This window comes from Sorex fumeus, unplaced genomic scaffold, assembly GCF_029834395.1.
Source record: "Sorex fumeus unplaced genomic scaffold, SorFum_2.1 ptg000014l, whole genome shotgun sequence".
Taxonomy (NCBI): Eukaryota; Metazoa; Chordata; class Mammalia; order Eulipotyphla; family Soricidae; genus Sorex; species Sorex fumeus.
In genome coordinates, this window is record NW_026606071.1 from 36,623,658 (window position 1) to 36,684,605 (window position 60,948).

General features: G+C 47.1%; 1 protein-coding gene across 1 annotated transcript; it reads left to right on the top strand.

Annotated features, from left to right (window-relative positions):
- Positions 1–23,794: 23,794 nt before the first annotated feature.
- On the top strand, positions 23,795–60,545 carry ARPC2 (actin related protein 2/3 complex subunit 2). Its single transcript, XM_056111630.1, has 12 exons — positions 23,795–23,886; positions 23,917–23,961; positions 24,209–24,290; positions 34,864–34,898; positions 36,910–37,022; positions 42,790–42,835; positions 48,097–48,283; positions 49,164–49,257; positions 55,906–56,032; positions 57,930–58,030; positions 58,460–58,560; positions 60,064–60,545. The coding sequence occupies exons 3-12, from the start codon at positions 24,217–24,219 to the stop codon at positions 60,086–60,088; spliced, it is 903 nt and encodes a 300-aa protein (XP_055967605.1). The 5' UTR covers positions 23,795–23,886; positions 23,917–23,961; positions 24,209–24,216; the 3' UTR covers positions 60,089–60,545.
- The last annotated feature ends 403 nt before the right edge of the window (positions 60,546–60,948 follow it).

Sequence of the window (60,948 nt, forward strand, 5' to 3'; positions counted from 1 at the left end):
ACAATTTGCTCATAACACTCTCTTGTTCTTTTCTTTTTTTTTTAGAGGGGGGCACCCCCAGCCAGTGTTCAGGACTTGTTCTTGACTCTACTTAGGGATCACTCCTGTTGATGACTGGGGTCCCTATGTGGTGTGGGCGTGGGCAAGGGTAGGCCCCATGCAAGGCAAGCACCTTACCTGCTACGCTTTCTCTCCAGCCCATAAGATTCTCCTATAATTTGGTTTTGTTTCTGAGTTAGACGCAGCTGTCCTCAGGAGCTATTCCTGCTCTCTGCTCAGGGGTCGCTACTAACAGTGCTCAGGGGACCAGAGTGATGCTGGGATCAAACCAGGGTCACTCACATGCAAGGCGAGTGTCACACCTCCTGTACCATTTCTCTGCTTAGGATCATTTTAATGTCTGTGAACTCGTTTCTGATTTAGTTCTTTTCATCTGCTCAGCCTTTTCTTTCCAGTCAGTTGTATTCAAACTGGGAGTTTGGGGATTAAGGTATTTGTCTTGCATGAAGTTGACCTCAGTTCAAGGCCCTGCACCACATAGGGTCCCCGCAAGGCTGCCAGGAGTGACCCCTGAGTGCAAAGCCAGGAATAACTCCTGAGCACTGTGGGTCCCCCCCACTCCAAATAACAAAATAAATATATAAATAAGAAGAACAGCGCTAGGGAGAAGGCTGAAGCATATGCTTTGAATACAGGAAACCCAGGTTTGATACCCCCGGACTGCCTGGTGCCCTAAGCACCACTGGAAGTGACCCCACACACCAGAGTAAACCCTGACCACCACCACTGAGTGTGTGGCCTCAACACCAAAACCAAATACTTTTTGGGGGGGATTTTGACTTTTTGATTCACACCCAACGATGCTCAGGGGTACTCCTGGCTCTGCACTCAGGAATTACTCCTGGCCCTGGCCGTGCCTGGGAGACCATATGGGATGCCAGGGATCCAACCGGGGTCAACCAAGGCAAATGCCCTACCCACTGTTTTATCGCTTTGCCCTCAAATACATTTTTAAAAATGAAATAAAAATGGTGAAAATTTGCAAGAAAGGCATGCCTGGAGAGGAAGCTCAGCTACTCTTCCCCACACCTCACCTTTTTAACTATTCCTAACTTATATTTTTCATAATAAATCAATGATCTAGTGAGTCAAAAATAAGGATAAAAAGAGTTACATGCAAAAATGTAATAACACAGGGCCAGAGCTACAGTACAGCAGGTAGGGTGTTTGCCTTGCACGCAGCCAACCCATCGGTTCCCCCAAGCACTGCCAGGAGTAATTACTGAGTGTAGAGCCAGGAGTAACCCCTGAGCAATAATCTTATATAATTCTTTATATAGTTAGATCCAGGACCAGCCACCACCATGCCGAGAACCGTGCTGTCGCATTTGCGGCCGCGCGACATCTTATCAGGACATCTTTTTATGACATCTTATTATCTCATTCCTACTTTGGAGAAACTTGCAGGCTATCATATGTAGCCTGTCCACAGGGCAGAGTCTGGCAAACTCCCCGTGGCATACCAAATATGCCAAATACCAGTAACAATGATGGGTCTCATTCTCCTAAAGAGCCTTGAATATAATCTCAGGGCTAGGTTGAAAGAGACATTACTGGGGCCTGCTCGAGGCAATCGACGAATAGCTAGATAATAGACAGCTAATCAGTAACTAGGTAGTAACTGAGTGACTACTCATCACTATTCTTCAGTCATGCTGTTACCATTGAGTGTCCCTAAAGGGTTCTTTTTGGCTAAGATTTCTCTTTTTTTCTTCTCTCTGTTTCTCTTTTTATTTTTTCTAAAACTATGCTAAGCACACAAAGGAATGATGACTTTCTTTTTCTTTCTTTTCTTTCTTTCTCTTTATTTCTTTCTTTTGTTTTGAAGGACACCCATCAGTGCTCAGCACTTACTCAAGGCTCTGCACTCAGGGATCACTCCTGCCAGGACTTGAGACTTTATGGGGTGCCAGGGATCAAACCCATGGTGGTCTCTTGCAAGGCAAGCACCCCACCTGCTGTACTATCAATTGGGCCCCTCTCTTTCATCTTTAAAAAAAAAACACTACTTGTTGTTGTTGTTGTTGTTGTTGTTGTTGTTGTTGAACCACAGCTAGCAGTACTTGGGGTTATTCCTGGCCCAACACTTGGAAGTTGCTCCTGAAAATTCCCAGAGGCCTCTGAAGTACTAGGAACCAAACCCACAATTCCTGCAAGCAAAGCAAAGTACTCAACCCAAGAAACTATCTCTTCAGCCCTAAGCTAACATTTCTTAAAATGCCGTTCTACTAGCAAGGATCTCAATTTTTGTATATCTTGGACTGTCTTGATTTCCCCTTCCTTTTTCTTTTCTTTTATTTCTCTTTTTTCTTTTTTTTGCCCCTCCCAGTGCTTAGGTCTGAACCACCTTCTACCCTATATTGTTGCTCTGATAAGACCCCAGGGCCCAGGGCCTGGACCATAGCTCAAAGGGCTGGTGGGCATGCTTTGTGAGTGGGAGCCCGCAAAAAAGGAAAAAGGAATCAGTTTTGAAACTTATAAAATTCCCTGGAAATGATGAACATCCTTTCTTGCTACTTTCAAGACTTTCTCTCTTCGCCTTTTTTGACAACGCTCTGAGTGGATGTGAGTTTGTCCTGCATTAAGTTTTTTGAACTTACTTACTGGGTTTTTAGTGCATGTCTTTCATCAAATATGGAGAGTTTGTAGCTAATATTTTTATTATTATATCCTCAAACATTTTTTCTGACCTTTTCTCTCTTTATTTCTGGGAGTCCCATGTTTGTATTTTGGTATGTTTGTGGTGTCCTCTTTGTCCCCTGGGGCTTGTGTAGTTTTTTTTCTTTTTTCATTCTTTTTGCTTTTCATACTGGGTTATTTGAATTGTCCTTTCTCTTCAAATTCATTGACTCATTCTTCGGCCAACTCAGATCTATTGGGTATCACTCCACTGTTCTTTTCAAGTCCAAAGAATTTATCTTTTGACTCCTATCGACAATGTGTAACTCCTTACTGATATTCTAAACTTATTTAGAGAGCATCCTCTAGATTTCCATATCCTTGGGGGTTTCTTCAATCCATTTGTTTCTTTTTTCAGAATTGTGAACAGACCACACTTTTCTGTTTCTTCTTCAACTTTGTAATTGCTTTATCCAAATTGAAAATTTTGAATGTCCGAGTGTTAGCTCCAGAAATCAGAGCATCCCCCAAGTCAGAATTTTTGCTTGAAAAGTTTCAGCCACCAATTTATTTATTGCCTCTTCTAATCTGTTTTTGAAGACTATATTATTATCAGTTAAGGATCATACCTACTTGGGACCAGAGTGAGATTACAACTGTACGGCACTTAATTTGCATGCATCTGACCCGGGTTCGTTCCCAGGCAACCCATATGGTTCCCTGAACTCACTTGAAGTGAATCCTGAGCACAGAGCCAGGAGTAAGTTCTGAGCACTGGCCAGTTGTGCCCTCGCCCCTGAAAAATACTATCATACCTACTGGTGCTCAAGACCACCAGGGGTATGCCCAGTGATTCTTTGGAGGCCTTGAAATACTGGGAATTGCATGCAGGGCCTTTCATATGCTAGGCCTACATTATGAGTCATCGCCCTGGCTCAAAGACTAGATTCTTCGTTGTGTGCTCTCAGTGAAGTTTCATTTTGTTGACTCTATCTCCAATCAGTGACCTGACAGAGATTTCCTTTCATGTCTAGGTGTTCAAAGGAAAGGGAAAGAATAGGCATGTTCTCACTTTAAATCTCCTCAACAGATACCACTGGGGAATCCATTTCAACCTAAAGGAGTTGAAACAAAGGTCAGTCCTGTGTTCACTTATTGGTGGACAGATTAAAATGACCAACACATCAAAATACAAAACCCCTGGTGACTCCATGGTGAGATATAATAATTTTCACTAACTTTCTTCTAAAGAAACATTTTTTGATCATTCTTTAAGCAAATTATTGATAACAAGCAATATAAAATAAATTATTAAGGTCCTGCTATGAGAGCAGGCTACTGGGGTGGTTGGGAAAATTAAAAATAATGGTGGTGGGTAGAGACTGGCCCACATCCACAAGAATAAAAGCAACCGGTGCTGGCGCGGATGTGGCGAGAAAGGGACCCTCCTTCACTGCTGGTGGGAATGCCGACTGGTTCAGCCCTTTTGGAAAACAGTATGGACGATTCTCAAAAAATTAGAAATTGAGGGGGTATGGTGCCGCCAGCAGGTCAATCTGTACCTGTGAGGCGAGTGCATCAGCAGCCTCATGGCACCTTCAGACTTCCAGATACCCCAAAATTGCTGCTGTGCCTTTGGCCAGACCCCAAAAACTTGGGGCAAAGTTTACCAAGAAAGTAAACGGCCAAAAGTTAGGTATGTGGGAAACACACCCACAAACCACCTCCGGCTCAGCTATATAATTGGAGGCAAGGCCTCTTTGGTTCCTGATTGAACTGCTTAATGGACATGATCCCAGAGACTCAGAAACGAATTTCAGAACCCAGTGGCTTTAGGTAGAAATGCGTCTGGTCTCTGCAGTAGGCTACCGGTGCTGGGCCAACCCAGGTGGGAATAGGTTTCGTGCCTTGGCCTATTCCCCCTGGCGGCCCAGTGGCTGCCATCCGTCTGAGGCCACTGGATAGTCACATTTGGGCCCCCAGTGACGAGACACACAGGGCCTCACGGGATGAGGGTGGAGCCGGGCTTGTATTCCCCACCCCAACGAGATCCCAAGTCATCGCCCACAAATGGCCTCTCTGGCTCCTGATCAAGCTGCTTAACAGCCATGATCCCAGAGACTCAGAAACAAATCTCAAAACCCAGTGTCATTTGGCAGAAATGCATCCGGACTCCACAGTACGTTACTGTCGCCGGGCCACCCCAGGGAGGAAAGGGTGTTGTCCCTCCGCCTGCTCCCTCTTGGCGACTTGGTGGCTGTCATCCTCCAGAGGCCATTGGACAGTCAGGCTTGGGCCCGCAGTGACGAGACACACAGGGCCTCACGGGATGGGGGGGGAGGTGGAGCCGGGCCTGTCCTCCCCACCCTAACGAGACCCCAAGTCATCGCCCACAAACGGCCTCTCTGGCTCCTCATCAAGCTGCTCAACGGCCTTGATCCCAGAGACTCAGAAACAAATCTCGAAACCCAGCGGCTTTTGTCAGAAATGTGTCCGGACCCCGCAGTAGGTTACTGTCACCGGGCCACCCCAGGGGGGAATGGGTGCTGTCCCTCCGCCTGCTCCCTCTTGGCGACTTGGTGGCTGTCATCCTCCAGAGGTCATTGGACAGTCAGGCTTGGGCCCGCAGTGACAAAACTTGTTGGGTCTCACGGGATGGGGGGGAGGTGGAGCCAGGCCTGTCTTCCCCACCCCAATGAGACCCCAAGTCATCACCCACGAATGGCCTCTTTGGCTCCTCATCAAGCTGCTCAACGACCATGATCCCAGAGACTCAGGAGCAGATCTCTAAACCCAGTGGCTTTTGGCATAAATCCCTCCAGATTTAAGTGTTAAAATTTCAGAATTTCAAAACCACATGGCCCTACTGCAGCCACACGACATCATATGTTATTCATAACCAGAAATAGAATACTAATTGTCTATTGTTGCCTTTTCAGCAGATCTGAGTGTTGGGGTAAAATCTTAAATAATGGTGGGTCTGGTGTCGAAATAGTGAATGTGATCAAAGTAGAGAGAGAGTAATGTAGAAATCATCTGCCCCACAGGCAGGGGGAGGGTGTGGGATGGGGGTATACTGGGATTTTTGGTGGTGGAGAACGGGCACTGGCGAAGGTATGGGTGTTTCATTGTATGACTGAGACTTAGACCCAAAAGCTTTGTAACTGCTCTCACGGTGATTCAATAAATAAAATTATAAAAAATGGAAAAAGAAAAAAAGAGTAAGGTGGAGTTCATGCACAATTCAATCAGCTAATCAGTGGCTGAATAAATAGCAGTACTCCTACAAAAAAAGAAAAAAAAATTAGAAATTGAGCTCCCATTTGACTCAGCAATACCACTCCTAGGAATATATCTCAGAGAAGCAAAAAAGTATAGTCGAAGTGACATCTGTACTTGTTTGTTCATTGCAGCACTCTTTAGCCAGAATCTGGAAAAAACCTGAGTGCGGAGAAGAGATGACTGGTTAAAGAAACTTTGGTACATTTACACAATGGAGTACTATGTAGCTGTTAGAAAAGGAAGTCACGAAATTTACATACAAGCGGTACTACATGAAAAGTATCATGTTAAGCGAAATGAGTCAGAAAGAGAGGGGTAGACATAGAAAGATTGCATTCATCTGGGGAACATAAAGTAACAAAATAGGAGACTAACACCCAAGAATGGCCAAGATCAGTACCAGGAATTTTGCTCCATGTCTTGGAGGCCAGCCACACACTCTAGGGAAAAAGGCAGCTCAGATAGAGAAGGGAGCGCCAAATAAAAGTTGTTGAATGGATCCCCCCAGGATGGGAGAAGCATGCTAAAAGTAGACTATAGACCAAACATGATTGCCACTCAACACCTCTTTTGCAAACCACAACACCAAAAGGAGAGAGAGAACAGAGGGGAATGCCCTGCCACAGAGGCAGGGTGGGATGGGGGGTATGGGGGGGTGGGAGGGATACTGGGATCCGTGGTGGTGGGAAATGGGCCCTGGTGGAGGGATGGGTATTTGATCATTGTATAATTGAAACCCAAGCACAAAATTTGTAAGTCTACAACTGTACTTCATGGTGTCTCACTAATAAAAATTAAAAAAAAAATAACAGTGGTGGGAAGGTGCAATGGTGGTGGATTTGTGTTACAATACTCAATGTCTGTAACAAATCATCCTGAACAACTTTGTAAACCACAGTGTTTGTATAAAATGTAAGGGAAAAATAAAATTTTCATTTTTATTTTAAAATAAAATTTAAACTAAAAAAAACAGCCCTGATTTGCCCCCACAAGACCCCACTCCCAGCTCTTGCATCAACGTTAGATTAGATATGAAGCTCAACATCATATGACTGCTGGCTCTGGGGATGGCAGTGAGCAGCTGTTTCATGAACCACTGCAGTTCACTGAAATCCTCTTTCTTCATCAACTTCTCCCCTGGACGCTGCAGATGTTCAACTAGAGTCTAGAGTTCCAGTCGTTGGTTTTGCCATCTTTTTCAGTTGTTCTAGTGAAGAGGCCAATTCCTGGAGTTTCTCAGGCATGCTTGGTTCTGGGGTTCACAGTCTGGGGCCAGGTACTGGCTGGCAAGCGCACATCAGGTCTTGATGCTCACACATCTTCATTGCTAGTTGTGAGCTTTGCGCCTGTGCTCACCAGGGATGTCCCCCAGCCTTAGTGCTTGAATACCTTTTCAGCGTTCACTGGGGGATCAAGCCCTTCAATTGCTGGACTTGCACACACCTGTCTGCAGGGTGGTTGGAAATCTCTTGTGGTACCAGAAAGTAGAATTGCCAGGCACAGATGGCAGTGCTGCCCTGATAGCAGTTGGTATATGTTGTGGCATTGGGGAATGAATCAAAGACAACCTCACATTTCCAAGGTAAGTGCATTAGTCACTAAGCCACGCTTTAATTACTTTCCAATGGACTGCCAGATTTAGTCTGTGATGAGATGATGACGATGGTAATGGGGCTGGGGGCCACACCTGGATATGCTTAGTGCTTTCTCCTCACTCTGTGTTCAGGAATCATTCCCATTGGATTCAGAGGACCCAATGCAGTGCTTGAAGATCAAATGGGGGTCAGCCACATGCAAGACAAGTACATTACTTCCTGTACTATCTTTCTGGCTTCAAATTCAGTCTTTCATACTTTGATTCTATCACACTTGAAACTCAAATATAGAACAATCTGGGTCAGGACTGGATTACGAATATTGCTTAATAGTCAAGAGCATGAATTCCGGAGTTCAAAGCCAGAATCAATCCCCACACAGATGGTGTTTGTTTGGGGGCCACACCCAGCAGTATGCAGGGCTTACTCCTGGCTCTGTGCTTAGGGATCCCTACTATCAGTGCTCAGGAGACCAGGTAAGGTAACGGAGCTCAAACCTGGGTCAGTGGTGTACAAGGCAAGTACCCTCACATAGAAAACGCTGAAATTGTTCTTCAGCCTTTCAGTATTTCAATTTCAACTACAAAGTTAGCTACTTCTTCAAGTCGTATAGGGATTTGGCAAGCTAACTTATGCAAAACTCTAAAGAACCACAACTAGTACTGAGTAAGTTCTCAGTCTCAATAATTTCTGTCTCCTGGAGCTGGATAGATAGCCCAGTGGGTAGGGCACTTGCCTTATACACAATCAACCTCAGTTTGATCTCTGGCACCCCACAGTCTCCTGAGCACCACCAGGAGTGATTCCTGAGTTCCAAGGCAGGAGTAATGCCTGTATATCACCGGGTGTGATCCCAAAACAAAACCAAACAAAACAAATTATGTCTGCAACTGTGCCTCCCTCAGCAGACCCCCTTGGGCTCCACTCTCTGACTCACAGTTCTGCTTTCATCTTCTGTAACCCACCATGCTTTCTTGCCTCTAGGCCATCCTACCTTCCTCTCTAGCTGCCAGGATAATTCCTTACTTGAAAAACAGTATTTTTTTTTTATATCCATTTCAAAGTCTGAATGTTAGAACAAGAAACGAGAATGCGGGGCTGGAATGATAGCACAGCAGGGAGGGCGTTTGCCTTGTACTCGGTCGACCCAGGTTCGATTCCCAGCATCCCATATGGTCCCCTGAGCACTACCAGGAGTAATTCCAGAGTGCAGGAGCAGGAGTAGCCCCTGGGCATCACCGGGTATGACCCAAAAACCAAAAAAAAAAAAAAAAAAAAAAAAAGGAATAAGAATGCTCACGACTTGCTAGTGGAGATTTAAGTTGGAACAAGTAAGTCCTTGGGAGAGCAATGGGGCAAGAGTTAGCTAAGTGGAAGAAGTCCGAGGTTCATATCTCAGCAGTTTCATTCTCAGGAACACACTGTCACATCTGTACGCAGGAAAGATGGACAAAAATGCTTCAAGCAGCAATGCCTGGAACACTGAAAAACACCAGTGGCCTTCAACCGAAGAGATACCCTGAAAATTGTGACATATTGCTCTCCACTGGAATGCCACATCAGTATCTAATATCTAAATACAAAAGCCTGTTTAAATCTCCAAACACATAGTTGACTAAAATAATTCTAAGTTTCAGGGATTGGAAAGACAGTATAAGGGTTGAACTATTTGCTCTGCACACCTCGGACCCTGTTCAACCTCCAGGTGGTTCACATACAGTTCTCAGAGCACTGTGGGGGGACTCTCCTGAGCATATGACCAGGAATAGCCCCAAGCACCATGTGGTGTAGCCCAAAAAATAAAAAGGGAAAAAAGTAAATAAAATAAAGACTTTTCCAAAGGTTGTGTACAGTATCATGTTCACGATCACAATCATGACCATCCTGTTATTCGTCGATTGCCTCCAGTAGGCCCCAGTAACGTCTCCTTCGTCCTAGCCCTGAGATTTTTTTAAAAGTGCCATATTCAAGGCCTTTCAGAGTTAGGAGAATGAGACACATCATTGTTACTGGTATTTGGCATATTGGGTACGCCACGGGGAGTTTGCCAGACTCTGCCATGTGGGCAGGTTACATTCGGTAGCCTGCCAGTTTGTCCGAAGTAGGAATGAGATAATAAGATGTCACGCAGCCGCAAATGCGGCCGCATGCTTCCGGGAGCTGGGTTTTATAGTCTCTGAGTCTTGGCCGTTGATGGGATTACATGGCGCCAGGGGGCCAGTTGGTGGGTGTGACCCCCGCCTACTGGAATTTGGAGGATCTGGGTGGAGGATGCTCGGCCCTGATCCGAGTAGGCTTGGAGATCTCAATCCCGGGACCCACATGTCTTTGTTCCTCTGCCGGTACGTTCATGTGTGCGGAGAGTGGTCTCAGCATAGTGGTGGCTGGTTCTGGAGGTCTTCGGCTGCCAGAGCCCTGGTCGGGGCGGGGAGGGAAACTCAACCTGCTCCCTTCCAAGGGGCCCCGGCGAGGACAGCCAGGCGCGGGGGAAGGAGACTCTGATAACAGTATCATGCTATTAGCAATAAAAACTTAAATCACACAATAATATATATGTCGTTTAGAGATATAAATAGGTGGAGTAAGGGGGCCAGAGCAATAAGACAGTGAGTCAGGCCATAGGGTATCTGAGCACCACCAGGAGTGGTCCTGAGTGCAGAGCCAGGAGGAGTAAGCCCTGAGCATCACCAGGTATAAGAGCCCCCCCAACCCCCCACACCACCACCAAATAAAAACAACAAATATGTGTAGTAAGAGAGTCAAAATGTGCGTGGAAGAAAATAAATACCAAAGTCAGAGTTGCTTTGGGTAAGGGGAAGGAAGGAAATACAAGAATGGAATTAGGTGGGGCACAGGAAATGTCAGCTCTTCTTTCTTTCTCCTCCTCCCCCTCCTCCTCCTCCTCCTCCTCCTCCTCCTCCTCCTCTTCCTCCACCACCTCTTCTGCTTTTTCTTCCTCTTCCTCCTCCTCCTCCTTCTCTTTCTGTTCTTCTTCAGATATGTTGGGGTTCACCAGGACTGCGCCCAGCAGTACTAGGGAGGCCATGCTGTCCTGTGGATCCAACCCAGGCCCCTGTGTATGTGAGGCATATGCTCTGGTCCTTTGAGCCACCTCCCTGGGGCCCGTGGTTTCTTTTTTGTTTTGGTTTTGTTTTGGTTTTGGGACCACACCCTGTGTCGCTCAGGGATTACTTCTGGCTCTGCAGTCAGTAATCATTCCTGGCAGGCTTGGGGACCATATGAGATGTTGGGAATCGAACCCAGGTCAGCCACACAAGGCACGTGTCCTGCCCACTGTACTGTCGCCCCGACCCCTGCAGTTTCTTTTTTCAAAATCCTTGAAGTGAGTCTGGGAAATAACTAGAAGCCCAGCTTCCATCACCAGGGTTCTCTGAGCACCACCAAGAATGATCTCCCAAGTCCAGAGCCAGGAGTAGCCCCCAGGCTCAGCCAGGCATGCCCCAAACCCCTCCCCAGACCAACAGCAACAACAAAAACTCTGACACAAGTTTAATTTTCAAACACTAAGTTTCAAACTTGCAGGCTATCGAATATAGCCTGCCCACAGGGCAGAGTCTGGCAAACTCCCCGTGGCGCACCAAATATGCCAAATACCAGTAACAATGATGGGTCTCATTCTCCTAAAAAGCCTTGAATATAATCTCAAGGCTAGGATGAAAGAGACGTTACTGGGGCCTGCTCGAGGCAATCGATGATTAACAGGATGATGAATGAATGAATGAAAAAAAAGTTTCAAGAACTGGGGCTGGAGCAACAGTACAGAGCCTTGCATGCCGACGACCCAGGTTCAGTCCCCAACATCCCATATGGTCCCCCAAGCATGGCCAGGAGTAATTCCTGAGAACAGAGCCAAGGAGTAACTCCTGAGCATTGCCAGGTGTGACCCCCCCCCTCCCTGCCCCCACCTTCCATAAAAAAAAAAAACCTCACTGATGATTAGGAAGGTAATTGTTCTATTAGTCATAGTTTAAATAAAACATAAAAGCAAGATAAGGAACGGGGAAGATTGGTTGAAGTTCTGTATAAAGAGATTAGCTCCTCTCCCTGTTCTAGCTCTTCCCATTTCCACCACCAGAAACACATTTTCTATAAACTCTAGTTCAGTAAAAGGCAAAGGGGAGGTACAAGGCTGGAAGCTGAATCAAGAAAAAGCATCTGGGACTTCATTCTTCCGAGCTCCCACACACTCTGGGAACATTCGCAGCCAAGCTTCTAAACCCCAAACACAACTAGTGGATCCTTGTCAGGAGGAAAAAATAATCTCTGTGCTCAGTATTGACATGTGTCCCCCATGCAATCTGGCATGAGTGGGCACCTGACACCCTAATCCAAAGCTGCTCACAACAGCAAGTGCATCTGAGTCCCCAGATGATCTAATAAAGACATAGATTCCCAATTTGTAGCTGACAGTGGGGCCTGAGATTCTGAGATTCTTTTTTCCAAAAAAACTCCAACAAAGTCCATTTCTGGCCGGTTCCTTCTGGGGAAGCAAGAGGCCACTCGCCTCTTGCCCACATACTCAGCCTTCACACAAGCCTTTTAGAGCTTTTCCACCCTTCTGTAGGAAAAATTACTAAAGCAGCTGAGCTTGAGGATGGCCAGGAACATAAAAGCGAGAGACCAAAGCAAATTAGCATGAACAAGAACACAGAGAGACAAATCAAAGCAGAGCGGAAGAATGATGAAAAAAACAAACCCGCTGTAACATCCTTAGAAGCTATTCCTGTTCCTAAAACAAAATAGAATAACGTGGCAGGGTGGTGGGTGCCGGCTTGGAACTGGGTGCTAGGACGCCTATAGAGCAGGTCTGAAGCTGCAGATTTGGTCCTTGGCATTGGCCCACACGCTGAGTGCAATCTCCAAGGCACTGCTGGTGGTGATCCCTGGGGCCACCACAAATAGTTTGCCGTCTCTGCTGCTTGGCAACCCAGTGTGTGAGCACCACAACCAACTGTGTACAGCAACCCTTCACAGCAACAACAGGGGGCGGAAATGATGAAAAAATATATAAGTGAGAAAGATGAGGGGAAAGAAAGATCCTGGCAACTGAAGGTACGAAAACTGAGCTGGAGAGATCGTACAGGGGTTAAAGCACTTCTCCTGCATAAAGTTGACCCCGATTTTATCCCCAGGGCCTATCTGCTCCCCTGAGCACCCTCAGGACTGACCACTGAGCGTAGCGTTAGGAATATTCCCTGAATACTGCCAAGTGTAACCTCCAAAATCCAAAACAAAACAAAAGAAAACTGGAACCTGAGATGGTTGGAAAAAGAAAAAGAAAAAAAAAAAGGAAATATCTCAGAAAAAAAAAATCTAGCATCAACAACATAAAAACAGGGTTCAGGGGGCTGGAGCAACAGCACAGCGGGTAGGATGTCTGCCTTGCACGCAGCCGACCCGGGTTCGATTCCCAGCATCCCATATGGTCCCCTGAGCACCACCAGGGGTAATTCCTGAGTGCAGAGTCAGGAGTAACCCTTGAGCATTGCCGGGTGTGTGACCCAAAAAGCAAAAAAAATAAAATAAAATAAATAAAAACAGGGTTCAGGGGCTGGAGCAGTCTAACAGCAGGTAGGGCGTTTGCCTTGCATGAAGCAAACATTTCCAACATCCCATATGGTCCCCTGAGCACCACCAGGAGGAATTCCTGAGTGCAGAGCCAAGAGTAACCCCTGTGCATCGCCAGGTGTGACCCAAAAAGAAAAAAAAAATTAAAAAAAAAAAAGGATTCAGAGGAATCATGCAGTGACTTAGGGAACTTCTGGCCATATCCTTGCAAGCATATGATCAGAAGCTCACATCTCCAGCCTCCCACATGCATTCACTGCAACCCTGCAGCTCCACTGTCTGTTAGCCCCGGCACGATGGGCCATTTCCACTTGCATTGCAGAAAATCATGTATAAGTACCACTCAAAACGTATATGCCTCCTCCTGCTTGCATACGACTAAGAAGATGTGCAGGCACCCTGGCCAGGAAGCATGACCCCTCTCAGGCATATGTGTGAGCATCGCAATGACCCCTGGTGAGCACAACCAGAACTTGCCTGCTTCACCTGAGCATGTCAGTGAGCACCCAAAAGGTGTGTGAACCCCAGCGATCACTGTGGCCGAGTGTATGGGCGCCGGCTCATGATGTGTTACCCCTAAAGAGTGCCACCACTAAAATATTGCACAAGCACCCCAAGGCAGTGTGCAATGCTTGGTGATACCAACAACATGCATAATTCAAGGATGGGGGAGGGAGGAACCGGAAGGAGTTTCCGTGTTGCAGGATAACAAGAGTTCCTATGGATGGCCGCCCAATGGCATGTCTATGGTCTATGTTGGTGCTACTGAACTGTCCCCTTAAAATGATAAAGGTACATATTTCATGTCATTTATATTTGAAGTTAAAATAAAAATCAAACAGAGAAAGCCAAAGAAATTGAAAAGAGAAAATTGAAGAATCAATAGAGAAATCTAACTTCTTTGTTTTGTTTTGTTTTGTTTGAGGGCTGGAGCGATAGCACAGCGGTAGGGCATTTGCCTTGCACGCAGCCAACATGGCTGACCCGAGTTCGATTCCTCCGCCCCTCTCGGAGAGCCCGGTAAGCTACCGAGAGTATCTCGCGCGCACGGCAGAGCCTGGCAAGCTACCCATGATGTATTCGATATGCCAAACACAGTAACAACAAAGTCTCCAATGGAGACGTTACTGGGTCCGCTCGAACAAATCGACGAACAACGGGAGGGCCTTTACCTTTTTTACCTTTACCTTTGTTTTGGGGGGAGGGGCATGCTCAGTGGGTGCTTAGGGGTTACTCCTGGCTCTGAACTCAGGGATCACTCCTGGCAGTGCTCGGGGAACCATATGGGATACCGGGAATTGAACCTCGGTCAGCTGCATGCAAGGTGAGCGTCTGACCCACTGTATTCTCTCTTCAGCCACAAGAAATCTAACTTCTAAATGGAGTGAATGGAGATAATAATGAGAATAAAACAGAGGGAGGAAAATTAGGGACACTGGTGATGGGAAATGTACACTGGTGAAGAGGCGGTCATTGGAACATTTACTGTATCACTGTATCACTGTCATCCCATTGATCCTCGAATTACTCGAGTGGGCGACAATAACGTCTCTATTCCTCCCAGCCCTGAGATTTTATTTTATTTTATTTACTTTTTTTTATTTCGAATACCCATCCCTCTACCAGTGCCCATTTCCCACCACCACGGATCCCAGTATCCCTCCCACCCTTCATAACCCCCCATGCCACCCTGCCTCTGTGGCAGGGCATTCCCCTCTGTTCTCTCTCTCCTTTAGAATGTTGTGGTTTGCAAAAGAGTTAAGCCTGATTTTCAGGGAGAAACGTTGGATGATTTACTTTCCATTGATCACTTTGTATATAAGGAGATGTTGTGCGGCTGCATAAGCAGCTGTGCGGTTCAGAAGAAAATGTCCTGGTACCTGCATGCCCGAGCTATGCTTGTAGAGACTCATGGTCACCGGGGTTCCACCTGGGGAGGGCGAGATGCGGCACCTACCCCATCTGGGACCTCCCGGTGAGATCGGCTCTGTTTGGGACCTGGAGCATTCTCCGGGAGCAGCCCTGAGATTTTAGCAGCCTTTTCTTACTCATCTTTTCCCAACAATTGGAGGCTCTTTCAGGGTCAGGGGAATGAGACCTATTGTCGTTACTGTATTTGGCATATCGAATACGCCACGAGGAGCTTGCCAGGCTCTGCCCGTGAAGGTGGGATACTCTTGGTAGCTTACCTGGCCCTCTAAGAGGCATAATGGGTAGGCAGTGTCTTATAATGTGTCGAGCAGCCGCTTCCAGGATGTGTGGTCTGGAAAGCAACCTGGAGTGTGGCGGTGGTTGGCCAGTTGAGGTCGACTGCCAGGGCTGAATCCCTTGGGGTGGGGAGCGCTCTCACCCGCCCACAGCCTGGCGCAGAGTCCAGTGGCATGGTTCTGGGAGCCTCCGTTTATACTCCCGTCTTGGAGCAGCATTCCTGAGTTCTGGAGGGTGGCAGGTGAGATTATCTGGTGCTGGCAGGGTGTGGCTTATGGGTGTGATCCCTGAGTCACCGGAGACTGGATGACATTGGAACATTATATGACTGAAACCCAATCATGGACTACTTTGTAACTGTGTATTTCACAGTGATTCAATTTTTTTTTCTTTTTGGGTCACACCTGGCGATGCACAGGGGTTACTCCTGGCTCTGCACTCAAGGAGTTACTCCTGGCAGTGCTCAGGGGGCCATATGGGATGCTGGGAATCAAACCTGGGTCAGTCGCATGCAAGGCAAGCACTCTAACTGCTATGCTATCGCTTTTAAACATTTAAAAAAATGTTTTTTAAAAAATAGAATAAGGGGCTGGAGCGATAGCACAGCGGATAGGGCATTTGCCTTGCATGCAGCCAAACCAGGTTCAATTCCCAGCATCCCATATGGTCCCCCCAGCACCGCAAGGAGTAATTCCTGAGTGCAAAGCCAGGAGTAACCCCTGTGCATCGCTGGGTATGACCCAAAAAGCAAGAGAGAGAGAGAGAGAGAGAGAATAAAAGGCCAGAGAGATAGTACAGGCAATAAGGCACTTGTCTTGAATCCTACTCACAGCAGTTTTGAATCCCCGTTACTGAATGTGGTCCCCTGAGCACCACCAGGAGTCACTCTTGAGCATAAAACCAGTTTGTGTTAGGGCCAGAGAGATAGAGAGCAGATAAGGAGTTTGCCTTACATGCAGCTGGCCCAGGTTGGATCCCCGGCACCTGCCAAGAGTAGTCCCTGAGCATAGAGCCAGGAGTAAGCCCTGAGCACAGCCAGGGAGTGTCCCACCTGCCATAAAAAAAACCACAAAACATCCAGAAATAGACCCTGAGCGGTAGGGCGTTTGCCTTGCATGCAGCCAACATGGCCGACCCGAGTTCGATTCCTCCGCCCCTCTCGGAGAGCCCGGCAAGCTACCGAGAGTATTCGATATGCCAGACACAGTAACAACAAAGTCTCCAATGGAGATGTTACTGGGCCCGCTCGAGCAAATCGATGATCAACGGGAGGGCCTTTACTTTACTTACTTTACTTACCATAGGGTATGGCCTCATCCCCGTTCCCCAAAAAGAATATTAAACAAATGTAGGAAAATATATTGCACAAAAATAATTATAAAAGGAAACTTTCTCCAAAACAAGTATTTTCATATTGAATGAAGATTCAGAAGAACAACAACAAAATTGAGTCAAAGCAAAGCACATTGTTAAAATTTTCCAAACAGTAACCTAAGGAGAAAACCCTAACATTTTCAGACATAGTGAAGATATGTATACAAAGAATTAAGAATATAACTATGAATCAGGCTTCTTAAATAGCATCCTTGGAAGGTAGAAGTGAAGTATCTTCAAAATGACTGGGAAAATTATTTCTAAGCTTGACTTCAACGTTCAGCCCAATGACAAGAGTCAAAATATAATTAAGATGTTTTTTAATATGCAAAGATTCCAAGATCACACCTCTATATGTTTTTCCTAGGAAGTTACTAGGGGAGGTATTTCAGCGAAACAGGAAAGTAAAGGGGCTGGAGCCATAGCACAGCGGGTAGGGCGTTTGCCTTGCACGCAACCGTCCCGGGTTTGATTCCCAGCATCCCATATGGTCCCCCGAGCACTGCCAGGAGTAATTCCTGAATGAAGAGCCAGGAGTAACCCCTGTGCATCGCTGGGTGTGACCCAAAAAGCCAAAAAAAAAAAAAAACCAGGGAAGTAAATTTAAAAAAAGAGGAAGGCATGGGAATCCAAGAAACAGCAAAACTAGCCTATAAGAGGAGCTAAAGTGATAGTATGGCCAGTAGGGCACTGGCCTTGCAGGCATCCAACCCAGATTCAATCTTCAGCATCCCATATGGTCCCCTGAGAGCAGAACCCAGATTGCCTGAGCATTGCCAGGTGTGCATTGCCAGGTGTGCTCCCCCCCCCAAAAAAAAAAAACTAGTCTATAAGAGCAATGAATGGGGGTATGGTGCTGCCAGCAGGCCAATTTGTACCTGTGAGGCGAGTGCATCAGCAGCCTCATGGTGCCTTCAGACTTCCAGATACCCCAAAATTGCTGCTGTGCCTTTGGCCAGACCCCAATAACTTGGGGCAAAGTTTACCAAGAAAGTAAATGGCCAAGTGAGGTATGTGGGAGACACACCCACAAACCACCTCCAGCTCAGCTATATAATTGGAGGCAAGGCCTCTCTGGTTCCTGATCGAATGGCTTAACGGCCATGATCCCAGAGACTAGACTCAGAGACAAATCTTGGAACCCAGTGGCTTTTGGCAGAGATGCATGTGGTCCTCGCAATGCGTTACCAGCGCCGGACTACCCCGGGGGGGAAAGGGTGTTGTCCCTCCACCTGCTCCCCCTTGGCTGGCGGCTCAGTGGCTGCCATCTTTCAGATTGGACAGTCAGGTTTGGGCCCACAGTGATGAGACACATAGGGCCTCACGGAATGGGGTGGAACCAGCCCTTTCCTCCCCACCCCAACGAGACCCCGAGTCGCTGCCCACGAACTGCCTCTCTGGCTCCTGATTGAGATGCTTAATGGCCATGATCCAAGAGACATAGGAACAAATCTCAGAACCCAGCAGGTTTGGACAGAAATCACTCCAGACTTAATTGTTAAAATTTCGGAATTCCGAAATTGCGTGGCCACAATAGTGGCCGCACAACATCATATCACTTAATCACTTGACATCCCATTACTCATCGATTTGCTCTAGCGGGTGCCAATGACATCTCCATTCATCCCTGTTCCATGCTAGTGTAGCCCAATGACATCTGCTTGTTCTAGGAACACGAAGAGCCTCAAACCGATCATTCAGGGTTATGACATCATATGTTATTCATAATCAGCAATAAAAAACAAATTGTCTAATGTTGCCTTTTTGGCAGATCTGAGTGTTGGGGTAAAATCCCAAATACTAATGGTGGGTCTGGTGTTGAAATATTGAATAAAAAATATTGAAATATTGAATGTAATCAAAGTAGAGAGTAATGTGGAAATCGTCTTCCCTACAGGTAGGGGGAGGGTTTGGGATGGAAGGTATACTGGGGTTTTTGGTGGTGGAAAATGGGCACTGGTGAAGGTACGGGTGTTTCATTGTATGACTGAGACTTAAACCCGAAAGCTTTGTAACTGCTCTCACGATGATTCAATAAATAAAATTATAAAAAAGGACAAAAAAAAAAACGTAAGGCGGAGTTCATGCCCAATTCAATCAGCCTAATCAATGGCTTAATAAATAGCAATACTTCTACATAAAAAAAGAACAATGAAGAAAAATCCCAAGGATTTTCAAGCAATCAATCCAGATTGAAACAAGAGGAAGACTCTTTTTTTTAAATTTTTTTTTTTTTTATTTTTGAGTTACATCCAGAGAAACTCAGAGGTTACTCCTGGCTCTTCACTCAGGAATTACTCCTGGCAGTTTTGCGAGGACCCTATGGGATGCCAAGGATTGAACCTGGGTCAGCCACATGCAAGGCAAACACCCTACCCGCTGTGCTATCGCTCCAGCTGAGGAAGGAAGACTCTTATTGGAGCAAACATCTAGAGAAAAACTGAAACTTAGTATATCTGAGTAAATGGAAAATATTATTGCTGGAGCCATCGCACAACAGGTAGGTCATTTGCCTTGCATGCAGCTGACATGGCCGACCCGAGTTCGATTCCTCCGCCCCTCTCAGAGAGCCGGGCAAGCTACTGAGAGTTTCTCGACTGCACGGCAAAGCCTGGCAAGCTACCCATGACGTATTCGATATGCCAAACACAATAACAAGTCTCACAATGCCACAGGGCCGGCTCAAGCAAAATCGATGAACAACGGGAAGACAGCAACAGTGACAGTCTTTCTGATGAGTACATTGGATACCAGGAAGCTAAGCTCAGATAGCTGGAAAATGAGACACATGAAACGTAAAAGGCAATGATGGCAACTAGCACCAACTTCCCCAATAAGTCTCCAATAACTTCAGTAACACTATTGTGAGATATCATGACAATTACCACAAATTGGGAGCAAGCAAAGAATCTCTGTCCCTGGGTCCATTGAGCCTGGAGTCCAAGGTCTCAGAGTTCCACTTATCTTGTTCTGTGGGGCTTCAGTCGTGCGTGAATCTAGGCCGGAGAGGCCATGCGGGTCCGGAAAGCGTCCTGGAGTGTGGTGGCGGCTGGGTAGTGGGGGTAGTGGGTTATACTAGCATGAGACATGGACAAATGGAGACGTTACTGGCGCCTGCTCAAGCAAATCACTGATTAACAGGAAGTCAAGTGATCAGGTGACCACAAATTGACTTTTATTGACCTATTTTTTGATAATTCCCTTTGCCTTTGTATTGTAACAAGCAACATGAAGTAAAGTTGTGCCTGCTAAGGGGGCAGCCTTGGGACTTGGGTGGGAAACTGGGAACTTTGGTCACACTAATTTCAGAAATATTGAATGCCTGAAACAACTGTATTATGGACAACTTGGTAAATCATGGTGTTATTAAAAACATTTTTTAAAAGAGAAAGGCCATCATTAACACTATAAAAATAAAAGGTGGGAAAAGCTAAAGGCATGGTTGTAGCACATTCCTTGGCTTGCCTGTAAAAAACATTTGTAGACATAACTTAATTGCTTGTTGTTGGTTTAACCAGATGTTAAATAACCATGTGAATGGAAGGATGACAGAAAAAAAAAAACTACCGAGAGAGGAACTCAAAAGGTAACACTTAAATCAGTAAGAAGTAGTATTAGCATGTGATTAGAAACACAGTCTTAATAAGCATGATTACTTTGTGGAATATAAAATAACATAATATGAGACCAACACCCAAGGACAGTAGAGACAAGGTCCAAAAAGATTGCTCCATGCTTGGAAGCCTGCCTTATGAGCTGGGAGAGAAGGCTGCTGGGATAGCGAATGTGTAAACACACAAAAAAGGGATGGGCAAAGGCCTATGATCAAACTCTTAACCTATAGTTAAGAATCGTGGCACCTTGGCCTGGCCCATCGCGATGCCAGGGTAGCACATAACTTACCGACTTGCCCTGGTTCCATCCAGTCCCACGTCGGGACCCTACCCTTGCGGTGCTAGGAAGCGAGGGCAACTGAGGCTTAAGTTGAGAAAGCAGATGCCCGGGAGTGAATAATATTCAAAGCCAATTAAATCCTAAGATACAAAGCATAATATTAATTGTCTTCCTGTATTCATACAAAAAGGACTTTGCATTAAACTATTCAAAAGACACAAGGAGAGGAAAAAGGCAATATTAACTTACAGTACAAGTTCAGTGTTCTAGAAGGATGAGACCTTACAAATAAACAGATTCTGATTAGGGGAAAAGCTGATTAACTGGTTGAGGAAGAGAGCATAGAAGTGGTTACAGACAAAGGAATGGGAGTGACTCGGGAGCACTGTGATGGGTGCAACCTGATAGACCTAAGCTCCTTGTACTCCAACAGTGAAAGGATCACTGAGTCAATGATGGTTGAAGGGATTGCTCGGGATAGGAGATGTGTGCTGAAAGTAGATAAAGGACCAAACATGATGTTCTCTCAGTATCTGTATTGCTAACCATAAGGGCCAAAAGTAGAAAGAGTTAAGAAGAAAATTGTTTGCCATAGAGGCAGGGCATGGGGTGGGGTGGGGATGGCAGGAGGGATACTGGGGATTTTGGTGGTGGAAAATGTGCACTAGTGGAGGGATGTATGTTCAATCATTGTGTGACTGAAACTCAATCATGAAAGCTTTGTAATTGTATCTCATGGTGATTCAATAATGATAATGATAATAATAATAATAATAAGAACAACAACGACAACAATAATAATAAGCGTGATTGTTTAAGTGTTGAGAATAACGCATCTGAGGAGAGGTTGGAAATTGTGAGTTAGTCTTGTTCTGTTTTGGGTTTTGGTTGGGGGCCACACCCTGCAGTGCTCAGGGCTTACTCCAGGTTCTCTGCTCAGGGGTTACTCCAGACAATGCTCAAGGGATCATAGGTGATACTAGGGATCAAACTGGGCCAGAATTAGCAAGTTAAGACACTTAATCCCTGTGTTATCTCTCACTTATTGTAAGATTTTATTATTATATGTGTACTTTTAAAAAACTATGCATAAGCAATATTTTGGTTCAATAAACAATCTTGGGGGCCCGATAGTACAGGGGCTAAGGCCCTTGGCTGGCACTTTGGGACCCCCTTTGGGTCCCTGAGCCCCACCACAAGTGATACCTGAGCATAAAGCCAAGAGCAAGCCCTGAGCACTGAGGGTGAGACCCAAAACACACAGAACAAAAGCCATAAAACCACTGTTGCAACTTCAGCTTATAAATTGGATGTACATCTCTGAAGCATATCTATAGTCTAGTCATAAAGAAGTCTCTTATTTAATGTTTTTATTGAAATAAAGAACAGTGATTTACAAAGTTGTTCATTGTTGAGTTTTAGGTATATAATATTTCAACACCAAATCCCACCACCAGTGTCAACTTCCCTCCATCAGTGTTCCTATAACCCTTCTCTCCCACTCCCCAGCTCCACCTGCCCCTGACAGGTACGTTACCAATTTCAGAGGTTGGAGCTTAGATCTCATGTTTTCAGTGTTGTTGAATCTGTGTTTTGGATATATAGCTATGCCATGCTCCCACATCATCAGTATAACCAAGTCCCAACTCCTCTTCCCCCATAACTTCCCTCTCTCATCTTCTTCCAAGAAGTCTGTTCATTGAGCCTTGATGCTATGTGTGATTTTTGTTGCTATCATCCTTCTGTTCTGTTCTGGTTTAGTTTTGGGGTCCGTACCAGGTGATGCTCAGCGCTTACTTCCTGGCTTAGCTGAACCACATGGGGTGTCCGGGATAGATTCTGGGTCGCCTTACCCTCTGTACTATCTTTATAATCCCAGTTGTCGTTCATTTATCTTCTGTTTTGTTTTGTGTTTGGGGTCCACACTGGATGGTGCTCAGGGATCACTCCTGGTGGGCTCAGGGGATCAACGGGATGCCAAAAATAGAACCCAAGTGGGCTGCCAGCATTTCTTGATTCCCGCTGCCCTTCCCTCCAAAAACACTTTCCCAGCTGAGAAAACTGGGCTTAGCCACCTGGAGGCAGAAAGGGACGCATGAAAGGCCTGCAAGGGAGGCTCAGCCACCTAAGTGACTTTTTAATACCTTTCCTTGCACGCCCCATTTTTTTTTTAATATAGGAGTACTGCTATTTATTGAGCCCCTGATTAAGCTGATTGAAGTGGGCATAAAATCCACATTGTTTTTTTTTTTTACTTTATTGAATCACTGTGAGATAGACCCCTACAAAGCTATCCATGATTAGATTTCAGTCACACAGTATTCCAACACCCATCCCTCCACCAGTGTACATTTCCCAGCACCGGTGTTCCCAGGTTTCTTTAATTTTTTAATTTAATTGAAGATCCGTGAGATAGACCATTACAAAGCTGTTCATACTTGGGTATCAGTCATACAATGATCCAGCATCCATCCCTTCACCAGTGCACATTTCCCACCACCCATGTCCCGTTTCCCTTCCACTATCCCCTCCCCACACCCACCCAGTCTCCCTCTATGAAAGGCACTTTCCTTAGTGCTCTCTCTCTCTCTTCCAGTTTCCTTTTGTGCATTATGGTTTGCGATACAGGTATACTAAGAGGTTATTGTGTTTATTCAGGCACGCCCCAATTTTAACCGTGGGATGAGGGTTTGCCACATCTCTCCTGGTTGGAGCGGACAAGCTGCAGGAGGGTAGGGCGGTGTCTATTCCATTCATCCCTGCAAGCCCAGAGCGCGCCCCGGTCCTCATGAACTCTGGAGACCTTGCAGGTCACTAAAAGGGTGGGACGAGCAACTGAGCCAAGAGAGGGCCAGCCAAGCGCGAGCTTCAAACCCCAGCCTGCAAAAGGATGAGGCCGGAAGGGTGGAGCCCGGGCCGGGGTGGTCAGCAGTTTCCCACTGGCCTCGGGGAAAGGAACCACAGTCCCGCGAGGCATTTGCAGCGCTGGCAGGCAGGAGGGCTCCGAGCGGAGGCGGGGCCAAGACGAGCTCCGCGCACGCGCACGCGCACGCGCGAGCGCGCGGCCGGTCTCGCTCCGCAACCTCCCCCCACCCCCCCACCCGCCTCTCAGCGCGCCTGCGTGCGCGTGCCCGCGCGGCCGGGGCGGAAATGGCGCCGCGGGGCCGCGCGTCCGGGCGGCGAGCGGAAGTGGGTGTGAGAGCGGAAGTGGCCGGCCGGAGCCGGGGGCTGGGCGGGGACCGGGCTTGTCGGTGAGGCGGCAGCAGCAGCGGCGGTAGCGGCAGAGGCGGCGGTGGCGGCGGCGGCGGCTCGGCAGGCGGGTGCAAGCTTCGGGGGCCAGGTCGGTCGGGTGGCCGGGCGTCTCCGCCGAGCGAGCGTGCGCGGGCCCGCCGTGCGCCTCTCCCCTTCCCTTCCTCCCCCCTCCCCTCCCCACCCACCCCGGCTCCCCTTCACCTCCCGCCCCGCCGCCCCGCCGCCTTCCTCGGGGGGCCCCGCAGGGCCGCTCCGAGCGCCCGGGCCTCCCCTCTCCTCCGTGACCCACCCTCACCCGCCCTTGTTTCTCCTTTTTCCCCCCTGCCCCGGGCCAGCCGCCGCCATGATCCTGCTGGAGGTGAACAACCGCATCATCGAGGAGACGCTCGCGCTCAAGTTCGAGAACGCGGCTGCCGGGTGAGCGCGCGCCCGGGGCCGGGGCCGGGGCCGGGGCCGGGGTTGGACGCTGGGCGCTGGGCGCTGGGGCTGCGGCGCGGGCGGCCGTCCCCGACGTGAGGGGACGTGAGGCGAGGTCGGGACGCGCTGGTGTGAGGGGGCGCGGGGCGGGCGGCCGCCCCCCGACGTGTGAGCGGACGCGCTGGTGTGAGGGGACGAGCTGTGAGGGCGCGGGGGGTCCGGGCGGCCTCCCCCGACGTGTGAGGGGATGTGTGAGGGGACGCGCTGAGGGGGCGCGGGGTCGACCGGGCGGCCGCCCCCGACGTGCGAGGGGACGCGCCGGTTGTGAGGGGATGTCTGAGGGGACCCGCTGGGTGTGAGGGGATGTCTGAGGTCCGGGACGCGCGGAGGGGGCGCGGGGTCGACCGTGCGGCCTCCCCCGACCCGACGTGTGCGGGGACCCTGTGGGGGCGCGGAGGGCCGTGGGAGGTCGGTCGCGACGGCTGGGCGCGGCGCGGGGCGCGGGCTCGCGACATGCGGAAGCGGGCGAAGGGGCCCCGGCGCGTGCCGGGGGGGGGGGGGGTGTCGGGGGAAGGCCTGCTCAGGGAGGGGCGGCCCTCGCGACCCCCGCCTGGGCAACCCGGGGGCGGCTGCTGCGTTGGGACGGGCCTGGAAGGAGTTTCCCCGGAATTCCCAGGGAGCGAGAGGCCGGCCCCGAGGGAGCCCCCCCCCCCCCCCCCGACCCCGCAGCCTGGTCCACCCCACCCCACCGCTACCGCCTCTTGCTGCGAGGAGCTCTCGGGGTGGGGGGGGGGTGCGTGGGTGGGGGTGTGGGGGTGTGCAGAGGGAGACTGACTGCGAGCCGACCCCCGTCCTGCACGGGGCGCGGGAGTGGGGGGGGGGGGAACGCCATCCCACCCTCCAGCACGGGCGGCACTGGCCATCTTGTTCCGTGTTTTTTCTCAAGCAAAGCGAGAAGTCCTGTCCGCCCTTATAGCTATGCCTTATCGCTCTGCTGAGGTTCCAGCGCCCCTGTTCCCACCCACCGGCCTGTCGCGGCTTATCTCGGCATTCTTAGGCTGGACCCCAGCCCTGTGATTGCTTGCCTGCCCCTTCCCCGGGGCCCAGTTGCACGCTTAATGACCTCCAGCGTCTTTTAAAGTTCTTGGATGACTTTCTTTCTTTTTTCTTTTCTTTTCTTTTCTTTTCTTTTCTTTTCTTTTCTTTTCTTCCTTTTCTTTCAAGATAGGTTAAGACTTTTTTTTTTTCCAAGGCAGCCTTCCCCGGCAAGCACCAGAATCAGAACACGGCCAACCCCTCCCGAAGCTGCTTTGCTTCTCCTCCTCAGTGTAATGGTTAAAACAGGAGCCAAGAAACTGGGCTGTAGTTTCTGAATTTGTTGGGTTTTTCTCTCTCTCTCTCTTTTTTTTTTCCGTGGTCTGTGGCCAGTTCCCTCCACCCCATCCCCCATTTCCCCATTTGTGAAGATGAGGCCTCCCCACTCCTTTGCACACTGGAGGAAATAAACTTGTTTCTCAGTGAACTGGGAACCAGTAATAGGAAGAGAAATGCTCTGATGGAGAAGGATCCTGGAGGGGGGATTCTCCGTGGTGGTCTTGACCCTGTGTCTTGGAGGCATTGGAAACTGATACTTCTAACCCACCAGGCTTCTGTTGAAGATCTTGCGTCTGCTATCTTTTATAGGGCCACAGATTGTATCTTTGAAACAAAGCAGGACTTCCCTTGAAGTAACCCAATCAGCAAGTGCCTCTCCTTCCTGCCAAGGGCTGCCACAGCCGCTTATATTTTAAGCTAACTTTTTTCGTTTTCAGCCTTCCTTACCAGTTCCTTTGCGTTTTTAAATATTCAAGCAGCGGGGCGCAGAGTCTAATTTTGGGTGATTGCCGTGTACTTTTTAAATTTTTTTTTGAAAAAGCAGTATAGCACAGAGGAGGAAGTGGAATTCACTTCTGCATTTTCCCCAGCTGATCTTACGTGCCTCAAGTCCAGACTAGCCAAGAATGAGACCGGGGTGGTTCTGAGAGGCTCTGCCTGCTTGTTCTCAAGTCGCAGCCTGCCTTCAAGGGTAGGAGTGCTACTGGCTATCTGTGTGTTAATCAGTTTTGGGACACCAGATGATGGTGGCCCATTATTCGGAACTTTGCGCTTTCACTTTTGCAAGAGGACTCTTAAAAAACTTGTTTCCGGGTAAGGGAAGTAGGCACTTCTAGGCCCATGCTAAAAGATCTAGCACCTTCTGATTGCCTGTGTTACTGCAACCTTGGGCAGGGCTTCGGGCTTGGGCTTTTATTCGGGGCCCCTCTTCCCTCAAGGGTGGGACTTGAAATGAGTGTGCTCACACCACATTCTGCTGCTGAGCACTGGGGAATCAGCCCTGACCACCTGGCCTGGGAGCTCAGGCTTGCTGCTGAGCCAAAAGCGTTTCCAGGCAGCAGAGACTGAAGCAGCAGTGAAGTTGTTAAGTATGGCTAAGGTTCTCTCCTGTGCCAACCCGTGCAGGGGAGCAGGGCATTGTACCCACCAGGAGCTTCGGTGTTCTCACAGGCAGGCAGAAACCTTCCAGGGGGTTGAGGAGGTCTCTTCTGAGAGAGCCTAGAGGTGAGCATAAAGAAGAGAGAGGCCAGAGGGAGAAACCTGGGGGTGCGAAAGGCATTTCCCAGGGAGAGGGCAGCCTCACCCGTCGTGACACTCCTCAGAGCAAACAAGTTGGGAAAACTCGGGGTTCCAGCTGCCTTTTCCAGAGAGGCTCTTTCAGCTCTGTGAGCTGTTGTGCAGAACCTCAGAGCCAGTGGCTGTATGTGGCTAGTTAAATTCAAATAAAAATAAAAGATGGGCTAAAACTTAAGTCAAGTTGCTCTGTGCTGCTAGCCACAGCTGCAGTGCTCGGCCGCCTCATGTGGCAGAAGTCGCTGGTGTTTCTGTGGTACAGAGGCACAGCGTTTTCATTATTGCAGGAAGTTCTATTGGCTCACATTACTTCTCCAATGTAGGCCTGAGATAGTCTTAAAAATAGTCCTGTCACATACACTTCAGAATCGTCTGGTAGTAATTCGCCTTCTTGAGATTGTTTTGGTTTTTGTTAATACTTGCTCTCAGATCATCCTACTGGAACTTCTGCCTGTGACTTCCTACTGAAAGTCTGAACTTCCTTGGGGATAGAGCAATTTTGACACCAAGACTGAGAACATATTTGGGACCAGGGAGATGGCTGTAAAGGGTAGGAAGTCATGCTTGGCATGCTGGAGGCCTGGATATAGTCTGTAGTCACTGCCAGGCGGCCTCCCCGCCACCAGTCTGGGAGCAGCTGCTGCTGTGACTGAAAGTACATGTGGTCACAGTAACCTTTAAATTTGGTGGCATTTTTGGACAAAGCCTAAGATTCACTACAAATTGTTCTTTATTCGGCTATACTCCTAGGAGAATGGCTGATTTAAAAGGGGCTCAAGTGATAGTACAGCCAGTAGGGCATTTGCCTTGTACACAGCTGCTTCAGGTTCAATCCCCATTACCCTATGTGGTCCCTTGAGCACCACCATGAGTGATTCTGAGAGCAGAGCTATTAGTAAGCCCTGAGCACCATTGGGTGTTGCCCAGAAACCAAAAAAAAAAAAAAAAAGATTTCTTTAGCCTTATAAAATGATAATTAATTGGTAAATTGTCTTCTGTTCCCCCAGTCACCAAACTCAAAGAATGTGACTGATTAAAAGGCTAAACTCTGGGGCTGGAGAGATAGCACAGCGGGTAGGGCGTTTGCCTTGCATGCGGCCGACCCGGGTTCGATTCCCCACATCCCATATGGACCCTGAGCACCACCAGGAATAACTACTGAGTGCAGAGCCAGGAGTAACCCCTGTGCATTGCTGGGTGTGACTCAAAAAGCAAAAAAAAAAAAAAAAAAAAAGAAAGGCTAAACTCTGGTCAGGAATGTGTGACTATCATTCAGCACATACTTCACATGTATGAGGCCCTAAGTCTGATCCCAGCACCATCACCACCCCCCAACCCCCCAAAAATCTATATTCCACATTGCAAGTTATCGCCTATGTAGCTCTTGTCAACAGCATTACCTTTCATTTAGGAATTACCACCTCGACCCCCAACCCCCCCCCCCATTTAAAGACACAATCTGGCAAGTTATTTTAATTATTTGGCTACACCCAGAAGCTTTTCAACCCCCAGAAGCTGTACTTGTCGACTTGAGTCTGGAGTCCAAAATTGAGGAAATGCTGTCAGATGCCGATGGCTGTTGATTTTATAAATGCATGCTGGCTCCATGCCACAGCTGTGCATATTGTGGGGAGCTGTGGTTCTATGAGGGGGAGTGAAGCTCAGTAAGCAAGCGGTGCCAATGGGGTGGGCGAGGACTGTGGGCGGAGAAATTTGAGAAAGGAATAAATTAAATCTTGCTGATACCTTGTTCTCGTTCCCAAATACGCTGCATATGTCCTCAGAGAGACAGGCTGTCGAAGTGATCAGTAACTAGGACATTGTTGGAGCATTCAGAAGGAATAAAATGTAGTGGCTGACTGACTGACATGGTCTGATTGCATTTTGGGGGGGGTGGGGGGTGCACACCTGGTGGTGCTCAGGGCTTACACTTGACTCTGCACTCAGAAATCAGTTCTGGCAGGCTCGGAGGACCCGATGGGTTGCTGGAAATCTAACCCAGGTTGGTCTTTCTTACAGATCCTTATACTTGCCCACATCTCCTTGTCCTCGGTTTTTCTTGGGACTACTTTGGGATGTTACTGGGCCCGCTCAAGCAACTCGATGAACAACGGGAGAACAGTGCTACTTTGGGCATGAAGGCCCAGAGAAAGTCCACCGAACTGATGGCTCCTTAGAGTCTATAATTTGCTCATCTTGGTACAATCAGCTGAGCAAATGTTTTCTTGCAGGACTAGATGAAGTCAGATCAAATGGCCCTCAGATACTTTGGGAGCTTGTCACTTTTCTCTCATTTGTGCAAGTCAGCTTTCAGATTCTCTTTGTTCTCCATATTTTGAGAAATGACTTAGCAAAGAATAGGACTACCTGAATCTAATGTGTTACATTTTCTAAACTTTATTCAAAAGGATAAATGGGAGTTCTTGATGTACCTTAGAGGGTGAGCAAAAACCTTCATAGTGAGATAGTAATAGAGTTCAGTGGTTTCTCTAATTCAGCCTAATAGAGGGATGCACACCCAAATGGAAACTTGAATGAATGAGTAAAAGTTCTAAATCAGTGACAAAAGAGAATTAGATAATGTAATGGCCAGTTTTGTGACTGATTAGTGATGTTCTAGAAACTTCCTTGGAAAAACGATAAATTTTTTCCCTTAAAAATCAGAGCTGGGGCTGGAGCAATAGCACAGCAGGTAGGGCGTTTGCCTTGCACGCGGCCGACCCGGGTTCGATTTCCAGCATCCCATATGGTCCCCTGAGCACCACCAGGGGTAATTCCTGAGTGCAGAGCCAGGAGTAACCCCTGTGTATCGCCAGGTGTGACCCAAAAAGCCAAAAAAAAAAAAAATCAGAGCTATGCAGAGCTGGAGTAAGGTAAGGTGCTTGCCTTCCACACTATCAACTCGGTTTTGATCCCCAGCAGTCCCATTTGGTTTCCCAAGCACCATCAGGAGTGATTTGTGAGTGTCGAGCCAGGAGTAACCCCTAAGCATTGCTGGGTTTGACCCCAAAACAAAAGGAATCAGCGCTGGAGGGACTGGAGAGATAGTACAGTAGGTAAGGTGCTTGCCTTGCACACATCTGACTGGGTTCATCCCTGGCACCTATGGTGGTCCCCTGAGCCCACCAAGAATAATCCATGAGGGCTGGAGCAATAGCACAGCGGGTATGGCGTTTGCCTTGCATGCGGCCGACCTAGGTTTGATTCCCAGCATCCCATATGGTCCCCCGAGCACTGCCAGGAGTGATTCCTGAGTGCAAAACCAGGAGTAAGCCCTGAGCATCGCCGGTGTGACCCAAAAAGCAAAAAAAGAGAGAGAGAGAAAAGAAGAATCCATGAACATAGAACTATAAGTAAGCCCTGAATGCTGTAGTCCCCCTGAAAAACAAAATTAAAATTTTAGGTTTTAAGTAGATTTTAAGGTATATGCCTTGCCTGCAGCTGACCCTGATTCTGTCTTCAGCATCACAGAATACCAATCCCCTGAATACTGTTGGGCTGGCCTGGGTTTTCCTGGCACCCTCGGAACCAGCAGCCTGGATGACTGATATGCTGGCAGCGGACCCACCCGAGCACTTCTTGGGATCCTCTTACTCCCCCCAAAAAAAATTTTAGGGATGTTGCTGGGGAGATAACATGGCTTGAAGGGCCTCAGTTCCATCTCAAACACCACCAGCTAATACCAACTATAATCCTGATGACCCCTTAGCTCCTGTGGCCCTGGTGGTCCCTGACATGACAAGGCCCTGAATAGTACTGCACCAGAGCATTGTGGCTGTATTGCAGGGTGGATCCCCAGCTTCCCTAAGCATTGTGTAGGAGCCCACCCCTCCTCCCCCATTAAAAAATGTCTCTTGAAAGCCATTGAATAATTGAATGTTGTGTCCCGTAGTCAATAACACCCCCCACCCCCACCCCAAGAACATACCCAGCCTACTTGTTAGAATGCTAGACATTATAAGTCTGATACTAATTCCTGTTTCTCCTTGTTCTGGATGTCAAGACTGTCCCCAACCCTTTCCTAACTGTGGCTTCAAAGTCTGATATTTAGCTCCACCTGGGACAGTCCTGAAGCATGTGCCCTATCCACCACCTGCCCTATGAGTAGGCACGAGGATAGTGGGAAAGAGCTGTAGGAGCCCTGGCGCAGTTGGGGGATGCTTTCTGTTTGTTCCCTTAAAGAAGGTAGTTTTGTTTTAAGTAAAAACATTTTATTTGGAGGTTTTTAGGAAAGGAAAGCAGGGAGAGAAAGAGTAACATGCTCAATGAGAGAACTCCGGCTTCTCCAAAGGCAGAGAGAGCCCCTACATATATCTCAGCATTAGACACGAGATCTCAAGAGGGGAGATGTGGACGATAATTTGCTTGGACATGTGGGCACAAGCAGCACATTGACTCAGGCAGCATATGCGCCGAAGAAGGTAGATTTCTCTTTCTCGAAAAGAGAATGAGACCCCTTATTTAGACCAAAAAAACAACAACAACAACTCATCACCTTCTGTGGACCAGAAGCTTTGCTTTAAGGTAGTTTTCATACTCAGTTTCAAAATGTGGCCAGAGAGATACTACGGGGCGGGGGGGGGGGGGGGGCCTGGAGCTCTTGCTTGCGTGTGGCCAAGCGTGGACCCCCGCCCCCCGCCCCCCACCCCCATCCCCAAAATTTACTTATGTGACAGGTAGAAGTTTTCAATTTCCATTGAGAAGACTAGTGCTTTGGGAGCGGTTAAGGGAAAAGTGTTTATTGAGTAACTACTGTGTGTTAAGTGTCATGCAAGCACTCATCCCTGGTTATTCTGACTGAAGTTGTGTGTCATGCATAGGATAAGGTCCACACCCTTCATTTGCATCTCTCTTAGTATCTTGGTATTCTTCTAGTATCTTGGCCTAGACTGTGCCTTTTACTTCTGTCTTCCTGCAGTATCCAAAGTGCTGAGCCTGGTTTGTACCTTCTCTGTGCCGAGAGTACAGCTGGGTAAATGATATAACTTAGCGATCCTATCACAGGGCTGTGGGCTCTGAGGACCATTGATCATTATCTCAGCCTATCAGAGCTTAGTCACCAGACACTGGTTGGGAGACTTTGCCATACTCCTGTCATCTTGATTAGTCTCCACAGCAGTTTTAGGAGGTATGTGTTTGTGTATTTCTTTCCTTTTATTCTCCCCCTTCCCTTTCTTGGTGCGATGCCCAGGGGTTGTACACACTTGCTTGCATGCCCTGGGGATATGGGCGGCACGGGACACAACCAGAGTCACACTGGCAAGGCCACAAAAGTGGCACCTTTTGCCACTGAGACATCCCCCGGGGCCTGGGAGGAGTCTTTGAATCTCCATTTTCTCAAAAGGAAACCTGAAGCTTGCTGGCTTATTGAATCACGTTTTTTGTCATCACGGAGCCAGCAAGTGGCAGAACTTTTGTCAGCCACTTGGATTTGCTTTTTCTGCACTGAAACTCCGGGATCCTGGGAAATTTTAGCAGATGGTCGGACAGAATATCGCTGATGTTCTTCTGGGCCTGTGCAGTGGGCTGCTTTTCTTCAGAACTATGTTTCATCCCTCTGGCTCCATGATTTTCAAGCCACAACTGCAACTAAAAGCACTTGGTCTTTGACTTGAGACACAGCCCTGTTGGAGTATGCCTCCCACTCTGTGTCCTCTCTGCTGTGGCCCTCCAGCTCCTAGGTGACTTTGCTGGGCCTAATACTTTGGCCTAATGCTCTTGTCAGCAGCCTTTTGGTGCAGCTGTCAGCGGTAAGCTAAAATATTAATGGCACTGATTTGACAAATATTCCCAATTCAGATGGCAAACCACTTAGTATAGATCTTACGAACTTGCCCCTGTGGGGAATCGTAGCTTAGGGAACCTTACAGCTAGAAGAACTTAAAATTTTCAGGGCTTGGGGCAGGGGCTGATGTCTCAGTGGTAGAGTGATGCCTCCGTATGTGAGACCCCGGGTTTGATATTGGCCCTGCAGAGCCTGAAAAGGGGAGAAATATTTGCAGCTTAGAGCCCCAGGGCTAGTTTTTGATACTTGATTTTTATCCATTTGTGAATTGGATGAGGTTGATGGCTAAGTTAAAGCCTAATTAAAAACAAATAGAACACCAACCACTGACCAAATGATGCAATATGGACTTGATTACACTCTGACTCTGGCACAACCAGCCTTCGCCAGGGAAATTCACATCAGTGCTGTTCACGGTATTATGCAGTCTCTTAGGGTCACTCAGCTGGGCCTAGATTAATGTTGCATTTCTTCCTTCTATATGCTTGTTCTCTGGAGGTGGGCATTAGTGACTAGCTGGTCAGTTTCAGATATAAGGTCAGATGCAACTTAAATTTTTGTCCTTATTTTTATCATATTCTGAACCCACTGCTTCTGTATAAATCCACTTGATGCTTCCATTCTTAGGACCCCCCCACCCCTCAGTGCTTTTCCTAAGTGACATAAACGATAGCTTTGAGAAAGCAGGATCATACTGGTTTTCAACAAGGCTGACATGCATAATAGAAGCCAATTTCCTGGAAAGGTACTGCTTAGCCCTGGCAACAGGTTTTCAACCGTCATAAACTCATTATATGTTCCGTTATTTCCCAGCAACCCTGGAGGGCAGCTCTGTCTTGGTTGCTTTCACTGGTGAGGGAACAGATCATATAAAAGGCATGTACTTAACTGTGTAATCTTGTGCAAATTGGGCAAGAATAAATGTGAACATGTATATAGCTTGTCTGATAGTTCATAAAAGAAAATAAAATGTGACTCAGAGTAACCAGTTGATAAAACAGTAGTATCTTCATTTATCTCCTACCAGTGAGCCTTGAAGAAAAGAGGGGGCACCATATAAAGCAACTTTTTCACTAGGGGTTAATTGGTCATCACATTTTTAGCTAGGATGTATGTCCTGCTTTCCAGATAATAACTCAGCAGCGTTTATCAACTAGAAGTCGTCCATGTACCAGGCTAAGCTAGGAATTCTGAAGAAAATAGTCAGCTGTCATTATCATTACCTTTCCGAATAAAGCCTTCCTGTTTCAAACACTTCTTTTTTTTTTTTTTCTTTTTGGGTCACTACTGGCAGTGCTCAGGGGGACTATCTGGGATACTGGGAATTGCACCCAGTTCAGCCACATGTAAGGCAAATGCCCTACCCACTGAACTATCACTCCAGCCCACTCAAACACTTCTTATATTTTCTCTTTAGCCCATTATATGAGAAAGCGAGACTCTTGAGTGCTCCCATTTTATAGAGGGATGGGTGTGAAAGTAAATAGACATACTGGTGTTAATTTGCTCCTTGCAAGAAAGTGAAGATGGAAAGCAGTTACTTTCCATGAACGTTTCCAAACAAAACTTGGATAAAACCAGTCAAAGAAAACTTCCTGAAGGAAAGTGCTAAGTACTGTGGTGTCATATAGGAAGAGGGAAAGATGTGTAGGGAGACTTCCAGATTGTCTTTGAAATAAAATCGAACTTGATGCTTGTTTTATGGTCTGAAGTCATCCTTTCCCATTAACTAAATTTAGATTATTGTATGGTCTATTTTAAGCCGTTATTCTGCTGAAAGTCCAACTTATGTCTCTCTGCTCTCCAGTGAGGAAAGATGATCAAAATAATGGTATTTGTGGTCCACATATACAAATGCTTTTATATTGTGATCCTATGAACTCCAGTGAGAAGCGACCATCCGTCACAGTGGAGATTTGATAGCTGTTAGAAAACAAGAGCTCTGTCTGTTCTGGTTTTGTTCTACTTTGGTCCAGAGGTACATGAGAAAATGGATTGTGTACTGGGATGGGCAGTAAGTAGAGGATTTACACAGATATTTTTCCATAAAATTTAGGAACCTTTGCAAGGTCCCTTGAAGATAGCTCATCTCAACTAAGAAACTTTTGTTTTGTTTTGCAGAAACAAACCAGAAGCTGTAGAAGTGACATTTGCAGGTAAGTGTCTTTATTTTAGGTTTGTTAATAGAACAGATAGTATGGGAAAGGGGGTATTGTTGACGAGGTAGAATACCTGCCTTGCATCTGTGAGGGCCTGGATTTGATCTCCAGTATATCAAAGCCCCCTGAGACCCATGATGTATGGCCTCCAAATTTGAAAAAAAAGAAGACACAGCATAAAAATAAAGATGGAGCAATAGGAGCGCAGTCAGAATGCTTACCTTGCATGCTACTGACCCAGGTTTGACCCCTGACATCCCATAGGGAACCAGCCAGGAATGATCCCTGAGCACAGAGCCAGGAATAAGCCCTGAGCAAGGCCGGGTGTGATCCAAAAACAAACCAAAAAGTGTTTTGTTTTGTTTTTTTTTTTTTAATTACATATTGTCATTTTGGTACTACCCTTTGATTGTCAAGTCTTACTGAGGTGCTTATTTTAGATAATTTTATGGTTAAGTGAACAATGTAAAGTTTCAGCTTGTGCCGCAGAACTGGGTTTTTTAATTAGAAAATTTGTCAGTGATTGTCCTCGATTAGTCATCATCAGAGTTTACCTAGCACTAGAGTAGCAGGGAAACACAAAAATCTTAGATGTCGCCATACTCGCTTTCCCTATAAAAATGAAGCAAGATGTGGGACCGAGATAGAGCTGTGCTGTAGCTCACTTGCCTTGCATGTTTGAATCCCTAACATCACAGAATACATACATGGCCAAAAAATATAGCGTAGTTCAGACTAAGGCGCTGGAAGTTGATTGTACTTGGTTACTTTGGAACTTCAAGCCATTATACAACTATCTTCTGTTCAGAATGGGTGCATTTCTTGACTATCTCAGATGACCTTTTGCAGCCCCGCAATGTGCCGTTTTGGGGGGTTCAGCTCCTTCCCAGTCCCCTCTGCTCAATGCCAGCTCCCAAGTGATGGGTTTCTTTTTCTTTTTTTTTTTTACTGCTTACCATTTTCCCTTTGGGGATGTCTGCCCCAGCCATATACCTTCCCATTGTTAACCAGATTTTTAATTTTTTTTATATATAATTTTTGAGTAACAGTATTGAGTGATAAATGCAGTTCGTAGTTTCAGACACAGGGCCAGGCCCCTCTCTGGTGCCACAGGAGAAGAGAAGCCTAAGAGAAGGAGGAAGGTCTTTAGATGAGAAGAAACTTAAGAAATAACCAGGAGCAGTGTGTGAATCTTAACTCGGGTCTTAATCCAAAGAAGATAAGAGTTTTGTGTTACCTTGTTTTCCATGAAATATAATAGAATTTATTGAAAAATTTAGAGGAATGTGAAGGGAAAGATGTGTTCTGGAGAGAATGAGGCTTCTCCAGAGGGAAAAGCCAGAAATCTGTGTTTTTGTTTCTCAGTCCAAGGCAGAAATTGGAATGCTTGGCTGTGTGTTTGATGTTAACTTGCTTATAGTCTCTCTTTTTTTGAACTAGCAGGATACAGTTATTGTATTTAAGAAGTCTTCTAGAGGGTCATATTCTAAAACATATAGAGATGAAATTATAGGGTGGTTGGGGATTGCTCCAGAATAAAGCATCAGAGAGGGGGTGTCTGGATAAAAGACGACTGGTCGCGTGTTTCTAATTGTTAAAGTGCAAGATAGGAGCACAGTTCATTAGACTGTTCTGTCTACTTTGGTGCATCACAGTAAACTTTTCACATTTTTTGAACACCCAGCTGTGAGAAAGGTAAGGATGTACTTTTAGGAAAAAGCCAAGAATAGCCTAGTGTTTTCTCCTGACATACCCCCCCAGATGTGAATTTTTAATTTAACGCCTTTTTTACCTACATGTTTTCATACAATTGTGACAATTGTAACTGTGTTTGGCATATCGAATACAAAATGGAGACATTACTGGGCCCGCTCGAGCAAATCGATGAACAACGGGAGGACAGTGACAGTGACAGTTTTCATACAAAAGGGCCTACAGCAGCCAGGTGGCTGACACTCTGAAATACTGTTCCCCATTGTCAAATTAAGCAGTCTTGCTTTCCTCACAGATTTCGATGGGGTCCTCTATCATATTTCCAATCCTAATGGAGACAAAACTAAAGTGATGGTCAGTATTTCTTTGAAATTCTACAAGGAACTTCAAGCACATGGTGCAGATGAGGTAGGTCGCACACCTTCTTCTTTGGGCCTTTGGTTTCCCACCTCCCCTTTGATTAGCAGCTGCCCCTCAGAAACCTGGAACAAGGAATTAAGAAACTCCCCTCATCACCCGCCCCCAGGTGGGTTATATGGATCCTATTTCCCATAGTGCTGTTAAGAAGACTGATTCCCAGGAAAGGTTTTGGCTGCTTGCTTGCTTGCTTGCTCTTTACTTTGGGAAAACAGAGGTTCCTAATCCATTGGGAAAAACCACTTTCACCTCCAGGGGCTAGAGAAACACTATAGGGCTTAAGGTGTCTGCCTTATATGTGGCTGAGGTTTGATCCCCAGCACCACATTGGCCCCCTAAACACTGCCAGAAGTATCCCCTGAGTACAGAGGCAGGAATAGCCACTGCCAGCTGTGGACCCAACACGCCCAAAATATGTGGGTTTTTAAAGGTCCTCAAAGAATCGTTTTCCTTGAAAACAGCTCAGTCAAGAATGCAGTGGGAAATGGGTCCTGTTCTCTTTCTTTCTTAGTGCTGTGGGGGCTTGAACCAGAGCCTGGCACAAGCAGGGCGTGTGCGGTATCACTGTGCCCCACCTCCCGCCGAGATCTCGGGTTCCTTTCTCTTTCTCTAGCACTGTCGAGGAGCTATATAACTTGTAACCTGTTTAAAGTGGATCACCTTAATTCCTCATTCTGAAAAATGTAGGCACAAGTATTTCTTTTAATTTTTCCTATTTAATGTTCTTTTTAGCTGGGACTCTTAAGTCACTTTTCTTTATGACTGACTGCCTTAGGGGAAATAAGAAAGATTGCCCATGCATTGTGAAACTCTTGATGGTCTTTTCTTATTCACTGACTTCTTTTGAGAGCTAAAGTAGCAGGTTTGGTTCCTGTTGAACTATATTTGCACTAGGGAGAGCCATTTATGGAAGAAAGAAAATGCTATTACACCAGTGTGCGCACGTTGTGGTTGGGTCTTGAAGCAGGAAGTATGACTCAGTTCCTGAATCAGTTTTCAAATATCTTTAGTTTAACAGCATTCTCCTTAATCTAGTGAATGAAGATACAGCCATTTCTATTTTTCTGATTAAGAGTAATAGCTTTTGTACCCCTGAAATGATGTCATTTTGTAAATTAATAATTATTCAATAAAAAGGAACTATAGTACATCTTTTTCTATTTTAAAAAGTCATGGTTTTTAATTATTTGATTCATATTAGTGTTGTGGTGTTGATTTTTTTAAGGTTTTTGCAGAAGAGACCAAGATGTCAGTTTTTTTGTTTGTTTTGTTTTGTTTGGGGTTTTTTTGTTTGTTTGCTTGCTTTTTGGGTCACACCCGGCAATGCACTGGGTTTACTCCTGGCTCTTCACTCAGGAATTACTCCTGGCAGTGCTCGGGAAACCATATGGGATGCTGGGAATCGAACCCAGGTTGGCCACGTGCAAGGCAAACGCCCTAGCCGCTGTTCTAGATGTCAGTTTTTTGTCACCAAACCTAAAATTAAAGGGTTGGGAGAATTCAGATGGAGCCGCACGTGCTGGTATGTGCAAGGCCCAGACCCTGGCCCTGCATGTGTCCCTTCACACTAGGGCTGCACAGGGCACAGCTGGTCCACACGGGCCGAGTGCTACTGGGTGAGGCCTACAAAGAAGGAAAAAGCAGAGGTTGATGCTCACCTTGTTGCTCTGAGACGAACTAAGTTGTAGTTAACTTCCCAGCTCTGAAATACCAACTGATGAACATTATGGAGGCCTCTGTTTGAAAAGGGGACCTCTCCCACCCCTCATACCTACGATGTGGTTAGGAGTCTATATGAAGCAGCACTTGGGGCCGGGGGATTGAAAAATAATAAAACTAATGGCAACCAAACAACACCAAGAACCATAGGTGGTCATATCCCATAATTATTCATAGACATTTGATTTGCCTCATGAGTTCAAGTGAAGTGCCAAATGCTTATAGAGAATTGGGCTGAATGTCATTTTACCTGGAAAAGGCAGAGCTCAGGATGAATACATAGTGGTAGAAAGTATGTGAAAACTTCTCAGGTAGAACAGTAGCAATAGAGCCAGAGAAGAAGTTCAAAGGACTAGAACGCATGCTGGGGCTCAAGCACCACAGGGAGCAAACCCTGTTCTCCCACACTGTCAGGTGTGCGCCAGAAAAAAATAAAGAAAATTTATCCTGAGAAGAATTACTGAGGTGTTTGAACAGACAGTTGAGTTGTTCTGAAGTCTATAATCGTTCTCCTGAGACCTTTCTCTCTTTAAAGATCTGGGTACAACAGTCTGAATCCTTGGAAGGGCAGGAAAGTGAATCGATTCCTAAACTGAGTCTGTGCTTCCTCACCATGGAGCGTCAGGCATGGCGCTATTCTTCCAGCTGCCGCAGGGGTCAAAGAACCAGCTCCACCCACCCAAGTGGGTGGAGTGCACTGCATTCACACAGCAGGAGCAGAGGGCATGGTAAATGGCTACTGGGTTGGTTAAACAGTGACCAGCCCGTCATAGCCACAGGAAGCTTATTTTTGTCCCAGGCCCCTTTTCAAGGCAGAGAGCCTCTACTGCTAGGGGGAAGGTCTGATTGTGGTAAATGATCGGTCGCCTCCGCCTGGGTATCCCCTGGTGTCATTCAGCTGCAACAGGGGGCATTGCACATTTGAAAAGTGAATCATGGCTAAGTGTGCAAGCGAAATAAGCAGGGAAGTGTTGGCTGGTTTTGCTGAATTGGGGGGCACAAAGGAATTGGAGGGGGCGTATATTTGACTCACAGCACCTCTTCAATCTGAAACAGTTAATAAGCTTAAAGTGAAATTGGGGGGCCTATGGTCTCCCCTTTCTCCACACCCCAGTAGTGTACACAGATGGACAGCTTAGAGACAGCATGCTAATGTGCTGATAAAAGTTTTCGCGGGGTGGCCATGGTGCTTTTCCTTCTTTCTTTTTTTTTTTTTTAATCTCCCAAACTCTTTAGAAGAAGTGGTATGAGGGACACCTTCGGGTCAATCTCTGTGCCAGCAGACTTGAACTTCTCTCTGTAGTTCCTCTTCTGTAAAGATCCTCATTGTGGTGCATGGCCACCAGATAGGAACTACACGCAGCTCCGTACAGTCACCAATCAGACTAGTCTAAAAGGCACAAATCTCACCAAGGGATATTTCTTCCAAATTAGGCATAAAGCATATAGCTTGCTCCTGGGTTTTGTTTTGTTTTATTTTTTGTTTGGGTTTTTTTTTGGGGGGGGGTGTTGTTTGTTTATTTGTTTTTTAACATAATGTCTAGAGGGCACCTGGAAATCAAGGTTGGGAAGCAAGCATCTGAAGCATCTGATTGGCACTAACTCTGTTTGTGTGGGTGTTTAGGGGACAAGGGTGAGGGCTGTTACACTGTAATGGAGCGGCCAAAGTGGCACTCTCGGCCCAAAGGAATCCTTTCAAACATGCCTGTGTAACAGAAGTCTCTGCCTCTGTTCCCTTTTAATTTGATAACTTAGCATCAGTTGAGCTCCACATCCCCCTTTTCTGTGGTTACACCAGAAGATAAGGGAGGTCATTAGTATGCTGGTGCCAAGAAAGTGTTAGAACAGACACCTGGAGCTAAACCCCTATACAGCCTGTTGGACTGGGGAGTGTGGGGAGTGTCGGGCATTGACATAATTGGGGGAGGGAGGGAGTGGCCAAGCCACGTCCAGGGGTGGCTCCTGAGTTTTCAGAATCATATAAGGTGCCAAGGATTGAATCAGGGTTGGCCACAGGCAAGGCAAACGCCTCAGCTCCTGTCCTATATCTCAGGCCGTGAGCTCCTCTGAGCTCTCCTCTCCCCCCTTGGGAAACGGTGCTGCCATCTTCACTCCCTGGTTCTGTTTTCAAACTGGAAGTATAACATACCAGTAGAGCACTTCCCTTTCAATCCTCAGCACTATGACAGAAAAAAATTAATTTTGTGGAGTTTTTTAATTTATTTTAAATTTGGGATTTCTTTGGGCCTCTCAAGTGATGTGCCAGGGATCTGGGGACCCCTCTAGGTAATTCTAAGCTAGTCAGGCCGGTGATTCAGTGCTGGGGACCTAGAGTGGTGCTGCAGGGGTTATGCAGGCCACCCTGGTTGTGCTCAGTGGCTTCCAGGGCTGCACCTGGCAATACTTAGGGCACCATGTGGCACCAAGGATATAACTGGGGCTCTCCGCATGCAAGGCAGGCACCTTAGCCCCTGTGCTCGCTCTCTTGCTCTCTCTCTCGCTCTCTCACTTCCCCCCACCTCCCTCCTGATTATAAGTTTTTAATGAAGGATGTCTTTGAGTGACATTTTATAAGACATTTCTGCTGCCTGCCTCCTGGGCATATAATGACTGCTAAAAAATGAAAAAGTTATCAGATTGCCCGTGGCTTAAACCTGTATTTTGTTTCTGCCTCCAAATATCTGCTTTTTTTTTTTTACTGCTTAACATGTACTTCTGCGACATTTAAATCAGAATTGTTTCTTCAAAATAAAAAAGGTTGTTTCTTGGGGCTGGAGCAGTAGCACAGCTGGAAGGGTGTTTGTTTGCCTTGCATGCGGCCAGCCCAGGTTCGATTCCCTGCATCCCATATGGACCCTGAGCACCGCCAGGAGTAACCCCTAAGCATTGGCTGGGTGTGACCCAACAAGCAAAAAAAAAAAAGTTGTTTCTTAAACTAGTTGGCAAGGCATAGTTTCCACCAGGTGAAGTAGTCACTGGCAGAAACCCAAAACAAGGAAGTTATAAAAGAGACTGTTGGGGTCAGGGAGATAGTACAGAGGGTAAAACTTTTGCCTTACATGCGGTTTATCTGGTTTGGTCCCCCGAGCCTCGCTAGAAATGATCCCTGAACAGTATCAGGAGTAAGCACTGAGTAGTGCCTGGTATAGCACAAACCGGCCACCACCCCACCCTTACCTCTCAAAATTATAGAGGCTCTTGTTTTTTCATTTACTTAAAAAAAATTGGAAAGGAACCTGTGACACCTCTCACCTCTTGGCTCACATGGGTGAGTCCTGTGGTTTGACTGGTAACTCCCTCCCGAAAAAGTCAGAAAGTAGCTAGCAGTACTGGTTTGAGAGAACACATTAAAAGTATATAATCTCTTGGGGCCGGAGTAATAACATAGCGGGTAGGGCATTTGCCTTGCACACAGCTGACCCAGGTTCGATCCCCGGCATCCCATATGATTCTCCAGCGCCACCAGTCAAGAACATCACTGGGTGTGACACCAAAAAAAAAAAAAAAAAAAAAGCATATGCTCTCCTGACCCCCAGTATAAATAGCTGGCGTAGATTCAGTAAACTTGTCTTTCCTTTAAAAAGTTGACTTTGGGCTAAATAATATTAAAATCTCTAGATAAGCAAGCTAACTGGAATCAGTTCCCAACAGTCTGGTTTTACTCTTCCTTCACCTGGCAACGTTGGCGGGTTTTTGCCTCCGTTCAGTTGATAACACGCTTAGTACATTCTCGTGCAGTTTGGTCTCCTTATGCCCTTCAGAAAACAAAGATGTTTTCTGATTGTGCCATGTCTGATCTGGAAGAGAGCAAAGAGCTGATCCTAAAGGATGTCTTGATTGAAAAACAAGCTAGGCTACGTTTTTGGATTCTAATCTCAGTTCTCTGACTGACTTTCTTGGTGATTCCACTCTTTAGCCAGGTAGTGAATGAGAGCTAAGAAGAATTCTGCTGGCTTAAGGTCTTAGAAAGGAATGGGCTTTAAAATAATAAAATTATTTTGGCCTTTGTACTAATGTATTTCTTTTTTGTGTTTTCTAGTTATTAAAGAGGGTCTACGGGAGTTTCTTGGTAAATCCAGAATCAGGTACGTAGGAATGTTGAGTCTGACAGTGTGCCATTTAAACTGTATTTTTTTTTTTTAGCTAAAGGTTTTGGTTTAAATACTGTTCATTTTACAAATATTTCTGCAGAAATTGCTTTCCTTACTTCAGCTCTTTATTAAAAATAGTATTTAAGAGGCTCTTCCTTTTTCATCCTATATTTTTCCCTTCTTGGAGGGGGGAAAGAGGAGATGCTGAGATCAAACCCAGGGTTTCACACAGATGAGGCATGTACTCAGCTACTGGGTCTCTTTTGTCCCAATGTTTTTAACGTTTACTTGATGGGGCCACCTTGATCAGCCAGCCAGAAGGCCACCTTTGTTTGTTCATGATGATTAAAATGCCTTTTGAAAAGACTTAGCAAACATTGATTCCCAGACCTGGTAACACCTTTCTTTCATAAGCTGCACATTTAGAGAATGAAAAGGTACCTTCACAGCTATTCTCACATTTTCAAGTCACAGAAATTTCAACCTCCTCTTAAGTGATCTCTCTCTCCTCTGAGATCAGAGGTATTAAAAAGCATTATCGCGGGGGGAGGGATACCCCCTCTTAAGTGATCTCTCTCTCCTTTGAGATCAGAAGTATTAAAAAGCATTATGGCAGGGGGAAGAATACTGGGATCATTGGGAGTGGAGAATAGGCACTGGTGGAGGGATGGGTGCTCCATCATTGTATAACTGAAACCCAAGCAAAAAAACTTGTGATGTCCACAATTATACCTCATGGTGTTTCGCTAAAAAATAAAATAAAAAGCATTATGGGGACTGGAGTGATAGTGCAGCGGGTAAGGCGTTTGCCTTGCACGCAGCTGACCCGGGTTTGATTCCCAGCATCCCATATGATCCCACAAGCACCACCAGGAGTGATTCCTGACTGCAAAGCCAGGGGTAACCCCTGAGCATTGCTGGGTGTGACCCAAAAAACCAAAAAAAAAAAAAAGCATTATGACCATTTTTTGAATGAAACAGCTCTGTTACTGTTCTAGAGTTTTTTAGGGGGGTGGCACGGGGGTGGCACGCCTGGTGGTGCTCTGCACTCAGGGATCACTCCGGTGGGTTCAGGGGACCATAAGTGGTGCCAAGGATCAAATCTGAGTTGCTGTGTTTAAGGCAAACGCCCCACCTGCTGAACTAAAGGGAAGTTCACAATGGAAAAGGCTCAGTATCGTCCCTGTGCTTAAGTGTTAGTCTCCAGTTCTTTAGGTTTAGGTTGGTTTAGGTTTAGGTTTAGGTTAGGTTGGTTTAGGTTGGCCCCATGTGAGCACCAAGTAAGAAGACAATTTGAGCATGTGTGTTCCTGAGATACTGTTTGAGTAATTATTTGTTGCTTGATTAGTAAATTGTTGTAAGAGTATGTCTGTCTTGTCTTTTACCAGCAGTTACTTGCTTATTTCCTCCCCCGCACTTTTTTCTTTTCTTAAAGCAACTTAACATGACCTCACCATCCATATTAAAATGCTTTGCCTAAGAGATAAGGCATTTGCTTTTCGTGCTGCAGTTAATCCGTGTTCAATCCTGAGCACTGCCGGGGCCTTACTCCTGAGTACTGCTGTATGGCAGGGGTTAGGGGTGGGGAAGGAATACCTTCCCATGTGTCTCTACACAGCTTCTGAAAATAAAGTTGCCTTTGTAATTAACTGTTTTTTTGTTGGGTTTTTTTGTTTTGTTTTGGGTTTTTTTTTTTCTTTTTGGGTCACACCCGGCGTTGCACAGGAGTTACTTCTGGCTCTGCACTTAGGAATTACTCCAGGTGGTGCTCGGGGAACCATGTTACGCTGGGAATTAAACCCAGATAGGCAAATGCCGTACCTTGCTGTGCTATTGCTCCAGCCCCTGTAATGTAATTTGTTCTAGGAGTTTTCATGAGTGGATCCTTGACTGGTCCATAAAAAATACCAAAATATGTTAGTCCTAAATAGATGGTATAAATGCATTGTAGAAATAAACCAAAAGATAAATAATCATCTGGGCTAAGAGAAAGTTGGCAGAACAGAACCAGAGAGATAGTACAGGTAGGGCATTTGCCTTGCACACTGCTGACCCGGGTTCACTCCTCAGCACTCCATGCTCGGTTCCCCCGAGCCCGTCAAGAGGAATCCCTAAGCACAGAGCCAGAAGAAGCCCTGAGCACTGCTAGAGTGGCCAAAGAAAATATCAGATCTGGAGACATGACTCAACAGGCTAGAACACATACTTTGCTTGCAGGAGCCCTGGGTATGGTCTCCCAAGCACAGCTGGGAGTAGCCCCTGAGCACCACTAGGTATGATCCAAAGCGTAACTAAGAAAGAAGGAAAAACAACAGAAAAGTCATGTAGGAAAACTTGGAAATGTCTTGCCGCGGTTCAGATGCTAAAATCTGCCATAGGATAACATGAAGAGTTCATGGTTCCACTCTGTCTTCTCTGCTCACCACTGATGCTCAGACACACTACCACCCTCCTCACCTAGGTACTCTTCCCACATGTGGAATATAAAACTCTCCACAGGGCTAGAGTGATAGTATAGTGGGTAGGACATTTACCTTGCATATGGTCCACCAGGTTCCATCCCCTGAGCATCACCAGGTGTGCCCACCCTCAAAATAAATTAAAATGACCTTTCCACGCTTTCTATGAGTTCATCTATAGAGTTTGGAAAACGCAACAAACTAGGCTTATATTTCTCTGCATCCTCGTGTTTTCTTCATCACATCAGGCATTTAAATTCTGACGTCAGGGCCAGGGATCTGTTCCAGCAAGATGCTCTGTGGGATCAGAGCACTTAACTTTCATGCATAAGGCCCAGGGTTGGATTCCCAACACCACAGTCTGGCTCCAGCTGAAGTTTTATTTATTTAGTTTTGTTTTATTCACCTTCTTACAATGAGCAGGCCTCAGCTCTAAATATTTTACATCTAATCTTCTTGTAGTATGTTTGCTTATTTGGCTTTCAGGTACCCAAAATGGAATGAGTATTTAACACTGGAGTGCCAAAAATGTGCTAAGCCCTGTTACAAACAGGAGTTTAGACAGGGCCTGTTCTCAGCAAAAAACACAGATCTCAGTAAGGCTCTTAGGAAAAGTAAATAATTGCAAGTATTGCAGCTTTTGAGGTAGGAGGGAGGGCCGGAACGATAGTCCAGCATGGGAGGGTGTTTGCCTTGCACGTGGCCAAACCAGGTTGATCCCCAGCATCCCATATGGTCTCCTAAGCACCTCCTGAGTGTAGAGCCAGTAGTGACCCCCTGAGCATCACTGGGTGTGACCCAAAAAGCAAAAAAAAAAAAAAAAGAATTATTTTTATCACATGGTTTAGAAAATTAACTAGTCCTCTGTGATGAACAAGTGTCCTTTGGAAGGTTATCCCTGGGCTCTTGGGTATGTATAATAAGAGTTTGATGATACAGACCAGTCTTCTAACCTTATTTGTGATTGGAATTTGTGGTTGTTTGCTTGTGAAGAAGCAAAAAGTACAGTGGTCAGCACACTTGTTTTTCAGTCCTAATACTGCTCTACCCCGATTTTCATGACCTGTCATGTTTTGTGCACTTTCAGGGGGCTATTGGGGGTGAGGGGCTGTGCCATATTGTTGGGGCTCAGGCTACTCACCGCAGTGTTCAGGGGTAATTCCCAACAGTCCTGCGGGTGGGGTTGGAGGAGTAGGCAGCATGCAGTGCAAAGACTCAAATCTGGGTCTCCCCGTATGCAAAGCATGTGCTCTATAACCCTGTGGGCCACTTCCCAGCGCTGCTCAGGCTCTTTGAGCACTCTGTGTTTTTTCAGTCTTTCCATCAGCCTCAACCCCCTTCTTTAGGAGATATAAGACTTTAGGGGTTAGGCAGTTTGTTGAAGGTCACAGCAGTGACACAGCCAGGACTTACTTATATCTGGAGGTCATACTACTTTGACAAGTCACTTTGCTTCTATAGAACTCTTTGTCTACTGCAAATAATTTTTTTTTAACCTTTTTGTTTTGGGCCCACACCGACAGTAATCAGGAATCACTCCTGGTAGACTCAAGGGACCAAATGGCATGTTGGGAATTAAACCTGGGTTGGGTTGGTTGCATGCAAGGTAAGTGCCTGATCTGCTGTGCTATCTCTCTAGCCCCAAAGAATTTTTATGGAGAGCAGATAAAGTAGAATATTTTTTTGTTTTGTTTTGTTTTTTTGTTTTTTGCTTTTTGGGTCACACCCGGCGGTGCTCAGGGATTACTCCTGGCTTTGCACTCAGGAATTACTCCTGGCAGTGCTCAGGGGACCATATGGGATGCTGGGATTTGAACCCGGGTCAGTCACATGCAAGGCAAATGCCCCACCCGCTGTGCCATCACTCCAGCCCCAGAAGTAGAATATTTAAAAACTCTTAGAAAATGTATTTTTAATGGGTATGAATAGATGTTTATGGTTTCCATACCTGCCACCCACTTCTGTTTGTGATCCCTATAAAGTAGTATTTTCTACTCTCAAAAAGCTACTGAAAAAAAAATTTTTTTAAAGCTACTGAGCTCTGACCATATTATATGTGACACATTAAACCATAAGAGAAAAGTGTGTAAGTCTTAATATAAGCTTGATGATGGTGTATATGCTCCCTTTACAGCTGTGTCTAAAACACTTAATTTTCGGACAGGGTTCCCAGGAGTGCTAGGGCTTACTTTCTGGCTCTGTATTCAAGGATCATTTCTGGCAGTGCTTTAGGAATCATATGGGGGGTGCCAGGGATTGAACCTTGGTCGGTGTGTATAAGACAAGCACCCCACCTGCTGTACTTGCTCTCTGGCCTCCACAGCAAGATTTTATTTCATGCACGGGTGATTGTTCAGAGGGCTGGAGTGCTTGCTTTGCATGTTAGAGACCTAGTTTCTTTTCCTCAATACCTCATGGTCCCTTGGAGTACCCACAGGCACAGTCCAAAAAACAGAAGAAGAAAAAATACAGGTTTGATTTCATCTCACTTTTTTATGAAGTAGATGAAATGGTAGCATTTAACCTGAGTTCAAAGCACCAGCAGGGTTGGAGAGGTAGTATGGGGATTAAGCTGCTTACCTAGCATAGGGGCAACTCAAGACGGTTGCACTGTATGTTTACTGCCAGATGTGGCCTAACCCCTCCCCTCATTTCTTCTCAAAAAACAAGTATAGACACTGAGGTAAAATGAATTATTTTGTCTTATTTTGTTTTAATTATTCCCAGTCTTTGTTTACTAGGAAGAAATCAATAAACTTACCTCAAAGTATAACTGGTATTTTTCTCCCCCTGCAGGATACAATGTCTCTTTGCTATACGACCTTGAAAATTTGCCTGCATCCAAGGATTCCATCGTGCATCAGGCTGGCATGTTAAAACGAAATTGTTTTGCCTCTGTCTTTGAGAAATACTTCCAGTTCCAAGAAGAGGGCAAGGAAGGAGAGAACAGAGCGGTTATCCATTATAGGGATGATGAGACCATGTAAGTACAGAATTTGGTGATGAAACCCAACTGTCATTCATCCTGGCTAAAAGACATGATTATTAGGCCTTAAACTCCATTGTTAGGAAGCCAGAGAGATAGTATAGCAGTAGGGCACTTGCCTTATATGCAGCAGATCTGCGTTCCATCCCCAGTGTGCCATATGGTCCCCTGGGGACTACCAGAAATAACCCCCAAGCATCACCAGGTGAGGCCCAACAACAAGACAAAACTCAAACTCCATTGTTGGGACAGCCCTGAAACGTTTTTTGTGTAAGCTTATGTCTGATGGGGATGACAGAGAAGGGCTGAAGATAGACCACTTCTTGTGTTCAGATACAAAAGTTAGCAAAAGATGAAAAGAGAATTCAGTAGTTTTCTTGCAGACACCAGTAATTCTGAGTCCCCTTCTGGATTAGGGCCTGTGTAATAATGAGGAAGCAGAGGCAAACAGAGGGCCCGTGCTAATGTCAAGTATCTTGGGCATCTCCAAGAATGCCGTTGTAGAGCCAAAGAGAGTACAGCGGGTTGCCTTGCACGCAGCCAATCCAGGTTTAGTCCCCAGCATCCAGTTTGGTCCCCTGTGCACCTCCAGGTGTAATTCTTAAGTATAGAGCTTAGAATAATCCCTGAGTATCACCAGGTGTGACCTAAAAAGCCCCCCCCCCCAAAAAAAAAGAATGCCATTATATATGGAGAAATTAGATAGAATTGTTAACTATAGGTTTTTATGTCTTACTAGAGACAGATTACTAGCGCTTGGTGTGTCTGCTTTCATTCATTAGGAGGTCTGTGGCTTTACCCTCTCACTTCTAGATCAGGACCCTGACAAAACCCCCGTCCCCAGTCTGTGCTCACTCTCCGGTCTCGCTTCCCTCAGGTATGTCGAGTCGAAAAAGGACCGAGTCACAGTAGTCTTCAGCACAGTGTTCAAAGACGACGATGACGTGGTCATTGGGAAAGTGTTCATGCAGGTACGGAGCAGGTCCTGGCGGGGAACCAATGCAGTTTCCCTTCACACCAGAGTCCACCACATGCAGGGAAGAGAGACCCAGAAGCTTTATTGCTTCCAGACCCAGTGACGGCATGATTAAGCGGTCCCCGCCAAGGTCACTGCACTGTCGGACTAGAGAGTGAATCAACAGTAGGGCTGAGTATTAAGACTCCCTCCTGCCAGTGAGCCTTTGATTTAAAGCTTGGTTCTATGTCCTGCCCAGGAGAGTTTCGCTGGGTGTCTAGCAAGGTCTTGGTTTGACCCTGCAGTCTTTTTTGGAATGGAGCCTATAGGGAAAACTTAGTGGTAGCTAATGTGTTAATAGTGTAGTTGTTTCCACTGAATTTATAGTGGAGAGAATCAGCCCACATTCGAGGTCACTCATCAGAGAAAGCCCCAGGGCAGTCTGAGTGGACTTGGCCTGAAACAATCTCCCCATTACAGCTCTGTCTTACTTTCTGCTGACCAGTTCACTAGTTCCTGGGTCAAGTAATATCCAGGCACAGTCACACTCTAGGAGAGTCATTATATTTCCCAAAAGATTTAACATTGTGTGTTCATGCTGTCCCTTGGCAGGATCACAAAATTTAAGGATTCTGGGATGAAATCTTTGTAGCCACATAGAATTGGACAATAGCTGTATTTAATAAAGTGAGGATATATATGTATTTTTTATATGTAGCCTTTCCAAATAGCAAGGGAGATCTTCTAAAGTAATATCCACAATTCGATCCATCTCTAGTGGCTTTTTGTATTTGGGCTAATTAATCAGAAACTAATTCTGGAGTCTCTGCAGAAAATCTTGACACAGAATATCGACACTTCAAGCTCTTGAGAGAACAGAAGAGTGGTGTGATGGGTGGGGGTGTGTGTGTGTGTGTGTGTCTGTGTGTACGTGTACAGATAGTTCTATAGCTGCATCCTAGATGTAAGTCTCAGACAAGCATTTCATGTGTCTTTTACAGAATTGACAGGAGAATTAAATGCAGTAGCTCAGAAATTGGGCTAAATCCAGACTGACTAATTTTAAAAGCTATGAAGTATATATTTAGATTTGGCTGGTTTATTACCAGTCTTGTTCCATTTTATTCGAAGAGACATCTTAACTTCTTTTAAATACTTTAAACAGATCTCATCTTGGAGAGCCTGCTGGAAATTTGTTCCTTAGAAGAATTTGTGTTCCTTCTCCCCCCCCCACCCCCCTTCGTATGAATTTATAACTGCTTTCGTTTCATGTGGAGGCTGGAGAGATAGTACAAGGAGTGAGGTACTTGTCTTGTGTGAGATCAACCCCAGAATGATTTCTGGAACCATACTTGGTCTCTCATGTATCACCAGGAGTAAGCTCTAAGCTCTGGCAGGTGTGGGCCCCCGACCCTCCCCGGTAAAAAAGAAAAAGAGTATGTTGTAGGACATTTGTCTTAGGAGAAAAAATTTAAAGCTAGAGCAATTACAGGAGATAAGACTTTTTCTTGCCTTGTGCCTAGCTGACTCTGCTTGTTATATGGAGTACCGCCAGGAGTGATCCCTGCAAACAGAGCCCGGAAGAAAGCCCTGAGCACTATTGGGCATTACCACCACCACCACCACCTCCCCACCCCACCCCACCTAAAAAAAAGTGACAACCAAAAAAAAAAAAAATCAGGTCGTTGCATTTTTGCTTTGCCAGTTTCTCTAGTTAAGAGATTGGCCTGGAACCATGAGGACCCAGATGGTGTCTAGGAATGTGAAAGGCTATGCTCAGGAAGCCATCTGCCCTGCTCTCTCTCCAGATTGATTCAAAGACCAAACTGATTCACTTGAAATGACCGTAGAAACCTGGGCTTGTTTCATTGGCTTTACTGAAAACAAGAAGAAAACAAAAAAGATTTGCTTGTTGTCCTGGGCTTCCCTCTTTAGACTCCTGGAGAAAAAGAATGTGGATGACTTGCACAGAAAGTTGTGACCCAGGGATGATGACCACATAGTCACTCCTCCGCTTGCTGTGCCTCTCCCACACCAGTGGGCACAGCTGCCCTAATCAGAAGAATCCTGCCTTCGTCCTCGGGAAGTTTCCTTTCCCCTTTCACACTGATGCACCTGGGCACAGCTTAGTTGTGCTGTCTTTGTGTGGTCATAGACGCTCTGCCCAGGAGAAAGTGTTGTGGTTGCCATCCATCATTCAGCAAGCATTCCTGGGAAAGTGATGCAGAGGGGAGATGTCAGCTCACATTCTCTGTGATAGAGTCTTTAAGTTAGGCTGGAGAGCTAGTGCAACCTCTAGGGCGCTTGCCTTGCATGCAGCGAACCTGGGTTCTATCCCTGGCATCCCGTGTGGTCCCCTGAGCCCCTGTGTACAAAGCTAGGTGCAGCCCCAAGCCCAGGATAAAATTGTAAGTCTAAGAAATAATAAGTGGACTTCACTAGTTTCTATACGCTCAGGAATAGGATATAAACTCTGATTCTTCGGCAGTTATGAAGGTGCTATTCTACGGACTTTTTCCGCTCTGTGCACATCTATGGGGTGCTTTCCTGAATGGGAGGGAACAGAGGAAAAGTTGGCAGTTTTCGTGCCAAAAAAGTGCCAAAAAAGCCCCAAAAACAGTTCCTAGGAATGAGATCAAAACATTTTGTGCGTGGTTGAAGGCTTTCCTTATGAGAAATCTCTTCATGTTTACCCATTTTTCTCTTAGTATTGATCTCAGTTTTATTATTACTAGGGAAGTGAAATCCTTTGTGATCTGAGCTGCAGATAACTATCCAGTTCATCATTAGACTTTGTGGTGGTTTTCTTTTCCCCCCTACCCATGCAGTATATTTTCATATAGTTGAATTGATCGGTCTTCTCTGTTACGGCTTCTTAGTAATAATTAGGAAGTCATGCAGAAGTTTAATGTGTTATTTTTAAGTCTGCTTTGGAGTTACATAGCAGAGGTGTTAAGACACTTGTCTTGGGGGCTGGAGCTATAGTACGGCGGGTAGGGCATTTGCCTTGCACGTGGCCAGCCCAGGTTTTATTTCCAGCATCCCATATGGTCCCCTGAACACCGCCAGGAGTAATTCCTGAGTGCAGAGCCAGGTGTAACCCCTGAGCATCGCCGGATGTGACCCAAAAACGCAAAAAGAAGACACTTGCCTTGTATACTTCTGACCCTGGTTAGGTTCCCTGGATATCTCTGGTAGTAAGCCATGATCCCAAAACACACTCACTCCAAATTCTTTTTAATAAGAAAATAAAAGTCTGGGCCGGAGGGATAGTATATTGCATGCAGCCAATCCAGGTTAAATCTCTGGCATCACATATGGTCCCCTGAGCATCACCAGGAGTGATTTCTGAGTGCAGAGCCAAAATAATCCCTGAGCATTGCTGGGTGTGGCCCAAAAAGCCAAAAAAAAAAAGAGTGAATCTGTGTCTAAGGCCAGCATAATAGGTAAAAGGATTGGATGGAGTGCACGCTTTGTATACAGAACAGCCAGGCCCAATCCCTGGCACTCCATGGTCCTCCTGCATCTCCACTGGTAGCCCAGAAACAAACAGTAAATAGAAGTTCATGTTCATAGTATTGATTTCAGGTGTTGCCTTTATCACGCACTGGGTTTTTCAGTTTTCAGAGCGTATATTTGGGGGCCGAAGCTATAGTACAGTGGGTCGGACGTTCGCCTTGCACATTGCTGACCTGGGTTCAGTTCCCGGCATTCCATATGGTCCCCCTGCACAACCAGGAGTAACTCCTGAGCATCGCTGGGTGTGGCCAAAAAAAAGCCCCCCCCAAATTTTTAACTTAAAAAAAAAGCATGAATTTTTTTGTTTTGGTTTTTCAGGCTGCACCCAGCAGTGTTCAGGCTGACTCCTGGCTTTGCACTCAGATCACTCTGGCGCCTAATGGGACTATCAGGGCTTGGCCGGGGTTGGCTGTGTGCAAGCGCTCTATCCACTGTCCTATCATTTATGCCCTTGAGAGCTTGAATTTGGAGTGCAATATTTTTGTACTGAAACTTTATTCAGGAGGCCATCCTCAGCCCACCAAGGTCACAACCAGACCACCTCACATTTTTGTATTGTTGGGTTTATTCTGAATTTCTATGACTAATTGAGTTCTGATGAAAGTGAAATAGCATCCTAATGCTTAATTTTTTTTCCCCTCAGTGCCAGCACTCAAACCCAGGGCTGCATATGCAAGGCTTGTTTTCTACCACACAACCCAGCCTCCATGCCTTGAAAGACACCCTAGTTCGGGGAGGGAAAGGGGGCAGTGTTGCTGACAACACCTGCAGCAGAGATGCTGAGGGGTGTGGAGCTGTTTGGGTAGGGGCTGTGGTCAGTTGGTTTCTAAGTGTTAGAGAGAATCTGAGAGAAACGAAGACATGATGTTGGCTAAGGGATAGTTCCCAACCAGAAGTATATTGTTGACAAAGTCTTAGATGAATTCGTTTCCAAATACAGAACACTGACATGCTAATCATTCACTACAGGTTCAGACCATCTGGTTATGAACAAATGTACCAGTGCCTCGGAGCCTTCCGGATGCTTGCTCAGCACAGATCGTGCTAGCAGGCGGTTACTCTCTGTTCGGCTGCATCCCCTGTAGTTAAGGAGTAAAACCAGTAGAGCAAAACTTCCAACCCCTTGGCAGAATGAAAGACCTTTTTGTTGCTTAACAAAGATTGTTGTTAAACAACAATCTCAGTAGCTGTGCTTTAAGGATTTCCATTGTGAATTATCCCGGTACCTTCCATGTCTCTCCATGTCACTCCAAATACATAATCCATGGAGCCATGCTTTGTACGTGAGAAGCCTGGGTGTCATCCCTGAGCACTGCCAGGAGTGGCCCCAAAGCAGATATGTTCAGAGGAAGCTAGCCTGTCCGGGATTTTGGTTTATTTTCTACCCCCAGAAGCCTGGTGGTGCTGGCGAGGGCTTATTGATGGGTGCATCTACTCCCTCCCTGCAGGTGGTATAATGGCAAGAGCCAGCTCCCAGACCTTCTGTTTGAAGGACAAAGAAGACAAGTACAGAGAAGTAAAGCAGGATTCTTGCCCTGAGGAGCTCAAAACCTTGTAGGGAGGCCAGAGGCAGTGCTAAGTGGTGAAGTGTCAGGAGAAAGACAGCTCCCCTCAATAGCCATGTCCCAGGCTATGGGGGTGGCCAGTGGGGGGGGGGGGGGGAATCACGTTCTTGAGCACTGGTCGAAGAGCACTGCCTGCTCTACTCTGGGTCCTTTGGAAACTCAGAGGCCTTAGGAAGCCTTCTTCTGCCCTTGGCCACTCTGATGTTGGCTTGGCCAGTTATGGTGTTGCTGGAAAATCCAGTTCTGTGCTCATGGGTCTGGCTTTAAGAGAAGGATGCCCTATCAGCAAATCGCTTTGTTTGCATGGGAATGTATGGAATGGGGACACTTAAGGTTTGGAGAGGAGAACAGAGAAGGAAAGTGGCCTGGCTCTTTAGTATATTTGTCTTTTCTCTGCAGGTTGATAAGGATAAATTAGGTTTTGTTATGAGGATTAAACTCCTAGGGAAGTAATGATTATTTGTTCCAGGGTCGTTAAGGAACCAGCATTGAAAGATTAGGCTTTGGTCCCCATGTCATATGTTCTCTGTATTTTGTGGTATTGGGACTCAAGCCCAGGACCTCACATGCAAGGCAAGTGCTACTGCTAAGCCACATCTCTGGGCCATGACCTCTTGGGGAGATGGAGGATGTCTCCTAAGTGGTTTTTGAGGACCGCAGGGCCACTCTTAGCAATATTAGACCAACTAGGTCAGGTGGTCCCCCAGTGCTCAAGCCTGAGGATGTGAAGGGGCCTATTTCCAAGCTTCAAACTCAGCCCCCAGCCCTCTCTTTTTCACCCCCCAGATCCCTCCTACCAGTCTCCCTACACCCTGATCTCTGTTATACAGCTAAGACAGTTGAGTTTCTTTAACTCATGTCTCTGTCTCTGGGCATGAGCTTTCAGTTTTTTCTAAAAGTTCTGATTGACAAATTCTAAACAGCAACAGAAGCGAAGGTATTTCAGTGAGGGAAGGTGGGAGCCCAGGTCCAGATCTACACGCAAGCGCGCGCGTGTGTATGTGCGTGTGTACGTGTGTATGTATGTGTATGCTCGTGCGTGCTCTTTCTTGAACTTGGAAGCAGTTGGCGGGGTGGGGAGCAGAGAGATGGGAACTCAGGTAGTTCCTCGGGACTTCAGAGCAGAAGCCAAAAGACTACAGTCTTTATCACAAAGCTTGAGTTCACTCACCCTATAATTTTTAGAGATTTCCTGAAAAAGTGTCATTTTTCGTTCACTTTAAACCCCACTAATAAGCACCCAGTCCTTATTTTGAGCTTACCCAGTGCATTGCTGTTCGCCCAGTGCATTGCTTTCTGCTACCTGCGCAGGGAGGAGGAATAGCGGTGCTCCCTTCTCTTCTGAAGATAAGACTTATGGGGAACCGGTGGCTTCCCCACTCCCAGCCACGGTGCCGTGCAAGCAGCTGCTGGTAGTCATGATCTGTCTTCCACGTTTATTTTTAGTTTGCTCCTTGTCTGGAAAGTTTCAGGGGTCACAGTCCATAGGGCAGCCCCCCACCACCCTACCCTAACCCTCCCATAAATGACCACTCACCTCACACCAGATCCCCCTCTTCCTCTTCGCTTCCTCCTGGCAGGAATTCAAAGAAGGCCGCAGAGCCAGCCACACAGCGCCACAGGTCCTCTTTAGCCACAGAGAACCGCCTCTGGAGCTGAAGGATACCGACGCCGCTGTGGGCGACAACATCGGCTACATCACCTTCGGTGGGTCCCCACAGCCACCGCACGGAACCCAGCCCAGTGGGGCAGGGACAAAAGCAGCACGCTGTGCCACTCTGCTCCTGGTGCCGTGGGCGGGATACAGTTGGCGCCGTAGACGCCTCATCTTGGAAATCAAGAGGAGGATGCAGAGCTGAACAGTTCCGCAGCCCCTTTTTCTCTTCCATCCCGCACGGTAGTCCAGTTGTCACAAGATCAGCGACTACACTGCAGTCACCACAGACAGAGAAAGACAGGCTGATTTTCTTAGTTCCGATTTAGTTTGCTGGTTTGGTGGGTTTGGGGAGGAGCACTTCCCCAGCAGTGCTCAGGGGCTGGAGATTGAGCCTGTGCAGCCCTTTGAGTCATCGCCCCAGTCCTCCATTCCTTTTTTGGGTTGGTTTTGTGGAGCAGGGAGGTGTTTAGAAAAGAGGGGCTTTACTGGCAGGGGAACAACTTAGGCTAGGAAGGACATCCACCAACATGGACTGGAGAAGAACTGGGGGTAGGGAGTCGGGGTGGCCAGAGAGATAGCAGAGTGGGCAGGGCACTGGCCTTGCAGGCGACAGAGTTAGGTTCAGTCCCAGGCACCACATGCGGTTCCCCAAGCCCTGCCAGGGAGAGAGGGACTTGGGGTTTGTTTCCATGCCCATACAGACAGACAGCATGCTGACAGCTGACACTTTTTTTGGGGGGTGAGGGGGGAGTCCCACCCAACGATGCTCCGGGATTACTCCTGGTGTTGCTTGGGGGACCATATGGGATGCCGAAGATCAGACCAGGATCGGCCCTGTGCAAAGCAAAAGCCCTGCACTGCTGTACTATCACTCTAGCCCAGCTTACACTTTTTCCAGTAGTTTTTTCCAGGAAATTCCTACCTCTGTTCTATGAAGGAGAGCAGTGAGCATGCACACTTGAGGAACGAACGCGCGCGCGCGCACACACACACACACCTGTCATGTGCAGGAAATGGTGGAGAAACATCCTGGGGTGTATGTTTTAGTGTAATAGCAGAGGGAGGGGTGAGTGGAGGTCAGCAGGGCTCCACTGGGTGCTCTGCACCTGCTGTTCAGTGGCCTGAGGCCAAAGTAGAGCATAGTTTTCTTGTTTATTGGTCCCACCCTGCAGTGCTCCAGGCTTACTCCTGGCTCTGCTCTCAGAAATCATTTGTGGTAGGATGCAGGGGAGTCATATGGAGTGCTGGGGACTGAACTTGGGTCAGCTATGTGCAAGGCAAGCGCCTTACCCACTGTGCTATCCCCTTGAAGTTCTGCTGTGCTCAGGCAGAGCCATTGGAGGAGGGAGTAGGCTGCTTTTCTTGGGGACAGATTGTCCCACCCTCCCAGCTCAGCCTCACCGGTTGTTTCCCCCACTCCCCTTTTTTTTGCTTTGTTTTTTTGTTTGTTTGTTTTATTTGGGTTTGGGGCTACACCCTGGGGTAGCTCAGGGGCCAGTCCTTACCTTTTGTTTTCTCTCGTCTGTCTTAGGTTTTTTTTTTTTATTCTATAATTTGGGGAAGGAGGGTAGGGGACGAAGGGGCAAAGATGGTGGCGAGGGGGACAAGTGTAAGCTTTGACATTTGCCCTGCTAAGATAGTGCTCCTGGCCTTCAGGTCCCACTTTCTGAAGATAAACCATTTCCTGCAGGGTTCCCCCAGGCCAGTGGCATCACCAAAGAGTCGTGAGCTGGCAGGGGAGGAGCTCCTAGCTGTAGGGAAATTTTCAGATCCCTCGGCACTGGGCTTGTTGCCCCATGCTGATCTCCAGAGCACTGATCTTGCGAAACCTGCGCATATAGAAGCCCATGCATGAGGGCAGGGGGATGGGGGTGGCCTGCAGGCTCGGCCGCCTGGCCTCTGGCCCCGTGTGACAACCTGGATGTCTTCTTTGCACCCCACCTGTAGTGCTGTTCCCTCGCCACACCAATGCCAGTGCTCGAGACAACACCATCAACCTGATCCACACGTTCCGGGACTACCTGCACTACCACATCAAGTGCTCCAAGGTGAGGTGCCAGCGTCATGGGCAGCTATGCCTGTCACCTGGACAAGGCTGTGCCGTCTTAACTGCATGGTTCTAGAGACCTTAAGAAATCCTTCTGGGGATGGAGCGATAGCACAGCGGGTAGGGCATTTGCCTTGCACGCGGCCGACCCAGGTTCAATTCCCAGCATCCCATATAATCCCCCGAGCACCGCCAGGAGTAATTCCTGAGTACATGAGCCAGGAATGACCCCTGTGCATCGCCGGGTATGACCCAAAAAAAGAAAAGAAGCCCTTCTCCCTCTCAACCCTCCCCCCCACACACACACATTACAATTCCCTCCAACCAACACATCCCTGCTTCACTCACAGTCGGCCTGTCCACTTCTCCCAGTGACAGGAACATGTTCCTCCTGAACCTGACCTCGTGCCCCTGCTCTTCATTTCCCCAGGCCTATATTCACACACGTATGCGGGCAAAAACATCCGACTTCCTCAAGGTGCTGAACCGTGCGCGCCCGGATGCGGAGAAGAAGGAAATGAAAACAATCACGTGAGTGGGGTGGCTGTGCCCTCAGAGGGCATAGCAGTAGATGCACTGTCTCACCTCCCAGTGGACCTGGCTGGGTTTCCTTTGCAACTGGACTGGCTGGGGTGCTGGTCGGCTTGATGTAAGAGGGAATGTTTGGCTTGAGGCCCTGTAGATCCCCTGGTGGCTTAGGTGTGTCAGAGGCCATGAGCATGAAGCCCAGCATCTTGCTCTGCAGAGGCAGACCTGGTGGGCAGGCAGCAGGGGTACCGGCCTCTGATCTTGCACAGAACTGGAGAGCATCTTCTCCCCGATTCTCTGCAGGACCCAGCAGAGAAATAGGCAGGAGGGGAGAGGCCAAGGCTGGGCCCTCACCAGCCTGTCACTCACCTTACAGGAAGTCTGGGCCCTATAACTGAGCAGGTGTGGCTCTACCTGTGTCTCCTTTCCCCGTGGGCACAGTCTTTAGAAACTGAGCCCACCAGATGGCCGCTGCCCAGGGTCTCCAAGAGGCTGCTTCCGATCTATAGTTCCCAGCCAGTAGATGGCCTCGGGGATGTGCAAGGTGGGCACTGACTGAGGGACAGGGAGAGAAGACTCCTGGGGCCCAGTCCTGAACATACTGTCCATGACCTTCCTGCCTAGGACTCAGCAAGGCAGCACTGCCGCTCTGAACTGTGTGACTTGGCTCTCAGAGATGGCCTCCGAAAATGGGTGGGGGGACATGGGGACAACCATCTGCATCCACCTCAAGAGCCTGTTCCAAAGGGCATGGGAGCACAGAACCCCAGGACCCTGGCCGCAGGACACATCCAGTGAAACCTGCTGCTCTGAGGAATGTCCCTGAGAGCTTTTCCTTGTTGGGGGAGAGGTCCCAAAATAGGGCTTTCTTTCAGGGTGGGTGAGACATTCAGGGCAGGGAAGGTTGTGCCCTGATTTCCCTGCTGGGTCCAGACTGCTTGACCAGACACATAAACCCTGTCCAGGAACCAGCCTGATGGCAGAAGCAGCCCTCAGGGGAGTTAGTGGGTGAGACAGGAACCCGCGGGCCCACACATCCTCTGAGTCCAGGGCACAGCTATCACCTAACCATGGAAAACACCTTTCTGTCATCCAGGAAGGCTGGAGAGTGCTGCTCAGGGCAGCCTGTATGAGGAGCTGCTGTCTTCAGAAAGGGGTGCATGAGCTCTAAAGGGCTTACGCCCAGTCTGAAATGCAAGCAGAATGGGCCAGTGTTTCCCATGTGGGGGGCAACACAGCCCACCAGGGATGATCTAGGGGGCGGTAGTCACCTCAGGAGCAGAGGCAGGGACTGAGTCTTTTTTTTTCTGAGAAGGAGGCATCAGGCCCAGGCATTTGACTGATATTTAGGCCCTCTGGGAGTGGGGGCAAGTGGTTCTCCCGTCTCAACTTGACACATTTCCTGCCCTTGTAAGCGTAGCACAGAGAGTACCCAGCTCCAGAGCAGGGCATGGGCGGGACGCGGCACCGGAAACCCACCCTCAGACTGCCTCTCTGCTTTCCCAGGGGGAAGACGTTTTCATCCCGCTAGCTGCTTGGGAACAGGAAGAGGACGCGGCTGGCAACCGAAGGCTGGAACACTTGCTACTGGATAATCGTAGCTTTTAATGTTGCACCTCTTCAGGTTCTTAAGGGATTCTCCATTTTTGGTTCCATTTTGTACACGTTTGGAAAATAATCTGCAGAAACGAGCTGTGCTTGCAAGGACTTCATAGTTCCCAGGAATTTAAAAAAAAAAAAAAAAGGAAAAAAAGAATTCCGAATTTCACTTGATCAACTTAATTCCTTTTCTTTATCTTCCTTCCCTCACCCCCCCCCCTCCCTCCCCACTTCTTTTCCAAGCTGTTTCGCTTTGCAATATGTTACTGGTAATGAGTTGCAGGATAATGCAATCTTAACTTGTTTTCTCCTAAGTATTTGAGTTCAAAACTCCTGTATCTAAAGAAATACGGTTGGGGTCATTAATAAAGAAAAATCTTTCTATCTTACCTGAGAATTTGCTGGGTTTCTGGGCTCTGCCTACAATGGTGGGTGGGGATGCAAAGAAATAGTCTCCATCTTTAAACCCTGAGGATTGACCTAGAAAGCCTTAGGTTTGGCTTCCCTCACAGGGGAGTCGACTCGTGACTGGGCCCCTGAGCAGGGCCCCAAACTGGAGGCGCCCAGGCACACAGAACAGTTTTCTGACTGGGGCCTCTCTCAGGAATAGCATGGAGCGATAGTACAACAGGTAAGGCGTTCAATCCCCGGCATCCCATATGGTCCCCCAGCACCGCCAGAAGTAATTCTGAGTGCAGAGCCAGTAGTAACCCCTTAGCATCGCTGGGTGTGACCCAAAAGGAAAAAAAAAGTGTAGAGCATTTCCCAAAGTTTGTTCCATGGAACCCCAGT

Coding starts and splice junctions, on each gene's coding strand:
- ARPC2 (XM_056111630.1), top strand. CDS start 24,217: ATGATCCTGCTGGAGGTGAACAACCGCATCATCGAGGAGACGCTCGCG. Junction 56,033..57,929: donor CATCGGCTACATCACCTTCG/GTGGGTCCCCAC, acceptor CCCCACCTGTAG/TGCTGTTCCCTCGCCACACC. Junction 58,561..60,063: donor AAGGAAATGAAAACAATCAC/GTGAGTGGGGTG, acceptor CTGCTTTCCCAG/GGGGAAGACGTTTTCATCCC.